The following is a 72089-nucleotide window of genomic DNA, read 5'->3' as shown; positions in this document are numbered from 1 at the left end:
TTTGTCAATATATATATGCGTTGAACTCAAGGTTTGAAGCGTTATATAATTTTGTAGTTGATTATAGATTTTGATAATAACAAAAAAGTATAAGTATAAATGAGTTTAGTGTTTTTCATATAATAGGGTCCTGAAGGTCGAGGACACTAGTAAATCTGACGTGGTAAAAGAAGGAAACAAGTTTATAAACGTAGCTATAATTGTATTTATTTTTGTATATCTCTCTCAAATTAGAAAAACTTAAAAGACTAAAAAGAAATATATTTTTTAAAGTAGCTACTTATGAAGTTTTTTTTTTGGATTTTTCCTATGTGAATAATATGATTGAAAGTTTGAAAATTTGTTGATTGTCTTTTTCAACATGCACATGATATGTTTGTTGAAAGATGATTGATTATTTTTTTCAGTATGTACATATTATACTTTAAAATCTAGAATTTCAAAAATGGAAAGGTGAATGATTGTCCTTTTCGAATGTAAATGATATGTTGGAAAAGTAGATATCATATTTGAGTTCCTTTTCAAATAAAGTATAATATTTGAGACATGGTTGTAACAAAGGTTGTATATTGAGCATTGAGTTACTTGATTTTACAATGATATTAAAATTAGTCATGCAATTCAAATGTATTTCTATTCCTAACATAATCTTAATAGCCTTGGTGGAGAGAAGAAGTAAAGGAAGAGAAATATTCAAGAGTAATAATAAGGAACTCCGCGCTTATCACAAAACTTGGCCCAGAAACTAAAAATTTTAGGGATATCAAGTAAAAAAAATATGGAAGATTTACTATTTTTTGCAATTTTCTTTATCAATATATATATGCGTTGAACCCAATGTTCGAAGTGTTATACAATTTTATAGTTGATTATAGATTTTGATGAAAACCAAAAAGTATGAGTATAAACGAGTTTAGTGTTTTTCATATAATAGAGTCCTGAAGGTCGAGGACTCCAGTAAATCCAACATGGTAAAAGAAGGAAACAAGTTTACAATTGAAGTTATAATTGCTTTTATTTTTGTACCTCTCTCAAATTAGAAAAATTTAAAAGGCTCAAAATTATATTTTTTAGAGTAGTTACTTACGAAATTTTTTTTGGATTTTTCACATGTGAATAATATGATTGAAAGTTTGAAGATTTGTTGATTGTCTTTTTCAACATGCACATGATATGTTTGTTGAAAGATGATTGATTGTCCTTTTCAGTATGTACATATTATACTTTAAAATCTAAAATTTCAAAAATGGAAAGGTGAATAATTGTCCTTTTCAAATGTAAATGATATGTTGGAAAACTAGAAAATTAAATTATTAATTGTCTTTCCTCTGAAGACAACTCAGTTATGCATATTGTACAATTAAAGTTGATTTCTTCATATTGTTAGTTTGTTAACTGATTGTGATATATACAGTTGTCGGGTGCATTCTTTATACAAGGGTCTCTAGGTGTGCATCTTAATATATGTTGGATAGGAAGTTTGAGTTTAATGAATCTAGGATCAAGAAACATGATAATTTCTTCAAAATTCAGAAAAAATAATAAAACAAATGTCAACACAATTGACAACTCATGAGGAACATGTTCCAACTCTTTCTTTCTAGTCATGGAAAAATAATCACATGATGATCAGGTGAGAAAAAACACATAAAAAACAATAGGTTTACATAAGGTTGAATACATATATATAAAAACTCTTTTCATTTAGTAAATATAGGAAAGAAAATAAAGAAAATTAATAGAAGATAGAGAAGAAGAGGGCTGCATATTAAGCATTGAGTTCCTTGATTATACAATGACGTCAAAATTAGTTATGCAATTCAAATGTCTTTCTATTCTTAATATAATCTTAATAGCCATGTTGGAGTGAAGAAAAGGAAAAAGAGAAAGATTCAAAAGTAATAATCAGGAACTCTGCGCTTATCAGAAAACCCAACTTTAAACTTAAAAATCTTGGGGATAGCAAGTGAAGAGAATATTGAAGATTTATTGTTTTCTACTATTTTGTTTATCAATATGTATGTGTGTTGAACCCAATGTTTGAAGCATAATACAATTTTATAGTTGATTACAGATTTTGATGATAACAAAAAAGTATGAGTATAAACGAGTTTAGTGTTTTTTACTTAATAGAGTCTTGAAGGTCGAGGACTCTAGTAAATCCAACATGGTAAAAGAAGAAAACAAGTTTACAAATGAAGTTATAATTGCTTTTATTTTTATACCTCTCTCAAATTAGAAAAATTTAAAAGACTCAAAATATATATTTTTCAAAGTAATTACTTATGAAAAATCAATTTGGATTTTTCACATGTGCATGATATAATTGACAGTTTAAAAATTTGTTGATTGTCTTTTTCAATGTGTACATGATATGTTTGTTGAAAAATGATTGATTGTCTTTTTCAGTATGTACAGATTATACTTGAAAATCTAAAATTTCAAAAATGAAAAGGCAAATGATTGACCTTCTCGAATATAAATAGTATGTTGGAAAATTAGAAAATTGAATTATTAATTGTCCTTCCTCCGAAGACAATTTAATTCTGCATATTGTACCATTGAAGTTGATTTCTTCATATTGTTAGTTTGTTAAATAATCATGATATATAAAGTTGTCGAGTGCATTTTTTATACAAGTGTCTCTAGGCGTGCATCTTAATGAATGTTGGATAGGGAGTTTGAGTCTAACAAATCCAGGATAAAGAAACATGGTAATTTCTTCAAAATTCAGAAAAAAGAATAAAACAAATGTCAACTCAATTGACAGCTCATGAGGATCATGTTCCAACTCTTTCTTACTAGTCATGGAAGAATAATCACACAATGATCAGGTGAGAAAAAACACATAGAACCCAATAGGTTTACATAAGTTTGAATGCATATATATATATATATAAACACTCTTTTTCGTCTTGTAAATATAGGAAAGAAAACAAAGAAAATTGGTAAAAGACAAAGGGAAGGAAGAGAACGTCCAAAGAGTAATAACTAAGAACTTTGAGCTTATTGCAAAATCCAGCTTAGAATTGAAAAATCTGGGGACTAGTAAGTGAAGAGAATATGAAAGATTTACAAATTCTCAATATTTGTTTTGTCAATATATAAATAGTGAATAATGAATCTCTTGGCCTAAAAAATTGTCACCTTCCCAATTAGACCAACGTTGATGAAACTTATCTATATTAAATAACACCCACCACGAATCCTAGTAAGACAATAGAGTTATACAATAGAGAAATTCCTATAATTCAAACTTGTAAAATTATCCAATATTAGTTTTGAAATCCTATCCACACTTTTCCCTAAACTTCAAAACAAATGTATTGGTTTTCATCTATTTGGATATGGTTGAAAGTTATTTGATTTGGGAGTCATTAGATCTCAAAATTCTCAGGTTTTTATGGAAAGACAAGAGTTCCACTAAATCCTTGAGATGACTAGTCAACCAAAAAACAGCCAACACAAACGACCCTTCAAGGACACTACCTTATGCGGTCTACACATCTTTTACTGTATTGGCTATTGCTTTTCTGTATTTTTCCAACATTCGGCTTTTAGATTGTATGAAATTTTAAAGACCGCATACCCCTTTCAAAACCAAGATCACATAATCGGTGTTAAATGGTTCATAACTGAGAGCAAATATGGTCACCCATCCTTTTAGAGGGTTTGGGCTTAATAATTTATTGTACTTTTGGAGTAGTGAATTCCAAAGTACAATTGACTCCTAATTCTCGACCAAAAGGAGTTCATTACTATAATCACTGATTTGAGTAGCACACTAACAATTAATTGGGATAGTACAGCTTGGATAGCCCATGGGTAAAGACAATTCTATTCTAAAACCATTACCAAATATATAATTAAACTTAAGATGGAAATGAATAGTAGTTTGTTGGCAGAGCATCATCGTGCAGATGGAGATGAATATTGTGGTCTTTGTAAACGACATTGCATTCTCTATCCTCGGCTCTTTGGGCATGTATCTTAATGAATACAGAATGTTCTATGAATTGCTTCTAAAAGTGAGAAGCTATAAGAAACTGGACCAAATCTTTATACAAAATCAAGAAAGGATGTTGCATAGTATTTCTTGCAGCAGTTCCCACATTCTCGTTCGACAACCTTTGCTTGACGAATTGCAGCCAATTTTTTTAAAACTCATCTCTTTAATGAAATTTTTAAAAATGAAAATGACGTCACACATTAGGTAGATGAATAAATTAGTGATACATCGAGAGAAAAAATGTCATTATTAGAAAGAAAGAAATAAGAAAATGATTCGTTTGAAATCTACATTTGAACTTCTATCAATACCATGTCATCAAAGTAGTGGAATACATATATAGGTGTAGAAAGGTAACCCAAACACAAAAATATCCATTGAAAGAGAGAAGAGTAACTCAAGATGAAAGAAAATCCAAAATAAAAAGGACAAATTCAAATAATCTATATTCTCTAAATTTGAATCCTAGTTCAGGCCCAAACAACTGGGTCAAATAGGGAAATAGGCCAACATGACTAAATCTTGCTAGTTTGCCATTTTTTATCTTCTACAAAAATAATTTTTCTTCTAAACTTTGAGCTTCTGCCATTATCTGCTCATGTTGGCTTTTCAGTTGAGCTCTCTCTTTCCAATTCCTCTACTCGTGGTTGAAGGTTGTGGACATACTAGTTTGTTAACTTTTGTAATTGCTTGTTTTTAAGTTCTAATTTCTATTATTTCCATCTTTATCGGTAACAATTCGATGCAATAAAGAAATTTGAATGTTAAGTTGACTAACCTCAGCTACTCTTTAGCGTAATCTTTGAGATATGTTTGTAATAGAGGCTGAATATTGGGCATTGAGTTTCTTGATTCTACAATGATATCAAAATTAGTATTACAATTTAAATGCCTCTCTATTACTAACATAATCTTAATAGCCTTGGTGGAGAGAAGAAAAGAAGGAAGTGAAAGTTTCAAGATTAATAATCAGAAACTCCGTGCTTATCACATAATCCGGCTCTGAATCTAAGAACCTTTGGGATAGTAAGTGAAAAGAATATGGAAGATTTACTGTTTTCTGATATTTTGTTTGCCAATATATGTATGCGTTGAACTCAAGGTTTAAATCATCATACAATTTTTTAACTGATTATAGACTTTGATGCTAACAAAAATGTGTGAGCATAAATGAACTTAAAGTTGTCCACATAATAGAATCTTGAACATCCAGGACTCCAGTAAATAAAACACGATAAAAGAAGGAAACAAGTTTACATACGAAACTATTAGAATATTTATTTTTATACATTTCTATCAAATTAGAAAAAGTTAAAAAAATCAAAAAATATATTTTTTTAAGAAATTACTTATGAAAAATCAATTTGGATTTTTCACAGGTGCATGATTTGATTGAAAATTTAAAAATTTGTCGATTGTCTTTTTCAACATGCACACAATATGTTTGTTAAATAATGATTGATTGTCTTTTCCAACATGTACATATAATACTTGAAAATTTAAAATTTCAAAAACAAAAAGATGAGTGAATGTCCTTCTTGAATGTAAATGATATTTTTGAAAACTTGAAAAGTGAATTATTAATTGTTCTTAATTCCTCAGAAGACAATTCAGTTATGCAAATATAGCCCAATCTACCATTAAAGTTGATTTCTTCATATTGTTAGTTTGTTAGCCAATCATGATATATAAAGTCGTTGAGTGCATTCTTTATACAGAGTCTATGGGCGTGCATCTTAATGAATGTTAGGTCTTCTATCAACTGCTTTCCAAAGTGAAAAACTCCTAAAAGCCTAACCAAATCCTTTACACGAAGCCTAGAAAGAATGTCACAAGTATTAATTATTGTGGAAGTTCCCCCCATCTTTTCATTTGTCAAGCAACACATCTATGCCTTGGGCCGAGAAAAATCAAAATCCAAAACCAACATAGAACAAATGTTGTTTCAATACAAGTTTCGGAGTCTTCCGTCTTCTATTCCAACCTTTGCTCAATGGACCACCACCAGCCGCTTTAGGAGTCATCTCTTTAATAAAAGGTCTAAAAATGAAAATGAAGTCAGTCATATTGAAGGTATATGAAAATAGTCATGCTTCAAGAGAAATGAGTGGCATTGCTAGGAAAAAGAATGAAAAAATGATTCAGAAAACCTACATTTAGGATTGATATCCTTAATATGGTCAGTGCCAGATCGTAGAGGTTATGGATTTCACATATAGGAATAATAAACAAATCCAAATACAGGAAAAGATCCGTTGAAGGATAGAAGAGTAACTCAGGGGGGAAAGGAAACATAAAAAGAAATAGACAAGTTCAAATAATTTGTATGTTCAATTATGTTCTTATAAAATCGATGTTACCTTAGAAAAAAGAGACAACCATACAAATTAATGATGAATAAAGAAAATGCATAATAAGATTGGATAGGAAGTTTGAATCTAATGATTCTAGGATCCTGAAATATGGTAATTTCTTCAAAATTCAAAAAAAGGGATAAAACAAAAGTCAATACAATTGACAATTCATGAGGATTGTGTCCACTCTTTCTTTCTAGTCATGGAAGAATATTCACACGATGATTAGGTGAGAAATAACACATAGAACCCAATGGCTTTACATAAGGTTGAATCCATATATATATAAACACCATTTTCATCTAGTAAATATAGGAAAAGAAATAAGAAAGTTGGTAGAAGAAGAAACGAAAGAAGAGAAAGATTTAAGAGTGTAACAAAGAACTCCCAGCTTATCGTAAAACCCGGCTCAAAACCAAAAAGTCTTGGAGCTAGCTATTGAAGAGAATATGCAAGATTTACTGATTCTCAAAATTTGCTTTGTCAATATGCGTTGAACCTAAGGTTTGAAGTATCATACAATTTTATAACTGATTATGGGAAATCCTTTTGTGAGCAGAAAATTGCAGAAGAAAGAGTTCGCTCGACTGACGCTTAATAATGGGCTTGAGCGAAGCTAAAACCTAGAGTTCGCTCGAAGCATGCTTGATAGTGGGCTCGAGAGAAGACACAAACCCTAGTATTCGCTCTAGTTGCGCTCAACACACCACTTGAGCCAATGTTGATTGGTTATTCACTCAAGGTGCGCTCGACACGCTACTCAAGCGAATGACCTAGTTTTTGCTAGATTAGGGTTTTCAGCACCATTTATATATATATATATATATGTCATATTTTGGCCTTATTGTACGTGAAATTTAGCAATTTTAATGAGAACAAAGAGATGCAAAGTGTAATTGCATATTGTGTGAGAGAAAAAAAGCCTTTGAGAGTTTGAGTTGAGATTGTGTGATTCATGTAATCTCCTCTGAATTAATGAAGTTTATGCAGCTCTGTAGATGTAAGCAAGTTGCCGAAGTAAGAAAATTGTGTGTCGTGTGATTTTGATTGTTGCTTTTATTTATTTGCCATAGTTGGTGCGCGTTTTCACTACAGTCATGAGATTTTCTTAACTTTGTCAAGGAATATTGGTTCTAATCATATTTTTTTTTTTATTTCATCCCACGTTTTCTTATTATATTGCATTCGAATAGATTAATTATCTGTTCGAATTAAATTTTATTAGTTCGAATGGTTTAGACTTTTGGAGACGATCTAATTCGTCCCAGAATCTCCAGTTCGAACTAATATATATTAGTTCGAATGGATTTATAAGGTTTTCCATGTTTTGAGATGAAATTTAAATTTCATCTCTAAAAAGTATATTTCATCCCTAAAAATCAAATTTCTTGTAGTGTTTTATTATATTTATATACACTAAATTTATTGTAATAGAGTATTGTATTTGAGTTTAAAGTGTAATGAAATTTTGCTTACTGAAAAAATAAACGATTAAAGAACAAAGGTTCTTCGCACCTTCTATGGGAGTGACAAAGTGAGCGCGCGCATGGCATCATGGGACTTATTATATATTATTATTGTTCTTAACAATGTGACAATTAAAAAAGAATTTAACCGATATAACGAAAGTAAATGTAAATTTTGTGGAAGGGGCATTAATGAGTCACATTGCTCATGACATTTTCTTTTTGCTGATCATCATTAGCTTCTCCGTATGATCTTAAGTCTCATTTTGTTAACATGATAACCAAAATGCAATTCTAAACTGGTATAGATTGTTCCTTGAAAGTTTGGATGCAATTTGATTGCAATGATTTGATCATTTTTGTCAAGAAACTTCATAGATGTTGTATCATGAAGACTTTGGTGGTTTGGTTTGATCTTAACTATTTAATTAATCTCTAATAATTGATATCTCTAATAATTGATAATTGTTGTTCAACATGATTCAGTCGATGTAACTAGTGCTATTAATTTTCTGATCTGGGCTATGATATATACTAGCTAGCTAGCAGCTTTGACATATAAGTTTTGCAGGTCCCATGCATGCATTACAATATTAAACAAAGCAACAGAAGAAAAATTTAATAGAAAAGCCAAGATTCTTTAAAGCTTTTAATTTCTTGTATTAGCCAAGTTCATTTTACAAGCTAATTAATGGCTGAAAAAAATTATAAAGATGATTGAAGAAGCAAGACTTGTAAAATTATTTGTAGGAAGTTTCCCATGCGCGCAATGCCTTGTATCGTTTTTGAGAGTTAAAAGAAAATAAGAAAAAATGGTGGAAAATGACGCAAATTAACCATGTTCCAATAGGAGACACGCACGTACATGCAATATCATCAAAAATTTAATTTGTTAATAGCCAATTATATATGTACGTGATGGTACTACGACGTACGAGGTTTCAGACATCAAATGCTTGCATGGGCATATTATATTATATATATATATATATGACCATATATGTACTTAGGAATATGAACTATTTACGTTCTATCGGAACCAAATATATATGAACCATGCGGCAATTAATTATGTGAATCGTCGAGTACCTTTCACTTGAGGGTTCTCACGCTGAGGGGATCCCATATGTCAATTAATATTTTATATACAGAGCTAGCTAGCTAGGATGTGCATGTACTAGATTTTTAGCTAATTACAAATATATATAACTTGAAAATATTTATTCATTATCATTTTTCTCATCATCTGATCATGATATAGAATTAAATAATAAATTTATAAATAAAATATAATAAATAGTCTCCAATAATTTAATGTCACATTATAGCTAGGATGACAAGAAAATGATAAAAAAATGATGATAAATAGCATTACTCGTACTAGTTTATTATTATACTACTGCCTTTATTATTATGAGAAACCATTCCTTTGGAAATATATATAAAAACATTAAGTAAGCAAGAGTATCAAATAAATATTAGTGAACGAAATAATAATAGTTATAATAATAAAATGTAATGTGATCGAATCAAAGTTTTGAATACCGTTTTAATTAAGGCATTGCAATGAAATATTTACATATTGATACTATTTTGGGATAGTTTATATATAATAAATTAATTATATACGTATAAATTATATTTCAAAATAATATCAATGCAAGTCTTAAAAAGTTAAAACACATTTATAAAACTCAATAATACTTCTAATTAAGCTCTTAATCCAACTATTTTAAAAAATAATCACTTATTTTCATCATAAAAATAAGATTAGGGATTTGATTTTTAATTCTCGATAAAATGAAATTAAAAAAAGTTAAGAAAATAGTTTTCAGATGTGAGAACTAGAATGAAAATTATGAAAAAATCTAAATTTTTTACATTAATTACAAAATTTACCTATTTCGGCCAGTATATTGAAACTAGCCGGTATTGACCAAAATGCACTGATACGAGACAAATACGTTTTTAGTACTAGTCACTATTCTAATATAAAAAATACTAGTCCTACCGGCTGATACAACACGAAATTTAAAACTTTGGATCGAATTCAAAGATCGTACAGAGCACTCGTAATGCTGGTGGAGGCTGAGGCCGCCCATTTTGCTAGATGCTTTGTTTTTTTTTCCGAACCTTCTAAAACTAATTAAATACTTTCTTTCTATACAAACACAATAAACCAAAATCCTAACCATTAACATTCGCAACACAAAAATATGTGAAATAATTATTTATATTAAATTTATATTTAAATTGATAAAAATATATAGATTTAATTATTTATATTATATTTTTAACACTTATATATATATATATTTAATGAGTAGGCTCAACATGTGAAGTTTTAATTAAATAAGATATAATGTAGAGTTAGAATTCCAAATCAATATATCTACTTTGACCCCATGTAAAATCACTAAAAATACCAAATCGATCTCTAATATTCTTTTTCTCTCTTTTTGTAAGTATGATAATCAAGGTTACCATGGTGGACCCGAAACCGTGCTTACCAAGAGAATTTCGCATTGAGAGACCATTTCATTTTGACCACAATTTTAAAGGTTAAACAGTCTACACCTGTCCTGCCTCTCCCTTCGGCCGAACATGGGACATGACTGCCCACCGCCAGAAGCAAGTGATTTCCTAAGGGCATCCACAAAACTTAATTTTGTGCAGCAGACCTACCATGATGCGTACCAAAGTACGTACGTACGTGGCTAAGGCTGCAATAATATATTGAATTATGTCATATTTAAGATATCCTTGATTGAATTATGGCTGATCAAGAGTCCCCGCCCCTTTTCTGGGTTTATTCAGAAACTTTTCAGCTAAATCTTCGTTGAAAATCTAAAGGGTTAACTATAGGTTGGACTAAAATATTGGAACTGTGAGACTGTGACGTGACATGCTTTTGGGTGAAAGCTTGATTTCTGTACATGAGAAGAAGTTTAAGATCATGTGAGAAAGATTCTTAATTAAAGGCCGTTTTCTCGATATTTCTCTTTCAGGGAAAGCCAATATATTAGCTGTTTATTCTTAAATTCTTAATGCTGCATGCCATCAATATCATTGAAACCGTGACGTGAAATGAGTTTGAGTGAAAGATGGAACTTTATAAAAAAAAAAAAAAATGAATCAGATGCTCCAAAAAAGGTCGAATAATATATGAGTAATTAGCAATTAACAAACATGCTAACTAACTAGTACCCAAGCATGAAGAGATTTTTTGTTCTTGGTCGGAGTTAGGGGAAGTACTTCAATTCTTATATATATATATATATATATACACACACTTGGAAAATGCTAGATGTACTTAAGAAAAATTTATAAAAAAAACTTACTTTTCCATATGTCAGTTATTGATATGTTGAAAATCATGAAATTTAAAATTTAAAATTTGAATTTAAAAAAAAATAATAAAATAAGTATTGTAAGTAAAAGTGTAAGTAAAACTGTAAGTACATGTAATACTACCATATATATATATATATATATATTTGTTGATTAATGCCATAAATTAGGTACAGCAGATAACACAACCTATGGACTTTGACAGCTAATTGGTTCTGCAAAAATAAAAAAGTCGCCTTCGCGATCAAGTGGCCGAATAGATTGCAGAATATGTGGGACTAGTACTGGGGCATATCTCGATCCAATATCTAGAAGCAATTACGAAGAAATTGAAAGGCTCGTGGAATTTCAACAAACAAATTAAGAACATGTGCGCAATAGTGACATATGCAAGCTAAATTCAAGAACTTTAGGATTATATCATGAGTACGTACGTCGTAGGGCTGATTTATGAATTCTGACTTTATGGCCGACAAGAAATCAATACATTCATCATCCATCATCCCATCTTAATTTATAATTGGACGTTGGAGTTTTGCGAACTTCCTTGTCAAGCTGCGAATGATGTCCTTATTCATCATGTGATCACGACCACCTTGATCGATCCTCACTATCAATAATTGTGTTATATATATATATATATATATACATATATTATAATACTTGAAATGTCATTCTCAAAGTGCATATAGTTTTAGAATATTCACCACGTTGAGTGCAAGCCAAGCTGCATGGTGCAGAAACAGCCACCATATATGCTCGATCGAGGAAACGGGCAGCTGTAGACGTTCTCTCTTTCCCTCTCCTCCCTAATCCGATAGATAGATATGAATTCAGATTGTACAAGTATTATACGAGATGCACTTTTATAATTAGAGATTTTATTATTTTTAACACTGTTATAATAACGATGATATTTAAGATCTTGCTGATCTATTTAAGATTTTTGGTACACAAATCTTGAATAAATCAGGGATGAAGGTATGTATTATCTTTTTATATATTCATCCTCCGCGTAATCATGTTTCGGTTTATTTTAATGTATTCTTTAGGCCCTCTCAAATCCTTATTAGCAAGTAGTACTGTCCCCGAACTCGCTGGCACAGTTTCATGTGTTCAAACTAGTTCATGACCCGCCCGCTTGAGAAGATCATATAGTCAAACATACTTGTTTTGAATTTTGTTTCTGTATTTAATTTTTCCAATGATCATGTTTTGAAAAATAAACAAACATGAAAAAGGGTCCCTAGCTAAAACGTATGAAAGCGTGAAGAATTTACTAAACGACAGGCCAGATACAGATACCAAACCAAACATGTTTATATACAAATTGTTGATTCCAAGATATAATAAACAACTCATTAGCTTTCACTTTTATCTGTAGTCTATACATACAGACACAAAAGATTCTCACCTTAAAGCCAAAGGCCATTAATGCAAACCTCTAATTTCACACCAATTTTTTCCCTATACCCCACACATGTACTTTTCCCTTAAAGTTCTTTGCTTTTTTCCAAGCCAGAAACAATTAATTAAATATACTGCGATCCCAGAACTTTATATTTTTGTACAAATTGCTAATTAATCGCATCAACCTCTTCCTTCCCTTTTATCTTCTCATCTTCTACCTTTCCATATCACCAAGTGAAAAGGCTTTTCCCATTTGGATAAAGCTATTTGAATTGTCAAATTTGCTCTTCTTTTGGGACTCAACATCATCAGCGACTTCTTCTTCATCTTCTTCCTTTGTCAATGAAACATACTCTGGCTTTTCGCCATAAGCTTTAACCATAATCAAGTACAAGCAGGCTGCAAAAATTGTGATTAAAATCAAGAACCAGCTAAATTGAATGTTGACCAATGAATTAGCTCGATGAAGTGTTTCGTTTCCGGAGCACCTGACCACTTTGTGACCCTCTTCAAGGTGCATAAAACAGCCTTTAGTAATCAATTCTGGGGTCCAAAGCATGAAGCCCATAACCACAAGCCAAATACCTTGAAATAATATGCTGGTTGACCTTACAAAGCTGACCAAGAAACTCTTAGGCAGGCCAATTCCGATGAGAGTGGTGGCTAAAGAAACAAAAATAACAATTTGTAGAAGCATGTGGTATTGGCCTTCCGGGCCCACGTGGTCAGCTGAGTGAAGGTGAAAAAGAAGAAGCTGCTGTGCAAAGGCTATGGCTCCAAGCAATTGGGTTAGCCCAAGTTGAGCTTTGGTGCCAATTCGATCAAGAACTATAGCAAAGGCGGCGTACACGAAGAAAGTCATTGAGATAGAAGAGTGCTCGAAGTTATGGAGATGGTTGGAGGGGATGGTTCCATCAGGATCAAAAGGCTGGTGTCTCTCCGGGCCGATGAAGAGCTCCATGGCTATGGAGGCAGAGCAACCTCCCATGATCAGGAAGAGCTCCAAGTACTTGACTTTCGTGGTGGGAAACCATGGGGGAGAGGTGTAAGAATTTGGGTGCTGCGCGTGGAGCTTGATGTGGTTAAAGAGATGCCACAAGCCAATGATGAAGAAGCCAAAGCCTGGTGCAACATGTCCCACCAAAGTACCCATGTTTCTGAGACAAAATCTCTTTCTAGCTTGGTTTTCTTGTCCTTGGAGGGAAAAGGAAAGTGGTTTCTGTTATTGTTGTTGAGGCAGGAAAAAGAAAGTGGTTTCTGTTATTGTTGTTGAGGAGGAAAATAGAGTCTCTGTGTGTGTTTAGGTGGGTGTGTGCTTGTGGTGAAGAGGGATTGGCTGAGAAACAGGGGGGTTTTAAAGGGGGGAGTTGGGTTGAAATTCTAAAAGGGGAGAGACTCCAGAGGCTTCTAAGGTGGGTTTATAAATTTGAATATGCTGTCTGAATTGCGGCAGAAGATTAATTGCAATTGACCAATGACTCCTGATGAATGAGATGAGCTTAGCAGCCTGCTTTCTAGAACAGAAAAAGGGACAAGTACTGCAATATATTATTCATGTTTCCAAAATTATCCCTTTTTTGGTTGATTAAACATAGGTTAAAGCTCGTTCTGGGTCTTTCTACATCTAATTTTGTTGTCAATTTGACCCTGCAGTTCTAAGTCAATATTTTCAAATCAGAGAGATTTCAGATTGTTGTGGTTGCAACGTTCCAAAGCCGACCCACCCCATTAACTAAATATGGATGAGATGCATAATTATAATTATCACCAGATACCAGTAGGGAGCTAGTAAAGAGCCAGGGTTCTACTTCAACACAGCAGAATCTGAAGAAGCTTTCAACTGTTTTTTATGTTCTTTTCAACAAACTGGTTTCTATGTTCTTACTTAAGGAGCAGTATTGATGGCCAGAGAGCACATGAGCTACACATTTCGTCGAACAGGTGTTTCATGCACAGTTGAATGGTCGATACTTCAATTTTGTTTTAGGCATGGCCCATGGGCATTTTGGTTCTTTTCATACGAGAATCATGAGTAGTAACTCTAAATTCTTATGCAGAGAAAAGATTCTAATTAATGTTCTCCAGTTGTGACGGCATTAGGGCCCACGTGGGTTGTTCAGAACTAGTAATCAGTGGAGGCCGGGTGGAGACACCAAAGATGAACTCTCCTTTTTTTTTTTTTTTTTTTTTTTTTTTTTTTTTTTCTTTTAAGGATGCCATTCACGTGTTTTTCTTGTTGCATATATTGATGCTTGCTTGCACGACATTTCCTCCAAAATTAAATGTGGTCAACGTACAAGACATTAATCTTTTTCATCAAACTTTTCTAAAACCTCCCACGTGTAAATATTAATGGATCTGCACACAGATTTCTTTTAAATGAGATAAATATAATAAGAAATAAAAATATATCGCAATTGAAAATTGAAGAAATGTGTACGGCTAAAATCAATTAGGATATAGTGAGAGTAGCTCATTGATCATTATCAGCTTAAAAGACAAGAGCAAGGGACAATTATTGGGCTGTTTTGGATTTATAATTTAATTTTTATATATATAGATAAGGAAAATTCTATATATCATACTACCATTCTATTTACATCCCATTAAATAAGACATGACATATTTATTATTATTGAATGGTTATTTATTGTATATTTTTTTATCATTAAATGGTAATAAATGCACCACATTATATATAGTTGGTGCAAATAAGATGGTGATGTTATGTATAGCATTACTCGATAGACAATATTTTATTTTGTAAAAAGATTAAGTATTTCTAGTGAACGTAGGAATGTCCTATTCTTCACTTTGTTTTTAATATGAGAAATTCTATTTGCAGTCCCCAAGTATGGCTCTTTATTAAAAGAAAAAAAAATTATTTTAGGAGAGATATTTTAATGATTTTAAAAAATTTAAAAAATAAAATTAACTATGCCTGGATTGCAGTCCCCAAATGAGACTGTACGTAGCATTGTTCTTTTAATATTGTAACCTCAAGGGATGGTTAGGATGATGCATGGCATGACCATATAAAAGAAGTGAGTCGAAATTGCAAGTTGATTAGGAGGTAATCAATTGTAGCAAATTAATTACAAATTAATTTGAAAGAGGAAGCACAATCCCATATTGGTGAATTTATTATAAGCTAAGCGCGCATTTGAGTCAGCGGTGACGTCTGCAAAGTGCATCTAAATTTCCCTTAGATATGATACGATACGATTCTAAATTTCTAAGCGTCATTCTGTGTGCAGAAACGACATTTATAAGTTGGTTTGGCATACAGATTAATGTCTGTATGTCTCCATAGTTGCAAATAAAAAATAAAAACAACAATTAAAAAAATAAAAACAATAAATGTAAATAGAGAATAAGACATACAGATTTACGTGATTTGACATAAAATTTACATTAATAAGTCGTTTGAGGTGCATATTTACTATAATAAAAATATTTTACAGTCCTTTGTATCTTTCGTACCTCACTATACAAATAGAGTTGGAATCCCTTTCACCCAAAGAAGCTAAAGTGGAGTTGTCTTGAAGTTGAAGAAACTCTCATGTGAAATTTTTCTAAAAATTCCTTTATGTATGATCTCGGATCTCTTTTATAAAGCCATGAGAAATTTAGTTTTGTCCCCTTCACTCTCTTTTTTCTGTCACTTCATTTCTTTTCTTTTGACATCTTTTTATTTCCTCAGCTTCTCTTCCCTCATTTCCTTCCCTCTCTTCCTCTAGCATCCTGATGAACTTTGCGGTGGACTGGTGCGTTTGTGTCCGAGATATTTTAACCCTTAGAGAAAGGATCAAAATTAATATTACAAATAAATTTGAAAAATACTTTAATTCATTAAATTAAAAACGGTGAACCATTTGGTCACATTTCTACAACCGTCGTCATATGTTAATTGTCTCCCTCGGGCCTCCACGCGGATTAATCAGAGCATTTTAGAAAGTCAAACCCACCTACTTTTTTCTGCTTTTGAAAAGTCATATTTCGTCTGCTTTTTTGTTTTTTGTTTTTAATTTTAATTCTTTTAATTTTTAACATATTTTAAAATTTTTATTAAAAATATTTCATTTAAAAAATATTTTAATTGTTTTAATTTCTCATCAGATTATTTACCTAGATTTTAATGGAAAAAAAAACACATGACATGGCAAAATACATTTTATAAAAATTAAAACAAAAACTACCCTACTAATTAATATATTCAAACAACTCTTGAACTCTATTTATTTACTTTCATAAGCTCTAATTATATAAAACATATTTAAAAAATTTATTCAAGACTTTAGAAATCCAATGAATTAACGGAATACCTTAAATATATATATATATATATATATATATATATATATATATATGTATGTATGTAAAAAGGCTTTCAAATCTTATCGTAATTTTTTTGTTAAGAAAACCTCCAGCTATGTATACTCTACATCGTCAGCCTCCGTTTTTGCCAATTATTGTTGATTTGAAAATAAGAATATTATTATATCATGTGCGTTAATGTATCCTTAATTCTCTTCATATATAGTAGAAATAACTTGTTTATATGAATATTCTTATTTTTATGGCCTTATACGATCGAGGTGAAAGTTCACAAAGTTTGAAGCTTAGCTGCATGCTGGTGCCTTTTGACTCTAAACAACTTGATTTCTAAAGGTAGTTTATTAGAAGAATGGAGATCGGGACATATAAAATTAACATGCATATGTTAACTTGTATATGTCTTTGATGATGGTCTTATCGTATTTTTTGGAAAAATATGTTTTGGACATGATCTATATATTAAAACTAGATCCGTGATGCTTGTAATGTTTCTTACATGATATTTAGGTTCAAAAGCTGTTCGCTATTGATGAATAATTCTGCATGTTTCTTATTTTACAATAAAAATGACTTTTTGCATTACCTAAACTGGATGCGAAAAATACAAAATGGTTGTAAAAAAAAAATTATTGCAACCATTTTGTATTTTTCGCATTCAATTTAAGTGACGTAAAAAGTCATTTTTCTTGTAGATGCCACTCGTGTTATTGTGACTCGATCTATATAATGATGATGACTCTAATGGTTTTTCGGCTTCCAAGATGGCATTGTTTTGCATTGGGGCTTATAACATGCACAACAAAACAACCCATGCACTTTATAACAAGAAGCTTCCAAATCAAAACTGAAAAGTTATGGTATAGAGCTAATTTCAGTACAATACCAAGGATATCACTTGATCCTAGTGTTGTACAACAACAAAATCACCCAAATTGTCATTGCATTTGCTCTTTTTCTTCTCTTTCTTCTTGCTCGCATTTGTCACAGTTGAACGGTAGAATATATACCTAATTTTCATATAATTCTCATTTTTTAAAATCAAAATATATGACAGATGTATTGTTTATCTGGTTAAGAATTGAGCCACTGTTCTTACAAGATATCAGAGGTCTCTAATGGTCATAGACTTATATGCCTATTTCTCAAACAGCAAGAAAATTGGCACATTGGAGTTTAATAATTGGGCTCATTCATGATCCGAGATTGGTTTCAAATGCCGATATAGAGTTGATACTTCTGCGAATTGGAAGTCCATGCCTTGTTAGTTTCTCTAATTTGGGCTTCAAATTCCTATATGTTTATATGCGGATTCTAGGCATTTTAAACCAATATTGTATCATGCATGGATGAGCCCAATTCATGGACTTCTGTGTCAGTTTGATGAACAGACATATCATCACTACAAACTTCTAATTATAAGGAATAACATCAAATCAGCAAATGGCAATGGCTTTGTGATAAAGGACAGGATGACACAGAGGACAGTGGCCACAGGGAGGCACTAGAAGGGCCTATATGCTTTTAATGCTGCAGCATAGCCCTCTCCAGAAAAACAAAACTAGTACTTTTCCTCTAGATTTTGAACAACAAATAAAGAGAGTTGGCACTTGAGGCTCGGACATCCAAACTCCACAATTCTTGATTATCTTTGTAATAATAAGCTTATTTCATTTGATTCTAAACAAAATTCCATTGGAGGTAGCAGAAGTTGTCAAATGGGAAAAACTACAAAATTGCCATTGTTTCTTATAGCACAATCTGTCAATACTCCTTTCTCAAAAATACACTGTGACCAGCTTCTACTCCTTCAAGAGAGAAATTCAGATTTTATGCTATTTTCATTGATGAGGCTACCAACTTTTCTTGGTTAATTCCCTTAAAACATAAATCTGAACTGTGTCAAGCTTTTATTTAGTTTCACAAATTGGTTACTTGTCAGTTTGATGCCAAAATACAAGTTTTCAAAGTGATGAAGGTGGTGAGTTTAATGACAAAAACCTTATAACTTATTTTCAAAATCATGGCATCATCCACCAATCTGCCTGTTCAAAAACAACGGAGCAAAATGGAAAAATTGAGAGGAAACATTGAAGTATCACAAATCTGGGCCTAACTTTGATGTTTCATGCTAAACCCTCAAACAGATTTTGGTTGGATTGTTTCTCAATTGATGTAGTTCTTCTAAACAGGCTACCCTCTTCTATGCTTAACATGGATTCTCCTTTCTTTAGACTCCATAAAAGCATCCAGATTATACAGCTGTAAGGGTATTTGGTTCTAGATGTTTTCTCTATCTTGGAGACTATAGATCCAATAAATTGGAACCTAAGTCAGTGCAATGTGTTTTTATTGGATACAGCAGCAAGCACAAGGGCTACAAACGCTTCTATCCACCCATTGGTAGGATCTATATTTCAAGACATGTAGTCTTTGATGAGTCTGTCCTGCCATACTCACAACCTACTCGGTTATATGCCTCTTCTCCTGTTGAAGGAGAATTTTCAAGTTTTGAAGAATGTCACAATAACAGTCAATCACCACCTTATGCATTTGCACCACCTACTGCAAGTTACTCTCAAACTGATGTTGAACATCCTTCCTAAGAGGAACGGACCAGCTGGGCATGGACTAGATTTGGCATCACCTTCTTCTGAACAAAATTTATGTGTGCATGTGGAAAGCCTAATTAAATGGGCTAGCGTTGGACTCTCGGGTGCAATCTCTTGAAATACCGTTGGCCTCTCGATGTAATTGCTACACTCAAGGCCACTCAGAAGATTTAAATCATGTGCTTTGCACTGGGAGTATTGTTGCAGATGTATGGAAGACAGCAGCCATTGCGCTGGGCATTAACCATGTTCCTGGTATGTCATGGTGGGCGACGGTGATGCAGTGGTTCAATGTGTCAAAGAAGTTGAATCACAGGGGGATTCTTCTCGGCATTATCTCGTCTATTATTACTTGGTGTCTATGGATGCGTAGATGCAAGGCTCAAATGGAAAACTCCTTTGAATCAACGTTGGGTGTTTGGTTGGCAGTTAAAGTTTGGATACAGAAGATTTCATTTATTATGGTGAAACAAGGGCCTATTTCTGCTAGAGATGAGGCTATCCTTCAAGCTCTTGAAGTTCCATATATTGATCGTGCAAGGCCTGTTTTGAAACTGGTCTATTGGTGGAAACTGGTTGAAGGGTTGATTAAATTGAAAGTAGATGGGTGTTGCCGGGGCAACTCGGGTACTTGTGGTGGATAAGGGTTCATTCGCAATGACAGAGGTAATTTCAAAGGTGTCTTCTCTTCTTGTTTTGGTCATGGTACAAATAATGAGGCTAAATTAAGGGCGTTAATAGCTGGTATAAATTTGTGTAAAGAGTTGGATTTTAATTAGATAATTATTGAGAGTGACTCCAAGTTGATTGTTACTTGGTTGAGTAGTCGAAAGTGCACGGCATGGTATTTATGGAATTATTGGGATCAACGGTTGATTTTGTTAAGAGACGTGCATTTCAACATTAATCATCAATTTCGCAAAGGGAATAATGCGGTGGATTTCCTCGCTTGAAGGGGCGAGGAAGGTTATAATAGCACTTTTTTTTTTTTTTTAATTTCTTAGCCATGTAAGTTGAAAGGAATGCTCAGGTTGGATAAGGCGAGATTGCCGTATGTTAGATTGTAATGTTTGTTTGTTTGGTTTTTTTGGGTTTTCTGTTTGATTGTGTTGTTGCTTTGATTTTCAAGTGTAAAAGGTATTCCTCCGCCATAAGTGAGACCCTTTTTTAATAAAGTGCCGGAAGTGCCACCCTCATTTTGCTTAAAAATAAAAAATAAAAATCCTTCCTCAGATCAACAAGTCTCAAATAATTCAGCAACTTCATCTCACAATGCTTCTCAAGCAGTCTCTTTGATAGATTGATTCCCTATTACAGATTGTTGCTACTGAACCCGGGTTACGGGTTCCACCATTACAACATCAGATGCAAACTAGGGCTAGAAGTGGTATTCATAAGCCTAATCCAAGATATGCAAACTTGCGTAATCTAGTGAAAATACCTGCTGAGCCAAAAAGCATCAAATCAATAATGAATCATCCTGGATGGTCTGCTACAGTGGAAGAAGAATTGAGAGCCCTTATTGAAAACAAAACTTGGGAATTAGTTCCAAGAACACTTGGGATGAATGTCATTGGATGCAAGTGGGTGTACAAGACTAAACTCAAAGCAGATGATACACTTGAAAGACTCTAAGCTCCGTTGGTTGCAAAAGGGTTTAGTCAAGTGGATGGTGTGGATTTTTCAGAGACCTTCTCTCCTGTTGTAAGGCCAACTAGCATTAGAGTTGTTCTTACTTTTGCTACTGTTAAAAATTGACCACTTTATTAACTCGATGTTAAGAATGCTTTCCTACATGGCTATCTTAACAAACCTGTTTTTATGCACCAGCCTCCTGGATATATCAATAAGAATAATCCAATGCATGTATGCAAATTACAAAGAGCCTTGTATGGGCTTAAACAAGCCCCTAGAGCATGGTTTGATAAGCTAAGTAATTACCTCCTTCAACTTGGTTTTTACTCGAGTGTAGCAAATCCTAGTTTATTTGTTTCACACTTAGAAAATGGGGTGCTAATCCTACTACTTATGTAGATTATATGGTGGTGATAGGTGATAACATAAAGAATTCAGTGGTTAATCACACAGCTCAATAATCAATTCTCGATTAAAGACCTTGGTTACCTTCATCATTTTTTGGGTATTGAGGTTCGAAAATGTTGTTATAATCTGTTTCTATCATAGCACAGGTACATTGTGGACCTCTTCACTCGAGCTAGTATGCAAGAGAACAAGCCATTGTCAACTCCAATGCCCACAAAAGCACAATAGAAATTTGGTTCACGGGAGTTATTTACTGATGTCAAAACCTACAAAAGTCTTGTGGGAGATATGCAGTACCTCACTTTTACAAGACCTGATATTTCCTACAGTGTGAAGTATGTTTGCCAGTTTATGCAAACTCCAACAATGGCCCATTTTAAGCTTGTAAAGAGAATCTTAAGATATCTACAAGGGACTGCAACTCTTGGTATCAGAATTCTGTCCAACAGCTCTCTTGATTTATATAGTTTTTCAAATGTAGATTGGGCTAGCTGCTTAACTAAACGAAGATCTACAACAGGTTTGTGTACCTTTCTTAGAGGTAACTGTATATCTTGGAGTGCAAAGAAACATCCTACAATGTCAAGATCAAGTGCAGAAGCTGAGTACAAGGCTATAGCTTCTACTACAGCAGAATTAACATAGTTGTCCCTACTTCTCAAAGAACTTGATGTTTCTTTAAACAAAGTTCTATCATTGCATTGTGACAATTTAAGTGCACTGTACATGACAATTAATCCTGTTCTTCATGCTCAAACCAAGCATATAGAGCTTGATTATCATTATGTCAGAGAAAGAGTAGCTCTCAGGTCACTTGAAACAAAGTTTGTTTTCTCCACTAATCAGTTTGCTGACATCTTCATCAAGCCTCTTCTTAAGCCACAATTTAAGTAGTTGAGACACAAACTTGGACTATGCTCTCTACCATAGCCAAGTTTGAGGGGGACTATAAGGAATAACATCAAATCAACAAGAGGCACTAGCACGAGATGTCTCCAAGTATCAAGCCTAGAATCAAGCATATTGTATATAGTCAACTGTCAAGCATATTTTTCTCCTTTATTGTGGCATTTTTGTTAATTGCTTTATTTGTGTATAGTTTTCTTATATAGCAAATTGTAATCAATTAGATGCCAGCTTGTAAAGTATCTATATATGTGAATAATATACATCCCCTCTATCTCAACACGTGAGATAGTTTCATCTCAATATTTCTTTACTAATATCTATTAATCAGATCGGTTGTTGGATTGATGATCTAATGTGAATTTCTAGAACAATTATGTTTACAACCTACTCATTCCCTATCATTATCAGATATGTTACGAACTCTTGCTTTGTTGAACGGTATCAAATGTGAGAACAAATGGAATTTAATGTCAATTTGGACGGCTTTGTTGTTGTATTGAACTGCATCATGTTTTCGTTTGGTGTCATATTGAAAGATAGCTATATACAATGTGATTTTCAGTTTTAATTTACAAGCTATTTGCTATGCAGTGCATGGGGTGTTTGGTTGTAGCTTGTGATTAGTTCAGATAATAAATAAAAATTGACCGTTGCAAAGTTAAATCTATTCCCTATTTTGGCAGGCCGGATATGGGCAATTGAACTTTTTAGGGCCCGGATCATGTGGATACTGTTAGAGGTCCATTAGAAATCGATGGTAGTTTGTGAACTTTTTTCTCCTATTTATTATAAATAAGATTTTTCAAGCAAAGTGTAAAAGCGTACAATTGTGGAGTGCATGATCTCCTACTGATCCTAGTTAGGTTGAAAACTTTACTAGATGCAGTCGCAAGATCATTACATATGTAGCCAATTAAGGTGGCTCAGACTGATAAAAAAGAGTAACTCTATGTTTCTTTCATTAACACTTGGCCTTTCACGTACGGTTGGTAACTTCAACGACAGTTCAAAAAGCCTAGTTGTACAAGATGAGCTCTATTCAACCTTGTAAGTATATATGGAGCTACTACATATATATAGAATCCATTGTGACCTACGTACCATGGCTAGAATCCTTCCCATCTTGGCTTCCCATCTTATCATTTTCTTCGAGATCCTCTCTTCATTTTCAACAATTTTCCCCGCCGGAGAAGATCAAGGCTTATATTGATACCTAAACTATTTCCAGAGGATATATCAACACAAATATAGTAAGAAACGGTAAAAATCTCTTGGATTGGGACAATATTACGCATGCGTCAATGTTTTGACCATAATTTTGCCTACAGGTGCATAATAGTGGATAAAATCTTGAATTTGGCACATACGTCATGATCACCATGCTATGCTTGGTGGTCCATATTTCAACCCTGAAATCAGTCATTTTCCTCTTCAAATTGTCAATTTACATTATTTTTTGTGTTTTAAATATTTTAGTTTCACTTCTAGGGATGATTTTTATTCCGATTTGGGCCATATTTTTAGCAAGGTTCTTATCTTATTACTTTATTTTTATACAATAATAAGAACTTCGGATTTTTGGGCAAAATTTTAATAATTTCGGGTTTCCGTAGCTATTTGAGCTTGACTTCTAGGCTTCAGGACTTGATTTCGTATTTCATCAACAAATTTGAATTTCAGTCTATTTTGCATCTTTTTTCAATCTTAATTTTTAGATTTTGTTGATTAACCAGCCAATAATCTTATAAATTCTGCCCGGCCTAAAAGATTAAGCCATTTTCATTTTTATTGGCATGACGTTATTAGTGATCGTAATCCTACTTAATTCTATTCAGATCGTACCACCAGTGTCCAAGACATCCGGAACATCCTTGGGTCAAATATGGATTATTGACGACCCATTGACCTTAGAGCCAAAAATGAGCTCTAAGTTGATTGGCTTGGCATAGGGTTTATATAATTTTGCATCGCAAGAAGTTGTCCTTTCAATGGTTATGAAGTATTGAACTTGGCATTCATTGGAGAAGGCAAGTATAAGCCTAAGGGCGCACGATTACTGTGCTAGGAAGTAACTTTGTGTTTACAAAGGTGATCAGAGAGATGCCGGATCAGTGATCGGAGGTAGCTAGCCGAATAAGTAATTTTATGAAGTATGTAAACGTTGTGTAATTATTTTGAAAAAATGTGTAGTTCATTATTAAGAAATTATTTTATTTTTATGTGGATCTCATATTTTATTCATTTTTTTAAAGCGATTACACGATAGTTGTACAATTTACGATTACAAATATCTTTTATCTTATACATAACGTGTATGGGTTGCATTATTGATTCCTGTTTCCACTTTGCTTACTCTTGTGAAATGAGAGAATAGTTTCCAATAATATTGGTACCCACTATATATTTTAAGCTAAAGTCCCGTCGTTTTATCTATCCAACATAAAAATATAAAAGTACATGCAGCTGCATGTGCAGGATGCAGAGGGTGGGGAAAGCTAGCTTTTTATATATAATGTTAAACTACTATATACTATTCAAGTCATATTAGGTTGTTTTACCAATTTATACTCAAATCATCTAATGATCATCTCTTAGAGGTATGGTCCCTTCCTTGACAAGCCAGCCACCCTTCCCCCAATCTCAAGCTACCTAGCTATCAGCACTCAGATTTCATGAACACACCAATTCATGAGCTCTACCTGCGCCTGCACAATTATTCATGATTAGAAAACATATATAGAAGAACAGAAGCTTTTAATCCATCTTACAAATTGGATTAGCAAAACCAAGAACTGCTTGCCTGGTAATAATTATTTTTAAGTCTATCCCCACAAAATACAAAATTAAAAAATAGATCATGAAAAAGCTCAGGAAAAAAAAAAAGAAAAAAGAGGAAGAAATGGGTAAAATACAAAATTGTAGAGAAGTTATTGTATTCTAAAAATACTAAACTTCTTGTCTTTTTACGTACCAACTTTTCGAAATTGCCAAGCACCAACTCCACGAGTTAATCTTAATTGAGATGTTTATTTTTCTTGTGCGTTTCCCGAAATTATGTACCAAAGTTTCCCAACGTACTGTTCAAAAGAAGTCCTTGAAAAATAAAGGCTTGGTATAGTGGGGTTGCTGGTAGGTGCACTACTGCACCGACACTTGGGAAAGCGTATGCACTAATTATAAAGACGGATACCCAGTGCTCCCACTAGTGAGCCACCAGTGATCTGGGCAGTACTGACAAATCATTCCAATGGCTAGAGTCCTTCCCATCTTGGCTTCCCAAATCATCATTTTCTTCCTGATATCGCCGTCCATAACTTTAGTCGCCGGAGGAGATCAGGGCTTTGCAAGAACCCTAGACCGAAAGCTACTTGGGCTGAAGAAAGAAAAGCTTAGCCACTTCCGCTTCTATTGGCATGACATTTACAGTGGCCGTAATCCCACTACTGTTCCAATCGTGCGACAGCCCTCCAACTCGTCAACAGGATTTGGCTTTGTAAGTATGATTGATGACCCTCTAACCATGGGACCAAAACTGAGCTCAAAATTGGCTGGTAGGGCGCAAGGATTCTATGCCTCTGCTTCACAAGAAGATGTTGGTCTATTAATGGTTATGAACTTTGCATTCATTGAGGGCAAGTATAATGGAAGCACCATCACCGTGCTAGGGAGGAATGCAGTGTTCAGCACCGTGAGGGAGATGCCGGTGGTCGGAGGTAGCGGCCTTTTCCGGTTTGCTAGGGGCTATGTCCAGGCCAGGACTCATACCTTTGATATGAAGACAGGCGATGCGACAGTTGAATACAACGTCTATGTGTTGCATTATTGATGCTCTCTTGACTTTTGTGGTTAGCTTTATTAAAGTGTACTCGTTCTTCTAGGTGATAAATTTTGAATTATGTTGCCTTTTTTTTTTTTTATTATTATTATTATTATTTTTTATGTAGGGTTGATTTGAATTTTTTTCTTCCGCCGATGCAAAAATCTTTCATTAAAATGATATTAACATTACAATTGTCTCTCCACCCATACGAGAGCAATTACATCAGGAAACGAATTTCACCAAAAGCTAATATCACTAACATACTATGCATGCCTTGCAAGTTTATATGCTACTTCATTATAACTTCTCGTTGCAAATCTAATTTCACAAACTTGGAAACACCTTATAAGCTCCTTACCATCTTTAATCACATTTTCAACCAAAGTCATCGATGGTTCTAGCTTTTACAATTCCTGTACTAAAGTTAAAGACATCATTTTCGATTATAAGATGTTGAACACCCAAGTAGACAATCAACTATAGTCTCCTGAATATTGCAAGCATTTCAATACTTGTTCCATCCCTTACTTCTGGTTCCTTTTTGTTGGTTGCCATAAGAACATCTCCTTTACAGTCTCTCAAAATGGCCCCAATATCTGCACTATGTTGGTTTAGAAAAATGGTCTCGTCCACATTTAATTTGAAGACTCCTGGAGGGGGAAACTCCCATCGGCAGTGGTGTCTCACCACCTTCAGAGGTTGGCCATGGGTTGTCTTATAGACATGCTAGATTGCCAGGGCATGAGCTATAGCTTGCTCAATGTGGATGCACTTGTCTTCAAAGGTTAATAAATTATGCCTATACCAACAACTCCATGAGACCAAGAAGAATAAACTCAGTTGCTCTTTCTACTGTAGACCATTTATAAAACTAGCAAGATTCCCATACAATTTTGGTAGGCTTGATGAGAGGACAATAGGCAAGTGTTTTTATCCAAACCTCTAGTACTGAAAGGCGGAAACATAGTGCATGAGCCACATCTTCAGCTTCAGTGTTACAGAATTTACATATTTCTTCATTGAGAACCTTTCTTTGCATCAGATTGTGCTTAGTTGGCAAGCTTTTTTTACAAACTTTCTATGCAAGGAAAAATCTAGTTGCAAACACAATTACGTACTAATATGTACACTAATATATTGTGATTGGTCAAAAAATAGATTTTATTGAAAACATTGTTAATTTAAATTTTAAATATGAAGGAATCAGTATTGGTACGCAGATTAGTACATGACTTTGCTTGTACGTAGCAAAACTATCTTGATCTTTGCTGGTAGCTTCAGGTTCCATAGGTCCTTTCATAAATTTTGCAATCCCATATTTCTCGAGCTCTCACATTCTACCTTATGCTGTTTAGCCTCTTTGAATACCATATAAGCACTTTTTATAGTGAAATTGCCATGTGGTTTAGGGTCCCAAATAATCTTATCTTCAGTTGTGTTGTTGCTAAGAACAATTTTTAGTACTTTATTTGCCACTGGTGCAGGTAGTAAGGTCCATATCTTGTCCACATCCCCCCATTTGGACTAAGAGTTAATTAAACAGTCAAATGTTGCTTCCTGGTCATATGCTGCAGTTGTCTTCATTTTTGCCTAGGGGTGGAAAGCCAGGTATCCAATTGTCCTCCCATACTTTGATTGTCTATCCTGATCCCACTCTCCACTTGCATCCCAATGCCAAATATTTCTTGGCCTCCCAAATCCCCTTCCATGCAAAACTAGGATTAAAGCCTAACTTAGAGTTCAGAAATGACTCTTTTGGGAAGTACCTTGCTTTAAATACCTGGTGAATCAAAGTAGCTTATTCTTCCATGATTCTCCAGCCTTGCTTTACTAAGAGAGCATCATTAAAAGTTATGAGATCCTTGAACCCCAATCCTCCAACCTGTTTATGAGCACAAAGGTTTGTCCAACTAACCCAATGAATTTTGTGTTCATCCTGTTTTTTATCCTAGCAAAACCGTGTCATCATTTGCTCTAACTCATGACAAAGACTTCTTGGAAGTTTAAAACAAGTCATGGTATAAGTTGAGATTGAGAGAGCCACAGCTTTTATAAGTATTTCCTTGCCCCATTGAGATAACATTTTTCTTTCCAATTTTGTAGCTTGGTCCATACTTTATGCTTGATATCCGAGAATGCTCCTGTTTTAGATCTACTCACTAGTGGAGGTAGTCCCAGGTAATTATCATATTGCTAATTTCCCAGGAGTACTGTAAGAGATACAAGGATCATTGTGTACAACCTTGACCAGAAAGAACAAAATTGTAGAAAGGACAGAAGTAATATTGTACTACTTAGGCTGGGTGGGTAGTAATTGATTGAGAGGTACCAATGCTCACAGCTCACCCTCTTAGGTCTTGAAGGGCATGCAAGATTGATTCTTGTTAATAATATTTGTTTTTCAACTTAAGTAGATGATTATTGTTAAGGAATAAATCTCACATTGCTTGTAGACAAGGTATTGAGCATATTCAGTCTAATCACTTGAAGTTCCTATTTGGTGTGAGATTAAATCATTGATGGACATGTTACTGATTTTATAATTCATATATTGTAATTTTACATTTTGTAATGTAATGTATAAATAAAAAATAATGTCATATGTAGTGAATGGCATTATATGTTGCATGCATTTTATATGATAAATATTGATTTTTTTTTTTAGATGCATTTAGTTAACAAGGTAATTAATTCTATTATATATAAAAAAAATATATATGTTTTTCAAAATTTTTTCTAGAAAAAATTGTAATAGAATATAGGCTTGAGATAAAAATAAAAAAAGCTTTTCACCATTATGTTTTTCTTGAAAACATTTAATAATATAGACTTCAGTTAAAAAAAGGGGGGGGGGGGTTGGTTGTACTTGGACCCCGAATTTTCGAGTTGTAAAAATCCGGATTAATCTAAGTTTCGGACCAGGTCATAACCCGGGTTCCAGTCCAGGTATACCTGGATACCTGGTCGAAAACCTGGTTGAACACCTCTACTATGGAGCATGGATGTTCGTGTTAGATTGCAAGAGTACTTACCCATTCTTCAATGATCAATTTGGTTAATAGTGTTGTGACCATATATAACAAGAGAGGAAGTGCTGATGATCTTGAAGATTTGTCTTTTAGCAGAAGACCAGGCCACTTAAGTGCAATTCACCCATTTTTAAATTGAGTTGACAACAAATAAATGTCTAAAGGCAATGGAGGTACTCTCAGCCAATGACGAGAGAAATGAAGCTTCGCGAATATGTGTTCAAATGGTTAGTGTATATATTGTCATTGTATATGTAGAGTTAAGTAAAGAATCCCACATTGCTTAAGAACCATCTTTCATAGCCTTTGACTTCTTATATATAGACCACATTATATAGTCTAAGCATAGAATTGAGCAATACAAAGAATTGCATAACAATTCTAACATGCTATCAGAGCATTGTCTTTGATCCTTTAAGTATTAGTAGTTTTCATATTTCTCGGCATTCCTCCATTGCTTTTGTCTCCTCTGGTTGAGCCTTGCCAAGGTTCAAGTCCATCCAGGTGCTGCTCATTATCGTTAGACATTTACAATCGCTACAAGGACTACTACAAAATTTTGAAATCATTGTGTTTGAAGCTCTGTTCTGATCACATAGCATACCAATGGAAAGATCTTATTGAGACGGACTCAACGCCATCAAAATCAGCCAGATCGGAGCTCCCACTCATCGTTCGAAGTTTCTATCCTGCCATCCATGTGCCTTAGTGTCGCACAGCTACACAGCCACATGCGCAACACTGCCTCCTTATTGCCACGTCAGCCCGAGTCTCACATTAGTAGCTAGGTCATCCTATCATGTCAGCAGACTGCCACATCAGCACTATTCATCATTGACTATTAACTTCGACCACAACTTTGACTTTTTCAATCTAGGGATTTTATACATATTTTCGAGTGCTGATTTCATTTTTACAATCTATTTTTACATGCTTTGTCTCTTAATGGCTCAAAACAGTGAGATTCTTCATCCTATTCACGTTGTATTATTTGATAGAAACTATTTGGGGTGGTCTCAGTTCTTTCACAGCTTTTGTAAAGATCGTGAACTTTGGTGCAAGGGTGATTGGACAAACCTAGTGCAAAAAGGAGATGAACAAGTAGAACAATTTCAATGGTGCCTTCTCAAATGGGATAGGCATAATCACCAGATCATTACTTAGATGCGCAACACCTATATTCCGACTATCTCTAACCTACTTGGTAGCTTTGATGATGCTCTATCTATTTCAACCATGTTAGCTAGGCATTATGCTACCCCTTATTGGACCATGTTAACTAGGCGTAATGTTACCCCTCATGGGTTCAGAGAATACCAACTTATGGTCGAGTTATATCAGCTCAGACAGGAGTTGTGCCAATCCATCAATGACTTATTTGATCGCATACATCACATTTGGAACCATATTGATCTCTCTAACCCACTCTAGAAGGATCCCACTGATGCTGACATGTATGTCATCCACCGTACCCAGAATCGTCTCTATCAGTTTCTCATGGCTCTAAAGGATGACTTTGAGCAGATCTGTGGTCAACTGCTTAATTGCACTCTGACCCATTCCCTTGATACTGCTATCAATGAGTTGATCGGTGAGGAAACTCGTATGTAGATATTATAGACTCAGAACATGTTTAGTGTCTTGGCTACCGCTCCATTAGTTTCCTCTGACCAACCTCAGCAGGCTGGTTTTGGAAAGCATGGTCTTAACAATTGCTGCTCTAATAAGCTGTTTTGTCATTATTGAAAACGTTCTGGCCATGTCATCAAGTTCTGTTACCGTCGCAACAAGAAAGGACTTACTACTTTTGTTGCTAGTTCAAACACTCCTCAGGTCTCTAAAACCATTAGACATGCATCTCAGTCTTCTGGAACCATTGTCACTCTCTATAGTTGACTTGGAGAACCTTCTCAATCAAGTCTTGATCCGGTATGGTAATGCTCATCCCCGTCTCTTTTTGTTTTGCCTGGTAAGTCTCCTGTCACAATCATATGACATCCTCATCCTTGACTAAATGCATTCTGCACATCCATCACTTACTATACATATTGCCAATGGATCCACTATGCTTGCTCCTAGTGTAGGATCTATCTTTACATCCATCATGTCAATATTTTAGGTGTTTCATGATCCTAAACTCTCTTATAACTTGGTATCTATGGTGGCAATTGGCTCAACTTAATACCGTGTTAGTTTTTACTACTCTAGTTGTACTGTGTAGGATCCACGGACAGGACATGCACTTGGGATAGGCACTAGAATGGAGTGTATGTTTCCAATGATCACTACTATTTCTGCTCTCACATCTACTTCTCCTTCCTTTGTCCACTGGCACTCTCAACTATATCATGCATCCTCTTCCCAGATACAACAGTTAGTTTGTCGAGGTCTTTTATGTTCTGTGTCCCAAGATACCTTACATTGTATTTCTTGTCAGATGTGAAAACATTACATAATCATTAACTTTTTTCATATAATCATTATCTAATTATTATAATTTTTATAAATTTAAAATACAAAAATCATTACAAATTTATTCAAACTTCAAACTAAAAATAATAGAAAAAAATCATATTCAGACAATTTTTTTAACTTTATAATATTTTTGTTTAACTATTTTTTCTCATTTATTTTTTAAAACTGAATAAAATATTTTAACTAAAATTATTTCACTATTGTTTACAAACTATTAACTATTATTCCCAGAATTCTAAAATACTCCAATTTTTCAAACAAGTCCCTTGGGATATGTTTGAGTAGTGATGTGATTTCAGATAATCTGTGAATAATAGTGAAAAGTGGTGAAAATTAAGTAATGATAAAATATTGAATATTAGTAAATAGTAGTAAAAGTAAGTGAAAAGTAAATGAAAAATAATGATAAAATGTTGAATAGTAGTATAGTGATCTCACTACTCAAACACACTTATTTGTTTTCACAATTTTTCACAACTCATCTTATCTAATCATTATAATTTTTATAAATTCTTACACAAAATAAAATAAATAATTTAACTTTTTTAAATCTTAAAATAAAAATACTTTTTAAAAATAAATTTTAATAATAATTTATTCAATTTTTATTTCAATTTATATCATATCATTTATTTTGCTAAAACAATCAAAGACTAGTCACCGGATCAGAAGATCAGGCTTTGCAATAATTCTAGACCGAAAGCGACTTGGGCTTAAGAAAAGAAAAAAAGCTTAGCCACTTCCGCTTCTATATGCACGAAGTCGTCACTGGCCCTACTCCCACTGTTCCAATAGTGATACCACCTGGCCTCCAACGCATCCATCCATAGCCTTTGGTTTTGTCTTTATCATTGACCTCGCGGTCAAAATTGATCAGCTCAAAATTGGTAGGGCCCGGGGATGGGGATCGTATGCCTCTGCGTCACCACAAGCAGCTGGCCTAATATTGATGCTTAGCAACTTTGCATCCAGGGAAGTACAAGTACGGTAGCACTAGTCTCAGCGTGCTAGGGAGGGATGCGGTGCTCAGCACCGTGAGGGAGATGCCGGTGATAGGAGGCAACAGGCTTTTCCGGTTTGCTAGGCCAGGTAAATGTTTAGGCCACTACAGCTCCATCATATATACGTACCATTGACGTCAAGACTTCATGCATGCGCAGTACGGTACGTTGGAAATTTACAACCAAAAATAAAAAAGTGTGCGCCCGTTTCTCCCGATGCCGGCCACCTACCAATCCATCAAGGTAAATTATTTATGTTATTGAAATGATATTTATAATTCTGATTACGTAACTATCGCATAATTTTTTTAAAAAAATTAATTAATATGATTTATATAAAAAAATTAATCATAAATTTCACTATTTTTTAAAATGATTGTACGACGTTTACATACTCTACGATTATATGTAACATTATTCTTTATATTTATAGAGATGCAAAATTCATATTTTTCTTTTAAAATAATAATAAAATCTGAAATTTATATATAAAAAAAAGAACTTTTTTTAATAGTAAATTTTCTTTTTTTAATACGCAAAACTTACACAGATAATAAAAAATATTAGTCCGGCAAAAATATATTAGTCGTCTACTTTTTTGTTTTTCCAGTTTTTTGTCCATCTCTCTGGTGTAGTTTTCTACGTACATTAGTTAATGCAAGAAGTTTCTTTCAAGTCCAAGACAACAATATTAGTTAAAAGAGAAAAAGAAAGAAGATGACGTACAATTAACAGGAGAAAAAAAGACGTCATGTACATCTCAACATGACGAGCATCGTTTCAATTCTAAACGAGTCTTTTAACTCATGGATTTTTCAGCTTGACATGTGGAATATGATGATAATGTAATAATTAATTTGATAAATACGTAAATCTTATGGTTAAGACTTTAAGAGTAATGTAATTATTAACTCTAAGCTAGCAAATTAAACAAGATCTATTGCAGCCCAACCAAACCTATCTATGTACTTGCAAGCCTAGCTAATAAATGCTAACAGCTGTAAACTAGAGGAATTGAAGACCATTTTTTAACTAATACATCACTATGTAAAAAGAAAAAGAAATGGATCATGAAAATAAATAAATGTCTCCCGCACTTTCCTGCTAGGAGGAAGACGTACAAAGGGACGGTTCTTTTACAATTTGAGCGCGGGATTGTAATTCCAAAGACCGCACGCCAGGGTGATTGTATAGACTACATTTTGTTTTGAAGTAGCTGTTGCGAAAGTTTAATGCCCCATCTCTACGATCTTGTAGTCAAATAGGACGACTCTTATAATACAAAATCAGTTAAAAATTTCAAACTCTACCATGTTATAAGTCGTTGCAAAACTCCATAATTTTCCACAACAATACATGTGATTCTCACACCGAGAGCAAAAGTAAAAAAAGTGGGGTTCAAGGGTTGTGGTGGAGAGAGACCGCCAAAGGACCAAAGAGGAGGTGATGATCGTCGGGTACTAATAGTTCGAATATTTTACTAAACTCTTTATATATAAAAGTATCCTAGCAAAATTTGAGAAAAACAATAAGATAGATGCGAAAAAAGATGAATGATAGTTTAGACCAATTTTGATAGATTTCAGATTCTATGATGGCGCATGGGGTCCATGTGCCAGTCTCTTTGCAGCCACAACAGTCAGATCTAAAGGATCTAATGGTAGTGCGTCCGTTGGTCCAACGCGTGTGGTGAGAAAAGCTCCTGAAAGTGGTGGCACATGAAGATCACCATGCGCGATTGTTGGTGGGGCGTGAGGCTTATGCGCAGCGATTTTCACGGAACCGCCACTTCTCTCCGAACGATTTGCACCTTGGGAGTCTTCTCTTGCCATGCGTGTCTCTCGGATGTTATCAAAAAATTGCTAATCTGTCTTTTTCGGCTTAGGAGGAAACAAAACAACTAGGAAAAGAGAACTAATTTTATAAACAAAGTGAGTAGATGGAGAAGGAAGAGAAGGAGTGTGAGAACGAGGGGGATGCCCCTCCTCTTCGGCGAAAATACCAGATCTAGGTTTTGGATGCTTTTTTAAGAGAGAGATTTAGGGAGGGAGAGAGATTTAGCTAAGAAATACGTGACCATGTACGTACACCGAGTTAATTAGTGCAATTCAACCCCCTCATTTTTAAAATTGAGTTTGCCGCAAATAAATGGGGGAATCTTAGCTCGCTAGGGATGAGAAATATGTGTTCAAACGATTCATTTTCAATTAATCAGCATGTAAAGGACAAATCAAACCCTTCTTAGGCCTAGTTCCAATAGTAAAGTCATCTAACTTATTTCATCGCAATATCCAAACATTATAAATATAAACACTTTTTAATTTCAAAAGTTTCAATTTTTTTATCTAATTATTATTTAATCATTACCACTTTTCAAACTTTCAAACAAAATACAAAAAACAATTCAAAATTTTCAAATTCCACAACAAAAATAATATTTTAACTTTATGATATTTTTATTCAACTTTTTCACTCTCATTTCTCAAAACTCCATAAAACATATTAATTCAAACTATTTCACTACTATTCACATATCACCTCATCTAATCTCATTATTCGAACGAGGCCTTAATCTAAAGAGTGTAAAAGGCTGACCTTAATTCATAGCCTATTGGATTTTGACCTTAATTCATAACCTATTAATTGGACCTTCCAGTGGTAGATTAAACCAAATTTGATTCAATAATCTTCTCCATTTTTTTAACAACTTGAACATAAATGTGCCCAAAATCATGAGTTGCCATGCATATTTTGGGTTGGGTTGCTATGTACAGGGCTAGCTAGTTGTATGTAACATTTAGAACTCACTTTATTATATACAAATACATACAACCTATTCCAATTTCTTTGTCATAACTTACTACCCAGATAGCATAGAGAGCTTCCCATGGCTAGACTTCTTCCCATCTTGGTTTCCCCTTTCATCATTTTCTGCCTCCTCTCTAATTCCTTCACAATTTTAGCCACTGCATAGCAGCATGAGTATGTAAGAAGCCTAGACCTGAAGTTGCTTGGGCTCAAGAAACAAAAGCTTAGCCATTTCCACTTCTACTGGCATGACATCGTGAGTGGTCCTAATCCCACTGTTGTCACTATCCTGACTGCATCCAAAATATCATCCACAGGCTTTGGTACAGTAAGTATGATTGACGACCCTTTAAGATTGGGAGCCAACATAAGCTTCAAATTGATTGAAAGAGTCAAATAACAATGGTACAACTGAGAACAAGAGGTTTTAGGAGAAAAAACTTCAATAATGTTTCTTCTTTCAATCGGTCGTCATAAATAGCCAATGTATAGAACTAGAAACGAAATAACTAATTTAGGAAAGAAATATTTACAGACAAATCTAGGAAAGAAATATTTGCAGGAATCCTAGTTTATTTTGTTTAGCTAATAATAGATACAACTTGGAGATATTACGCCAATCGTTAACACTCCCCCTCAAGTTGGTGCATAGATGTAGCTCATGCCCAACTTGTTGAGATAACTATTAAACAATTGTCTTGACACTGCCTTGGTGAGCATATTAGCAAGCTAGTCTTGAGATCGAACATGAGACACTTCAATGAGCCTTGCTTCCAGTTTCTCCTTGATAAAGTGTCTATCAATCTCAACATGTTTAGTTTGATTATGTTCAACTGGATTATGGGCAATATCACATGCTACCTTGTTATCACAGTACAACCTCATAGAGTGGTATGCTCGATATGTAAATCTTGCATTAGATTTTTGATCCACAGTAACTCGTATACTCCTTTAGCCATTCCTTTGTATTTGGCCTCAACACTGGATCTAGTTACTACCTCCAGTTTTTTACTTTGCCAAGTAACTAGATTCCCACCTACAAATGTGAAATATCCGAATGTCTAACATCTATCATCAATTGACCCAACCCAATCTACATCGGTATAACCTTCAATATCCAAAATTTCTCCTTTTGTAAACATAATTCCCTTTTTAGGGATGACTTCAAGTAGCGCAAGATACTGATGACAGAATTCATATGTTCTTCGCTAGGAGAGTGCATGAATTGACTTACAATACTTAGTGCATAAGCCAAATTTGGCCTAATATGTGCAAGATACATTAATCTCCCCACTAGTCTCTGGTAGCATTTCTTATTAACAAGAACCTGACTTGGATCCATAGTTTCAAATTCTCTTCCATAGGAGTGCTAATTAGACTACAAGTTGACATACCAATTTCATTCAGTAGATCTAAGGCATATTTCCATTGAAACAAGAAAATACCTTTCTTTGATCTTGACACTTCAATTCCTAGGAAATACTTCGACGAACTAAGATCTTTCATTTCAAACTTATGGGCAAGATGATTTTGTAATGCCTTCTTTTCATCTGGGTCATTTCCAGTCATTATCATATCATCAATGTATACAATAAGAGCAATGACCTTTTCTTTATTATGTTTCAAGAAGAGAGTATGATCTGAATTACTTTGAATGTATCCAAATGTTTTCATAGACCTCGATAACCTTCCAAACCAAGTTCCAGGTGATTAAACCATATAGGGACTTCTTCAATCTACAAACTTATTTGCTTTCTTCAATCTGCATATTACACCCAAAAGGTAACTCCATATATACTTTTTTTGGAGATCTCCATGCAGAAATGCATTCTTTACATCAAACTGGTGCAATGATCAGTCAAAGTTCATAGCTAGAGATAGCAGAATATGAACAGTATTAATTTTGGCCACTAGTGTGATGTGTGAATGTCTCCAGATAATCAATTCTATAAGTTTGAGTATACTCTTTGGCAACAAGTTTGGCTTTGAATCGTTCAATGGTTCTGTTAGCTTTGTATTTAATGGTGAAGATCCACCTACATCCAATGGGTTTCTTCCCTTCAGGTAAATCAACAACTTCCCATGTTGAGTTCTTTTGGAGGGACTTTATTTCTTCGTTCATTGCTTCCTTCCACCTGAGATCTCTCGAGGCCTCCTACACACTATTAGGATTAGATACAATAGATAATTGATTCACAAATGATCTACTCTCCTTTAACAGATTATGGTAAAACACAAAGTTACTCATGGGATACCAAGGTTTGGAGTTAAGAGCAGGTTCATAATTTACTTTAGGTATTCCTCTAGTGACTCGATCGGGTAGCACTTTTAGGTGGTGTTCAGAATTTACCTGAGACTTAGAAATGGACTCGGCTTGAGAAAGCAATTGGTTAAACGGTATATATTGAGGTGGGGAAACTTGTACTTGTGGCGACTGAGATACTGGTGACATTGGCAGTACTAATGACGGAGATGCTAGCGGTACCACTCCATATGATTCTGTCTATTCTCATCCTAGAAAATGCACCCATTCGACTCATCTGGGCATTCTCCATTATTATCCAAGTTATCATCACCACTTATAGAATCCATGTTGTCCAGAGAGTTCTGCAATTCATTCCTACTCTCCCCCTGAAGTAAAGACTCAGGGATAGAGTAATACATGTCATTCTCGTGCAAAATAATGTCAATAGTAACATATATCTTTCGAGAAGAGGGGTGATAACACTGATAGCCTTTCTGATGTGAGGCATAGCCAACAAGTACGCACCGGAGAGCTCGAGATTCTAACTTATTTCTCAAGGGTTTGTGAAGATGTACAAAGGCAACACATCCAAATACCTTAGGTGACAAATTTGGCACAGTAGGAGCATTTATAGTCTCATGAAGAACATTAAAATGGGTCTAGAACTGCAATGAAATAAAAGGTACATGATTGATGAGGTAGGCTGCTACGGTGATGGCTTTGCCCTAGTATCTGGTGGGCATGTGAGCCCCAAACAAAGAAGCACGTACAACTTCAAGGAGATGACGGTTCTTGTGCTTTGCAACCACATTTTTTTTAGGGGAGTATGAGCAAGTCATCTGATGAGTAATGCCATGTAAATTCAAATACTGTTTTAAGTCCTGATTAACAAATTCTCCACCATTATCAGTGCGAAAAACTTGTACATGACATTGATACTGAGTAGCTATCATCCTGTGAAATTTCTGAAACAGAGAACTAACTTCATTTTTTGATTTCATTAAACAAACCCAAGTCATACGAGTATGATCATCAATAAATGAAACAAACCAACGTGCGTCTTTGATGGACCCCATACATCATAGTAAACAACCATAAAAGGTACTAGACTTTTATTCATACTTGTTGGAAATGAAATGCGATAGCTTTTAGCCAATTCACAAAGGTCACACTTGAAATATGTACCAGTCAACTGAGAAAACAATTTTGGAAACAACTTTTTAAATATCCAAAAGAAGCATGTCCTAAGCGCCTGTGCCACAACCAAATTTTTGCATTCTGATATTTGTCAGACCTATCAACCATGAAAGCTTGAGCTAACTTATTTGAACTTGTCGATGTAAGATCAAGATAATAGAGCTTCCCCCTTCTAGTGCCATAACCAATTGTCTTCCGAGTCTGGATGTCCTTAAAAACACAAAGGTTAGGCCAAAAAATCACAATACAATGCAAAGCGCAAATAATTTGAGCAACATACAACATGTTATAGTTGAGGGAAGGGACGACCATAATAGAATTCAAATTTAAATCTTTTGTGAGAGTAATTGAACTTTCTCCAATCACAGGAGAGGAAATACCATTAGCTGTGGACACTATAGGTTGTTCGGATGGTTTCATAGACTGAATATGGTGAATGTCGAAGGTCATGTCATCTGTAGCACATGAATCAATTATCCATGTGCTACAACTATTAGGTGCAGTGACATTAAAAGCCTTACCTAGGTTACCTGAAGTAGCAATCAAAGATGAGGCTTCCCCAGGAGTGTTGTTGGAAGGTTCGACCACAACAATAGAGGCATGGTGATTTGTTGTTTAAATTTTGTTTGTTAGGTACCTCGGTAGGGTCCCACCACTCTGGATACCCAATTAGCTCATAGCACCTTGACTTAGTACGTCCTTTTGCACCATAATGCATACACAAGCATTCTGGTCGTTCAAGTACTACTTCATAGCTACGATTCTGTGATTCAGATGATCGATTTTGGTCAAGAGAATGATTTGGTAGGCCAGATGTTCACTCACGTTTCGGATTAGTTCGCCATTCTTAGGGCTTGGACCCGGTGAGCCACCATGGCAGCTGATTCTGGGTGATCGGGTTCTCTATTCAGCATTGTTCTGCGAATAGCATCACGACGTACATAGTATGCATAGGTTTCTTCAAAATCCCGTAATGGGTCCTTCTTGAGAATCTTACCTCGGATTTGTTCAGACTCTGCATCTAGTCCATTCAAGAAGATGTGCACACGCAATCGTTCAACTGATTTTTGATATGCGAGAACATCATTGGGATCTTTCATTACATGTAATGAAAGATGGTCCAGTTCTTGGAAAATTTCAACGAGATCACCATAATAGGTTGAGAGAGGGTGACCATTCTGCTTGGTAGAAAATGCTCACTGATTCAATGCAAAAATTTGTGATTCATCCGACCCATCGTAGAAAGTTTTAGCAAGAGCATTCCAGATTTCATGTGCGGTGCGCATTCGGAGATTGCACTTCATAATTCTTGGTGACATAGACGTTAGTAACCATCCCTTGAGCTTTTGATTTTCTTCATACCGTTTTGTATATGAAGCATCAGTAACTTTCAGTTGAGATGTTTCACCCATAATATACTCAAGCCTCTCACATCCTGCAATATGCATCTCCCAGATTTGGGACCATACATCATAGTTGGTTTTGGTAAGAATGATGACAGCTTTGAAGCCAGAGTTTTTTGATTGAACATGTATAATAGATGTAGATGATTCGAGTGAGGATTCAGGTTTGTCGTGGGCCCTAGTGCAAAAACATATGAAGATTTGGGTGATAATATGGTACGGGTGTTGCTCTGATACCAAGTCAAATAACAATGATACAGTATAGAACAAGTGGTTTTAGGAGAAAAACTTCAATATCAAGTCAAATAACAATGGTAGGGCATAAGTAGCCAATGTATGTAACTAGAAAATAAATAACTAATCTAAGAAAGAAATATTTACAAACTAATCTAGAAAGAAATATTTGTAAGAATCCTAGTTTATTTTGTACAGCTAATAATAAATACAGTTTGGAGATAATTATGCCAATCGTTACCGGGAAGGGCCCAAGGGTTCTATGCCTCCGCCTCACAACTAGACGTTGAGCTATTAATGGTTATGAACTTTGTATTCACCGAAGGAAAGTACAATGGTGCTACCATCACCATCCTAGGGAGGAACCCGGTCTTCCACCACGTGAGGGAGCTGTCGGTGATTGGCGGCACCAGCCTTTTCCGATTTGCAAGAGGTTATGCCGAGATTAGGACTCACGTATTTGATCTCAAGACATTGGATGCCGTAGTTGAGTAAAAAGTCATGTGTTGCATTATTGATGCTCTTTAGTCTCATCACCTTTTGGGGTCGGGTATATATATTCGATGATGCTCTGGCTTTAAACATCTGCAGAAATTGTTTAGCTTTAAACCTTCAATTTTAAATATTGTCATATTAATAAAGAAACTGTTACTCTGAACAGCCAGCCACCTACCGACTCATACCATGTCAGAAGAGGTCAAGAACGTGTTTTTGGCTAATATCAGCCAGTCATCCACTTGATTTATTTATTTTAAAGCTAATCAAGATATTGGATATCAATTAAGATAACATTAAAAAAAAGGGTTAGGGTACGAACAATCATAAAGAGAGAAAAAGAAAGAAGATATATAAGCAGACAAAAAACAGAGAAGGCATTACTTCAACATGTGCATGGTTTCAATCCTAGCTAATAAATCATTTTAGCTATATTTTTCATCTTGAATTGTAGAATAGCCTAACTAGCATCTGCAATCACAGAGGAATGCTATCTAACAGCAAAAAAATGAAATTAATTTCCCAAGCATCTGCTGGCGGAGGGGGTTCGTCCGGTACTGTTGTGGCTATGTAAGTCGGATATATGCTGCAAACGAGAGAAAGCAATCATGCATGAAGATTCTCAAGATTTGACTTTTAGCGCAACGTCGGTTTAAGTGCAATTCACCCATTGTTAAAATTGAGTCGGCAGCAAATAGATGTATGTAAATTAAGCCACGGAAACTCGAATCCGGTGATGAGAGATAAGTGACGTTTAAATAGATGTATGTAAATTAAGCCACGGAAACTAGAATCCGGTGATGAGACATAAGTGACGTTTGTGCAACATCATGTTTTCAGACGACTCATTTTCAATTCAACGTAAAGGACAAGCCAAACCATCTTAATCTTGAACGCGGAGAAGGATGACCTTTATCAAATACTGGCTTTTGAGTTATCGAATCTTCTTTTTATAACGGGATAGGAGAAGGAACATGCAAGGTCGGTTCGCGGAGGTTGTATTTGTCTCACAGATGACATTTTAATCAGCAATAAATTAGAGACATTATTAATAGGACCTTCCAGAAGTAGGTTAACCAAATTTGATTGAATTGTCTACTTTTTTTCTTTTTCTTTTTTTTCCCATCAAATTGACCATAAACGTGCCCAAAATCATGAGGTGGCAATTTGTGGGTTGGTAAATACCCAGTCAAGATTTGCCGCCTGGATGTACAAGTCCCTCAATATATATATACATATATATATATGTACATACCACCCAAGTCCAATTCATTTGCCATTACTTACTATACCTGCAAGATAGCTTTCCATGGCTAGACTTCTTCCCATCTTGGTTTGTCCTCTCATCATTTTCTATCTCCTCTCTTCCTTCTCTACAATTTCTGCCACCGCAGAAGACCAGAGCTATGCAAGAAGCCTAGACCCTAAGCTGCTTGGGCTAAAGAAACAAAAGCTCAGCCACTTCCAATTCTACTGGCATGACATCGTGAGTGGCTCTAATCCCACTGCTGTCCTGGTCGTGCCTCCGCCCAAAAACTCATCCACAGCCTTTGGTACAGTAAGGATGATTGATGACCCTTTAACCTTGGGAACCAACATTACCTCCAAAATGATTGGAAGGGCACAAGGGTTTTATGCCTCAGCCTCACAAAAAGACCTTGACTTATTAATGGTCATGAACTTCGTATTCACTGAAGGAAAGTACAATGGCAGCACCATCACCATCCTAGGGAGGAACCCGGTCTTCAACCCAGTGAGGGAGTTGCCGGTGATCAGTGGCACCGGCCTTTTCCGGTTTGCAAGAGGTTATGCCGAGATCAAGACCCACATGTTTGATCTCAACACGTTGGATGCCGTAGTTGAGTACAATGTCTATGTGTTGCATTATTGATGCTCTTTAGTTTCTTGGCATTTTGGGGTCGGCCTGCGGGTATATTCGATGATGCTGTGTTGTTTAGAGTGATATCTTTTTCCTGTATGTTGGTCAGTTTTGGCTGCTTTTAAGCCGTGTGGGGGCTGGTTTGATTTTTCCTTTTTCAATACTGTTTAAAATAAATTAATGTGTTACGAAGACTTTTCATGATATGTATTTAAACATCTTCTGAAATTGATTGATTTCTATTTTTTTTTTTTGGTTTCCACTGTGCTTCCATTTTAAATCATGTCATATTAATAAACACATCAATATTAGAAGAGGTAAATTAGAATGTGTTTTTGGCCAATATCAGCCAGTCGTCCACAGCTTTAAGATAACTAAAAAGAAAGGGACAGGGTACCAACAATAGACAAGAGGAGGATAATGCTGGTTCCACATATAAAAGCCACCATACAGGTGGCCACTCATTTTTTTTTTTTTAGTGATTATAGAAGTGTTTTTAAATTATATTGTAAATTTTAAAAAAATATATATTTAAAGATATATATATATATATTAAAAGAGAGAGAGAGAGAGAATAGTTGGCCACCCTTTGTGACTTTTCTACGTGGCTATAACATGCACCGAAAAGAAAGTAAAAGGCAGAGGATAAGGCTGCTTTTGCAGAGAATGCATGTCATCTTTACCGTTTATAAAGGTATATATAATCCACAAAATTCACGGTGGAGTTTGTTGACAAGTGGCCGAAAGAGTAGACCGTAAGAGCTGAAAATGATGATCTCCACTTCATCCTTATAAGTAAAATCAGATTAAAAACTCCCTTTTATTTATTAAGCACTAGTAAGAGCCATTTTATAGTTTGCCAAAGTTACTCCATCAATAAGAACTATAAATATAATCCTCTTTATGAATATTTTGTAAACAATAAAAAAGGCGTCAGTTAGAAATTAAAACCTAAAGACATCATGTATTAGACACGATGGTAATACGTTGTAAGAAAAGTTCAAGTAGATTTTAGAAGTTAATTAATTCAAAATGAAGATGATGTTGAGGATATTCATGGCCTAACTTATCTCATCAAACCGGTTCAAATAGAAATGTTAGCTCAAATCTTATAAACATGTTCAAGACCTTGTTCACAAGTAATGTAAGATTTATTTCTCAACACCCTCCCTCGTGTGCAAGCCAGTATTTTTTCTGATTCTTGTCACGGGGTAAGTAGTGCGGGCCACCATTCATTTTGTGGCAGACTCTGATACCATGAAGAAATTCATGTGTCAAACTCATTTTATCAAACTGGTTCAAAGAGAGATATTTGTTCCAACTTTATAAACTTGCCGAAGACCTTGTCCATAGGCAATATGTGATTTATTCCTCAACAATATTGACATGGATTGATAGGACTCGAAATTATATATAGTACTTATAATAATGTGACTTCCAAACTACCAATTAGTTTGACACTTAAGTACATCTTAATTTAAAATTTTAACTATAATTTACATATTTATTTAGATATTCAATGTATTAAGGTGGACAATAAAATATATAAGAAACGAAATACATGCAATCTTAACTGTTAAATGTCAATAAACGGGTCGGGTCACAATCAAATCTCAAAATAAGGTATTAGTTGCCAAAATTGAAGTTTGGGTGTCAAGTTATCTATCTAATGTATGATAATTCGATAATTATATGTAGTTTTCTAAGAAGATATACAATAAAAATACATAAAAAATAATTGTATATAGCACAAATATTGAGTATAACAAAGTTAGAATACAGGAAAACTCGTTTCATAACGACGCGGCATATATATATTAGTCAACAGCATATTACCTTTCAGAACTTCCAATCTTGGGATAGTCAAGCATCCGTGGGCTTCTTCCAGTAATTACTGCATGCGCGACCCATGCATTCCCATCTCTTTTCCTCTCTGTTTTATGCGCGAAGGAACATGCATGATGGCTTCCTTACTTTGAACGCGACTCACCAACAAAGATTTTGTTTAGATTATAAAGAAGAAAAGTAGAGAGATTTTGGAATTTTCAAGTACCAGTTGGATGACATGATCAATAAGATCTGGCCCAGCTTCCAGAAGATGAGAAGGAGGTTGCCCAAATTGACCGACTAACCTGGCTCCCTTTTTCAACATGTGACCATAGAGACATCATGAGGTGGCTGCTTGTGTTGGGTGAAGTACACGACAATTCACTTTATAAATACTAGCATGATCCTAGTACCATTTACTACCATTAAGAATTAGTAATTACATATAAAGTTCCCATTGCTAGCTAGAATTCTTCCTGCAGCTAGCCATGGCTTCCAAATTGATCATTTTCTTCCTTATAATCGTTTCCTTCACCACAATTTCGGTTTTAGGAGAAGAACAAGGCTTTGGAAGACCCCTAGACAGGAAGCTACTCGGGCTGAAGAAAGAAAAGCTCAGCCACTTCCGGTTCTATTTTCATGACATCGTTGGTGGCCATAATGCTACTGCTGTTCAAGTAGTGCCTGCACCCTCCAATAAATCAGCAACACTATTTGGTCAAATAATGATGATCGATAACCCATTAACCTTAGGGCCCAAATCAAGCTCCAAAACAGTGGGAAAGGCACAAGGATTTTATGCATCTGCTGCACAACAAGAGGTTGCTTTCTTAATGGTTATGAACTTTGCATTCATTGAAGGAAAATATAATGGCAGCACACTCAGCATACTAGGGAGGAACAACGGTGGCAGCAGCAGGGTGAGGGAGATGCCGGTGATCGGAGGCAGCAGGCTGTTCAGGTTTGCTAGGGGCTATGCTGAGGCCACCACGCATTCGTACGATCCCAAGACCGGTGACGCTGTAATTGAGTACAATGTCTATGTCTTCCATTATTGATGTTCTTGACCCCATCGCCCCCTCCTTTTTTTCCCAATTTTGCTATCGTGTGATGGTTGTGTTCCCACTTTTGATAGCCTTTAAGATGAGTGGAGCTCGTTTTGTGGTATTTTGTATTATGAAATTTAAACGTGGACCATATATACTTTCATAAATATTATATATGCAAGTTGACATTGCGGAATTTCAGTCTAAAAATCTCAAGTCTCTGCACAATTCCATGAAATTCGACATAATTAAGATTAGAAGGTGGTGATTGTCTTGAAATGCATATGCTGACTGCCCTTGAATTGGGAAAGAAAAAGTTTTTTCCCTAAAATAATCCTAATTAATATAGAAATTTCAATTGATAGGTTGCTTTTCCACAAAATAATAACTCTTATAATATATTGCTGCCCCATCTGTACTGATAAATGGAATTACATTTTTTTTCTTTTAAATATTTTTAAATATTTAAAAATAATAATAATAATAATAAATCATTAATAGTCACATTTTTAATCATTAAGAAAAAGACAAAACCTATGGATTCGGGCTTTATGGATTTTTATTTTATATCCCATGGAGGAATTGGGGGAGGTTGAGCCGATCCCTTCTTTTGGGCTTGGGCTTTCCTGGTCGGGCGTAATGTGTGAAAAGCCAACCAGTGGCAGTCGGTGGATGGTCAACTCATCTTGTTTAAGGTGTCCATGTGAAAATAAGGTCATCATGTTAATTTCATGTTCTGAAGCCAAGAGTTTCTTCAAAGTCTTTATATAAACACAATTTCAATTATCAAGACATAAGTAGATATCCGTCCCATAAAAATATTCTTCCTAAAACTAATTTCTAATAAGTCCCCCAACTTTTTCAAATTTTAATAAAAACAAGTCTGAAAGCTTTCTCAATCATATCATTTTTAATAAATAAATAGTTTAAAGGACCGAATTCTCAAAGTTGCAAGTACTCATGTTTCAGAAGTAGTGTCATATGGCAGGGAAGTTTTATCTCCCTCGCGACAATATAGGCAGGGCCACAAGGTTAGTACGGAAAGTTTCAATATGAGTAAGTAGAAATAGACAACCCACAACCTTTGGATGAATCCATGGTACCCACAATGGATACTCCTATATATAACATAAGTCATGATGCATTGAGCATACATCATATATATATATATAGTCGATTGTATGCTGTATAAGATGATTTTATATATATAGTGTAACAAATGATCAATAGATATTAATACTGGTGAGCTCATCGGTAGTACGTACGGGAGATTTAAGAGAAGGGGAGAAATATGTTGGTAGGTGAAACTAGACTTCTCAAAATGTACTGTGTGCTGGAGAGATCGACTTGCACGTAATAGTTTTATATATAATTATGACGTGCGTAAACACAACGTAATTATTTAAAAAAAAATATGTTTATTATTAAAAAATTAAATTTTATTTTTATATCAGTCTCGTATTTTATTTTATTTTATTTTTTCAAATCAATTACGCTGCTATTGCATAATTCGCCGTTGGAAATATATTTTCTTATATATGCACCATTACCCATCCCACTCAACTTTTGACTGCTCCTAATAATAATATCAATTAATTAATAAATCCCCTTTTCAAGTTGAAAGTCAAGTTTGGCCAAGCTGGCTAGGTGAGCAAGGAGCGTAGGGAGTGGACGGGGTAGGTATCCTTCTTTTTCGTTACAAATCATTTTTAGCTCACTGAGTTTTGTTTAGAGAGCCCAGATTCATCACTTAATGGTGGAATATGACTCCATAGCTCTTCAAACTCAATCCACGTGGAAGAAAATATTTAGAGTCGGTTTCTTCTTCTTCTTCAAATATATATTTGATGACCACAATTTAAAAGCTATAAAATTTATGCATATTAAGAGTATGCAGAGATCGTTTGCTTTATTTAGCTCCATAACTTATTGATTATGTTTTTTTCGATTCCAAATATGCAATAAAAAGGACTTTAGGGATAACAAAAACAAAAAAAAGGAGCAGCCTAGCTAGCTTAGATTTAACACATTCAATTGGAATCATGTGATCGCGAAATTTAGTATTCTTACATAATAATTCTCGTAAGAAAAGGACACCCATAGTGAGTATTCATTCACCTTCTCTTAGGAGTTATAAGCCACTTCATGAACCTTGATGATTGGCCCTTAATGACCAACCGAGAGTTGCGTTTAGAGAGACTATTTATATAACCCCTTCTCCATTTGGATACGGATGTGTGTGTAGAAATCACAAAATGTGGAATTCGTGAATGTTGTTCTGGTATATTACCACGTAGTACATTCAACCATCAAAATGTAAGGATATTGGATGATCGACAACACTAAAGAATCCGTGAAACAACCACACTAGTTTCAAAATATTTCCGACTAGGTAGTATTGTTTCTGTTGCATGCTTTAATCTAATATTTCTAACGTTGATATGAGAAACAGGTCGTTCTTGATTTATTTTTTGTAGTGCTTGTAGTGATTTCTTTTACAGAATAATTCTTTTTTTCTGCGATGAGAATTTTTTTTTCCTGTCGATAACCATGCTTGAGAGGTGGTTGACGAAAAGTTTACCACTTGATCGATGCTGAACATTGTAAATGCAACCAAAGGAACACTGCCTGTACAACGGCTGTGGCCACAACCGAGCGGGGCAGGGACCCATACACTTGGAGGTGTGGCACACATCGGCTCCGTAAGCACCATCCGACTGTGACAATGCTGCGTTACTCATCATATAGAATCGGGCAACACCGCAACTCTGACCTCGGCGAAGCCCTCTGCATTTTCTTTTTTCTTTTTTTTTTTTTTCTTTTTTTCTTTTTTGGTGTTGTGGCAATTGGGGATGTTGCCCGACGTAGCCGCGTCTCTCAAACTAGGGTGGTGGTACAGCGCGAGGAGAGTCTCACGCATTGCGGCCTCCGCGTACAATGCATCTCGTACCCATGAGTGTCCAGTGAGCACTGCAGCTTGAGCACACCAGCTGGGTGTTGTGCTGCCCATGGAGTTTCGTGCAGGGCGCAACCTGCACGGCACATGAAGGTGCGGCCACTGTTGCACGCAGCTGCACGATGCAGCGAGCACCAGCAGTGCCACGCGCACCACCTGCGTAGCCCACAAAGGTTCCCAAGCTTGTCTTCCATGGTGGCGGCGGCAGCTGCAAGACAAAAAAAAAAAAAGTGCACAATTAGGTTCAAGCTGTTCCGAGTGAGTTAGCGCTACTGTAATCTTCCGTTGCCGCTAGGAGCTGCGTTGGTGGTGCTTGAAGGGTGGTGGGCAGTGGCGTTGAAAGGGTGGCGTTAATTATGTTGGGAATTTGGACCTCCCAAATTCATCCCCTAGGATCTACCATTTGCAGAAATAACAAGAAAAATAGAGAAATAATAACAACACAAGAAATTTACGTAGAAACTCTAAAACAAGAGAAAAAAACCATCAGACCTAGAGAAAAAAATTCATTATATGAAAAATTATTACAATCATATAATTTTTCTCTTCACCCCAAACAAACCCACAAAACTACCCCACTAGTAAAACTTTAACTTTACACCTCTTTCTTTTTTACAAAAAGGCTAACAGAGAAATTTAACTAAAGTCAAAAGTTTCTAGATAAATTTTCAACTAGTGTGCTTAAACTAAGAGGTTAAGTCTCTTATTTATAATTTGGCATAATACCTCTTTGTTTACATTGCACCGACGTGTGACTAAAAATGAACAATTAGTCAACAAATTACAAATTTTCTTTGTTACAAGAACTGTAACGTGTTCGAGGAAGAAGATGAACAGTGTAACTTTGTGTTTCAAGAATGTGGGCTTGGGTTAATTTTTAAAATCGTGTTATGGGCTGCGAAATTGAGATGGGCTATTTTTATTGTGGCCTAATATGAATTCTTGTTTGAATTTTAAAAAGAAAAGACCTGGACTTGATTTAAATCACCTGGGCTAAGAATTTGTTTTGGGCTCCTACTGATTTAAGTCTTCCTTCTTTGAAAAAATCCTAGACTCGCACATATATTTTTTAATGAAAAATTATTTTAAAAAAGAGACCCCTGGGAGATCCAGTAGGCTATTAGAGCCCAACAGGCTTAGGCCTGCTCTGCAATGGGCGCCTAAGAGAGTGCGGCCCACTGGCTGTTGTTTTAAAAAATTGCGTGCGTGGTGATTTGAACCCAAGAAGACCACACGCAAAGAAATGGACTCAACTATTGGATTAGAGTTTGTTGTTGATAAGCTTGCTACTTTATTTATTTATTCAGCATGTTATCGTGGCATAGGATTTTTTTTTTGAAATATTTTTGCATGTGATTATGGTTATCAAATACATGCTTGCTAAGATATTATTTTTGTCACATTTGTTAGGTATTTTATTTTATGTTATGAATTGTCTAGATTATTATTTTTTGTGAATAATAATTATTTGAATTAAATGTGATGAATTTCTTGTACATGTATTGTGTTTACATGTAATTGTATGAGCTTATTTTATCACTAGTATTTGCTAGGCTAATTTTATCCCAGGCCAATACCGATCAAGTGTATTGCTCAGGAAGAAAATTTTATTTTTTATTTTATTTTTATTTAGTGATTAACAAAGTGATTTTAACTATATTTGTGTATTTTTTTTTAAAATATTTAAATATATTAAAATATATAAAAATAAAAAAGAACAAAAATAAAACAGTTTAATGACTAGACAGCACGCCAAGCGGTAAACTATGGGTGACATAATAGCCCTGCCCTTTATGTATATATTATCGCTCTTTTCAGCATGACATTATCTTGGATATGGAAGTCAATTAGGCAAGCATGCCTACGTTTTCCATTGCTTGTTAACTACAAATATCTTTTTCCAGCTCGCATCCTTGGCGTATGCTTCAAAAAAATATAATTCTGCCAATTGTTTGTTGCAATTATATAATTAAGAAAAAAATATACTCATTATCTCTATATTACACATTAATATACATGATTTTTTTTTAATTTTTATTTTTATTTTTTCTTGTGGTGTATGGATGCTGCTTAATAAAAAAAGTTATTTTAATTTAGAAAGACTCCATAATTAATCTACCAAAACCGTGTACGTATGTAATTACCAGGTGGCTTCCAAGTCAGTCAATAATTTTATCAAATTAATTTATATATATATTTGCTATCACTCTTAAAGTATAAAATGAGAGAAGTTGTCCGGAACCTTCGTATGCCTTCATAGGCCTGCTATGTACATACGCATTTTAATTAATGAATTGTAAGGACGGCTAAGGAAAGTTGACAAAGTCTTCTGACTGTGTCATTCAAAGGAATTAATTCGTTTTTATTTTGAACTTCCTCTAGATCATGACTAAGAAATTACCTGGAAATTACGACATGCGCGCTTGTAATCAATAATGCATTTCATAACCAAAAGTTGATGCTGCATCTTCCTGGAACTTTCCTGCTCAGGTCGACCTAGCTTCTATATATACAATATGATACAGATCACCTCAGGATATCTTCATTGTTCTTCTTATTGTCTAAGCCCGCAAATTACCAATATTCCCACCTTCCACAATTAAGCTTCTAAATCTCTCGCACTGCAATATTCATGGCCACTCAAAGACCCTCTTCATCCACAAATTCCGAAGATACTAGGAAAAGAAAAAGAGACAATTCATCTTGTTCGGAAGAAGATGAAAAAATCATATCCTCTTCCTCCCCTTCTTCCTCGACACCTCGATCAAAATATGATGTTTTCCTTAATTTCTATGGTGAAGACACTCGCAGGAGTTTCACGGATCATCTCTATTTTGATTTAAAACGGAAAGGTATTCTCGTTTTTAGAGATGACGAATCACTGGAGCGAGGAAAATCCATTTCTCCCGAGCTTATGCAAGCAATTCAAGAATCCCAATATGCCATCGTCATTTTTTCAGCAAATTATGCTTCTTCCAAATGGTGCCTCCAGGAACTTGCCGAGATCGTTGAATGGGAGGAAAAGAAGAATCTCAGAATTATTCCTATTTTCTATCGTGTGAATCCTTCAGATGTAAGAAATCAAACAGGGAATTTTGCAGAAGCTTTCGCTGCACATGAAGAAGATCTCAAGTTAGACATCAAAGAGATTGATACGTGGAGAAATGCCTGCAGAAAAGTCGGTAATATTTCCGGAGAGCACATAAATGGGGACAGGTAACATTTAGTCCTCTTTTCTACTTCTAAGCAATTAAGATAACTTGGAAACTTTGAGAAATGATAGTACTGTTGCGGTTATTGCTATTGTTAGTGTTGCTATTAACAACTATCTATCTATCTATTTAGCTACTCATGACACTTATAATTTTTCTACAAAACAATGCTAAATATTCTAATTATAAGTTAAAAGAGGTTTTTTTTTTTTTGTTCGTGCCTATTTAGCTTTCGTCTATATTAATTGTTCTATCAAATTACAGGTACGAGTCAACAATTATACAACAAATCAGTGGAATTATATTCTACAATTATACAATGCTAAATATTCTAATTCATGATAACCAGAAAATTGTTGGAATAAACTCCCATGTAGAGGAAATGACGAACTTATTGCATATGGAATCGAATGACGTTCGCTTCTTAGGAATTCATGGGATGGGTGGCGTTGGTAAAACAACATTGGCCGAAATAATTTATTATAGATTTTCTTGTCGATTCGAAGGAAGCAGCTTTATTTCTTGTACTGGAGAAAAATCTACTGCTGCTCCTAATCTAGCTTCTTTACAAAAACAACTTCTTTCTATGATCATGCAACAAGAAATACATATATGGGATCATCGCGACGGAATCATGTTGATGAGAAACAGGTTGCGGAATAAAAAGGTTCTTATCATCCTTGATGATGTGAATTGTGAAAAGCTACTGCCGGCATTAGCAGGGGATCCGAAATGGTTTGGTCTAGGGAGTAGGGTGATTATAACATGCAGAGATAGTCACCTGTTGAAAAGAAATAAAGTGAATGGTATGTGTGAGGTTCAGCTGCTTCAAACCGCCGATGCTTTGCAACTCTTTAGTTTGTCAGCCTTCGACAAAACCAATCCTCCAGAGAATTACAAGGATCTATCTATGGATTTTGTGAGTTATGCTGGAGGCCTTCCTTTAGCTCTTAAAGTTTTGGGTCGCTTCTTATTTGGGAGAACAATAGATTTATGGAAAAGTGCTAGGGATAACTTGGAAGCGATTCCTAAAACTGAAATTTTTGATATTCTTAAATTAAGTTTTGATGGGCTGGAGGAATCGCAGAAAAAATTGTTTTTGGATCTGGCGTGTTTTTTTGACACAGTAATGTCGCTGGCAGGCATCCATACTGCAGGTTATTCCGTATCGTCGCTGCTAAGCATCAACTTTAAATATTTTATGGAAATATATCTAGCCATCGACTTTGAGGTTCTCGTCGACAAGTCCCTCCTAAGCAAACAAGAATATTCTGGTGTTAGGTACTTCATGCATGATTTGCTAGAAAAAATGGGTCAGGAAATAGTTAGCCTCGAATGTCCTAAAGAAGCTGGTCGACGTAGTAGACTGTTTCGTGAAGAGGATGTCTTGGACGTGCTGAAGAATGATACTGTAAGTTGATTAATGTAGAGATTAATATAAAAAGGTATATTTTCAGCCTAATTCTTGCTAATCCGTTCTTCTTGGTTACTAGGGAACTAATGCAATTGAAAGCATATTCCTCGATTCTTGTTGGTCAACAAAAGAGAGACTCAATGCCAAAGCATTCTCAAAGATGAGAAATTTGAGATTACTTCATTTCGGGTGTTTTGAATCTATAACATGGGATGGAAATCCTTTAAAATACATACCAAGCGATAAGTTGCGATTCCTAAGCTGGTTTCAATGTCCTTCGAAATCCTGGCCGAGCAGTTTCCAACCAAAAAATCTTAATGTACTAAGCATGCGTGCCAGCGGGTTCAAACAACTTTGGAAGGGATTGATGGTAAGTTTTTTCACTCTTATAATAATCCCTCTTCATATATTTTCCAAATAAGTTAATATATTCATATTTTGATCTAATTTATAACTACTTGTTTGTTTATAACAGGTTTTAGACAATTTGAAGTACTTAAATCTAAGTGGTTCTCAGGAATTAATTGAAACACCAGATTTGAGTGGAGCTCTAAATCTTGAGGAAATAGATTTTTCAGATTGTGAAAGCTTGTGTAAGGTCCACCCATCTATCGGATTTCTCAAACGACTAAAAGATTTGAGTTTAAACGGATGTTCAAGACTTGGGAATTTCCCGAATATTCAGGGAGATATGATATCTCTAAAGAGCTTGAGATTACCATCATCGGAAGTCTCAATTTTTCCGAGTGTTATTTGTAGTTTGTCATCTCTTGAATGTCTCTGCTTGGATGATCGGCCAAGCCTTGAGAAATTTCCAGACCTGAGTAGGTTGAAAAGCTTGAAGGAATTTCGGGCATACGGAACTGCTATAACACAAATACCATCTACCAATCTACTCCCCAAGAGCATCCGTTGCTTTGAACTCGTAGGAGAAAAGAGGATGCCACGTGAATCAAGAGATTCGGATATGTTCATTAATGACTGCTCTTTGCCGAAACAAAGCTCATATCCCACCAATCGTGATATCGGATCACCTGTAGAATATGAGACGGAATGGATGCATATTCGATGTGACGATGATGTGAGTCTCTCTATCTCTCTCTCTTCTTCAATTTAGAAAAGAACACACGTAAATATACGTAGGGTGCTGTTGACATAAACAAAACATGAAGTCGACATCCACCAAAACAAAAATAGCTTAATTTGTGCAGCAATTAACATCTCTTTTTGTGCAGGGCTTTGAGGTGTCGATAAAACGGTGTTCATTGGGATCTAGAATCCCGGAGTGGGTCCACAATAAAAGTAATGGCTCCTCTCTTTTTTTTGACGTGTGTAATGGCTCCTCTCCAAAGATAGAGTCGGATGGTGATACAGAGTCGGATGGTGATACAGAGTCAGATGGTGGTACGCTGTCGGTGCGGGGGATTGCTATCTTTATTGTTTGTCAATTCCATTCAATTCGTCCGGTTAATTTCTCCGGATATGAAATGGTGACGTTTCCAATTTCGTTGGATGACGGTACTCCAGAAAATCCTTTTCCCGAATTTGAGTTTGGACTTTCCACGGACGTCATTTTGGATAAGCCAATTGTATTATGTCAGTATTTATGGGATCCGACAGATTGGGAAATCTGGAAATTGAAGAGTCTGGATAAACGAAAGATTTCCATTGTAGAAAAATTTGAGCAGTTTGACGATCATACTTCATTTATGAAAGTAGAAGTGAAAGAATGGGGATTGCATTTCGTATGTCCGGATGATCATGGTGCTCTTGGTTTGGGATCAGATTTAGAATCCTTCTTCAGTTTTATTTATTCTACTCCTGATGAACTTGATGAAGATTAGATTCATCAAGAGTACCTCTTTAAAGCTTAGTCCTTTGAGTAATGGCTTGGCATTGTTTATTTTGGGAATAAAAGATGATCACCATTTTGTACCTGAAATATCTCAATTCCATTGACGATGTCGAAGTGAGATTTTATGCAGACAATCACCCAACCAGCTTTTCTTCTGTCATGTTTCTGGTACGTTATGCTACCTCTTTGCTTCATCTCAAACTTGGATCTCTATAAAACATGCAGTATTTAGTCGTTTCTGCTTTTGTCTGTTTTTAATATGAAAAATATGGTTAAATGTTATGTGCATGGAAGTGATCATCAGGGAAACTTCAACTGCCAAAACGTGGGACAATACTTGACATGGAATTGCTGCATGATGCGAAATGAAGATTCGGTTCAACAGGAGTCCTTTATAAAAGTTACCTTTTTGAGTTTTGAGTATTGGCTTTGGTATTGCTTCTTGGGAATAGAAGATGTTAACCATTTTGTTTACAAGTTAGAGTCAAATTTCCAATTGGTTTGTTTTAACTTGCCTCATTTAAGCACTAGGAGTAATAAGTTAATTAGGGGAGCCAAAATATATTATTATATAAGAGATTGTTTTCTTTTGAGAGATTCAGAATTTCTCATGTATATGAATTGTTTAATTTTCCTATTAATCAATTCCAATTCTGCATATAGTTCTAAAAAATCTTATATCTGAATAAGTTTCAGACATATTTCCTCATTTGGATTGAGAGATGATCTCACCTCATCTCAACTCATCTTATCTCATCATTACAATTTTCTTAAATTTTCACACAAAATATAATAAACAATTCAACTTTTTCAAATCCCAATTTAACTTCTTCAAATTTAAAAAACAATGATAATAATATTTTATTTAACTTTTATCTTTGCTCTAAAACCATCTCATTTCATCTCTAAATCCAAACGATGCCGATTTAAGGAAGTCCTTGATATCAAATTGTCAAGAGGTTTGAACCAGAATTATAATTAAAAATTGTCGAACTTAACATACACAATCATCGATCATCAAGAGAACAATAGATACTTGAAATCACTCCCACTCGACTATAAGATGTATTTAAAACACTAAACTTCCCTTTTGCCACTCACTCAAGCTTCACAGTTGGACTTACTTGACTCACATGCACTTGCACCCTAGTAAATGCATGCATGCATGCCAAACTTTGAATTGATTTGGGCTTAGCATTATTATCTCCTTACTTCAAATTGAGCCTTTACTACTACCGATCCAAGTAACAATCAAAAGAAGGTTCTTGACTGCTAACCTTGTCAATTAATTTAATATGCAATCTATGACATGTAAAATGGAGAAAATCGTCACCTTCGTGTGTAATAGGGGAAGAAAGGTTATAACTACTACCATCCCTAGAGAACATCATTAGTAGTACCGTAGGTATCTACACGAATAGACATATATACCTTTAATATGAGCATTTTGTCAAGATAGAATTGTGTTAGCATAACCATAGTTTCTTTATTTGATTAAGGACATAAATGATATTATGTCAACACTACGAGTAACTTGACACTGCTCTAAGGTCAATAGTCTTCCTACTTTCTAAAAGAAACAAGAAAAGAAAAAATGGTGCGCCACTATATATTTTTTTCTTACAAACTCGTACAAGGAGGTAAAATGAAAGGCAAACGTACAACTTTAATACCGATTTATCATACATACGAGCACGTCTCGACTGCCGCCACAGCTAAGCTCCTCAATCGTTTTTTACAATTGACATGAAATCCTACATAAATGATGGGAAAAGAGGAACACCAAAATCCCACTTTCTTTTGACCTAGAAATTCCTTGCAATTACAAAGGATCAAGATACCGTCCACCCATAACACAAACAAGCAAGATACAGATTCTTCTGCCACTTTTCCTGCACATAAACCAGAAGCACAAACGAAAAGTTTAGCGTATCAAGTCTAAGAAAAGGTACAATGAACCTATATCTGCACCTCATAGAAATAATCTCATCCCAGAAGAATATACTCCCCAACACATTTACCTTAACATGGGTGCTCCGAAATTGGGATGTACGTAAGAATATTTTTGTAGCACCATTAATCGCCACAAATAACCACTAAAATTGCCGCAATTTCTCTTTCTCAGCGATTTCTACTGCACTGGATGTTAGTCGCATTTGTTTATTCACTTATAAACAAAAGCAGCTGGAAATAACACCTTATTTGCAGCGATTTACATTGCTGCAAATACCGGACAAAATTGTCACAACTGCACATCACAATTATTTGCAACGATTTATAACTGTCGCAAATAGCTAGAATATCGCTGCAAAAAGATGTTCTCATTTGCCACGTTTGAAAAAATCACTGCAAATAATATTTCTCACAACGACGTAGAAACGCTGCAAATGTGCATTTGCAACAGCAATATGCTTATTTCCAGCAGCTAAAAATTGCTGGAAATACTCAATTACAAATTTTAAAAAAATAAATTACTATCGAAGCTGGAAAGCTGTTATAGCCTAAAACACACAATTGTAGTGAAAGATAACAATCAGTTAATGCGTAAAAATCAAATAGATAAACACCTGAATCTCAAGGAGACCCAGTAAGACCATATTATTCTTAATTGATAATATTATTTTTGGGCAAGTTAAATTCATTAAGGAAATCCAACGATAGAAACATGCAATTTATTAATATATATTGCAATAGAACTTGTAGGCTAGCTTATCAATAGCTCCAAAACCAAAAATAAGGCAAACCATATCTCTAATATCAAATCCAAATCTATGCAAGTATGTAAATTTACAGTTTAATATACAGTTCAATATAACTACACAGAACAGCAAGGTAGTGCCATATACATAGACATACATAGTCTGCTCTTTTGTAAAACCCAGTTTTATATATATATATATATATATATATATATAAATACACACACACACACACTTTTTGATCAGTTGGATTCTTGCAACTGAACAAGGATTAATTATGAAAATAAATTAACAAACATAGATGATAAGGCTTTTGTCTCAAAGCTAGCTCCAGCTAGAGTACATAACTGGAAGCAAGTAATGAGCTGGGAACTAATTAAGCTATCGGGATTAATACAGGAAGAAATAGAGTTGAAACTATAGCATAATGTTTTGTAGAAAGTGTACAAATTGTAACAAAACAGAACAGAAAATCATCTCACCTCTTCAGGCTGTAGGTTGCACGATTTATGCTTGTTTCTAACTTCCCTCCACTAGGTTATACACCCAACTAAACAAGTATTAGAGGGAAAAAATGTCAGAACAGATGAGGTTGGAAGATACGATGACAGAATTTATGGTACTAAAATTTCAGAACTTGGGAATGTCTTGCTGGTATCTTTGAGCTAATTTCTCTAACAATTATCTCCTAAAGTAATTATAGATTGTGGCAACCAAAGACACGGTCACCATTCCAATTCAAATTGTACACAGCTAGTTTGCTATCAACATTTCTTCCTATTTAATCACCACCAAGTTGTTCCATAAAAGTGATAGATGAAGGGAAATGAGTAAAAACAATTCCTCTAAAAAGAAAGTTCCTCCAGGTGCATGTTTTATAAAGAAAAACACATACATTGACTAGTAAGAAATTTGTAGGCTCAATGAAAAAACCCTTCTCACCATTGCGTCATTGAAGAAGCCATGTACATGGGCTATGCCTATTTCATTCATATCAATATAATTTACTTCTTATGTATATAAAAAATAAAAAAATAAATAAATAAAGGTATATACATTGGCACTGCATAGAAAAGATTATCATTTTCAGGCATATGAATCAGGACATGAACATCCAATCAGTAACCCCAATATTTCATCTCATGAACATTTTGTCAGATGTTTTTTTCTTGGTCTTCAGAGAGGGCATTTTGTACTTAAAGGTGCCAGAGATGAGTTTAAAGAGATGGAACAGACATTTTAGTTAGGGCTGTTAATTCAGTAGCTTCGTATGAATATAATACAGTTCTTGTCAAGCCTGCTGAATGTTCCAGGGAATAAAAGAAAGAGGTTCATCTCAGAAGTTTTTTCCCTTAGAACATCTTCAATATCACTACCTCAAGTACCTTCTTTTCTCCCAAAAATAGCAGCAACAAATAGAGGCCAAATAGCAGAAACAACAAATAGCATACCAAGAAGATATGCAAAACCAAAGCGAACACCACAACCAAGAAATAGCAGCAGTAAAAATAGAGGAAAATATGCAAACGATGCACTTCACAGTAAAAATGTAAAGCATACCAGGAAGAAAATCAGAGGCCAAAAACATGGGAGACCCAATCCAAGCAACCGGCAAGACCAACCCACCTGAGGAAAAAAATTAAAACTTAATAGCCAGGAAAAACAGAAATGTTTGACACAGACTCAGCGATCCTAGAAATGATTTACCGAAAGATTTAAATCCAAAAATTCCTTCCCAGTCATAACATGAAAAGCTATTAGGAGTTATGTTTACTGAAACATTCTCACAACCACAGCTTAAAAAAAAAAGTTTGTTCTGGACTCTGTCCTAGAGTTCCTTGGTCGACAGAGATTTTCTAAAGTAATCCAGAAATTTTCAAAAAATATTTCTTCTAGTCTTTCATCCCCAGAATTCCCTAAAGGCTAGAGACTTTGAAAAACCATCCAAAAAACCCCATCTGACATCATTATAAAGAAGTACATGAACATATTTGAGCAAATATATTATAGAAGTTGGTTTAGTCTTATTTATACTCCACTTGCCAACACAGTGACCCCACTTAAACTAAACATGCTAACCCAACACAAGCATCTCCAAAATACCTTGCTCTCCATCTCAAACTTTTGAAATTCATTCACATTTTACCTCAGGACATGAAAATAAAGTCACCCACCATCACTTACACAGCAGCTGAAATAGATGTAATTAATTACTTTAATCTTTGAAAAAGTGGCATGTATAAAGCGGAAACAAGAAAACCCCATTTACTAACAGATATTTCTGTGATTTCAACACTGCAATCCTGAAAGAAATGTTTGCATCATCTGGTTAAGCATTTCAATTGGCACGAATAAACAAATAAGCATTTCAATGGGCATGAATAAACAAATTCCTGGCGATCCTGAAGTCATTAAAGGTACTTTGTATATATATAACTTGTAAGGCATCAATATTTTGTTTTAAAAAGATACTATAATGGCTCCTTCCTCCCTGCTCCCCCCTTTATTTTCTTTTGTCTGATATTTACTGAAGATCCTACCTTATTATTATAAAAGGGGGGCAGGGGCAAACAATATAGGGGATATTTGTTTATTTCAATTTTTTATCTGATTCTTTATTTCACTTTAATTTGGTTATTTTAATGATCTGGTGGAGCAGGGGGTGGGTCTGCTTGGAGGACTGATGAAGAATTTGCAAGGGAATTGCTGGCCGGAGTAAGTCTCCAAGTAAACATAAGCTTTCATTAATCTATGTCTAAGATACTCTTTGAACAAGAAACATACAAAAAAATGAACGAACTTGGAAGAAGTTTTGAAATCTATATATCATATATATGTTTAAGTTCAGTTTCTTTTCCCGGCTTCTCAACTGCTAAACCAAGTAGGTCATGTTTCATATGCCAAAACATACCCATTCTAATTTATCTGCAAGAATTCCCTTCATCAAGCAAGTTGGATGGTAAAATATATGGTGATCAAACTAGTACAATAACCAAGGAGCACATAGAAAAGTACTTAAATGGGCTCACCATAGATGAGGTAATTGTACTGATTCTTACCTCACAAAAGTCTTATAGTTATTCCATAGCCAATAAATATGCTAAAGAATGTCTATCACAACATCTTATCCAAAAATTTCCCGAATGTTACTATGTTTCATATACTTATAATCTACAGCTAAACCATGCAAAAATTAATGCCCTATGTCTGGAGGCTTATGCTAACAAACCAGTGCAGTGTTATAACCTTTGTAGATACAGCTTAGCATAATTTTATCAAATAAAAGATCTGAAATTGGGTTTTTGTAATGCCCCCTAGGTAGCACGATCCTTATAACTCAACCCAATTCCAAAGCAACTAGGATTAATACAAGAGCATGATCCTTATTACTTGCAAGCATGCTCAAGAATTTCTTGGCCTAAAAAGTTTTAGATGTTCTATTCTTGTCTGATCATGATGATCTATGTGCAAGGTAAAAAAGCAGGATGAGTTCTTTATTTAAACATTTGTTTTATTTTTCCAACCCGGCAAAGATCATTTGAAAGTAAGATATGTTCTTCATCAATGACAGCATGACCATCAATTTTCAACATCAATTTTGCAGCACAGCAACATAAGGGGTAGAGCTAGACAAATGAAATGCAGAGATACTTTCTATATCATTTTGATCTATATTCTATGTGGACCAATCTCTTTCAGCTAACCAAAAAATGGAGTCAGAGCAAATGCTTTCACTAAAATAGAGGGCTATCTTCAAATGATGCCCAGCATCTCAAAACAGAACCAAAACACTTTTCAGTTCTTCTTCAGAAATCTAATAGTCAGATGTTTACATAAATAATTATTTGTTTATGTAATGATATACACAAGACAAAAATTATAAATATGAATTGATTAGGAAAACACAAGCAGTAACAATAACTCCATGTACGCAAAGAGCTAGGGCAACATAGGAAAAAAGAGAAGAAGAAAATACGTAGTATTGGGGAAGAAACTTACTTTAAAGAAGAAAACAAGAATGAAACAAACAAAGAGCTCCTTGCTTTCATGGTAATTTCCCTTACTGCTAAATTTTGTCACTGTATTGTTAATGTCAGTCGCTGTGAATGATAGGAGTGAAGAGTATCCATTCTGCAAGACATGGTCACTGGGAAAATGGATTAGCAACTGAAATGTTCAACATCATTTATATTGGTTTTTGGATTGAGCTATGGCTATATATGAATGAATATAAATGAATATAAATTGAGAAGCTAAATAACTCAACATAATATTTAAACAAATGATTAAGCTAAATGAATACAACGGGTGTGAACTATTTCTCTGGCATAACCCATAACCAGTCTGGTCATTGGGTTTTGAGGCACTATATGAAAATTATATAGGATAATGATTGTGTTCTGGTCCTACATTTGCCTACATATATCTAGTATTATATGCCCACAAGCTCGTGCTTGCTTAAGATCAGCCAACAACTTTCCTTTTTTCGAAGGTAATACAGAGCTTGAATAATTGATATCCTGCAATTATTTTGCAGACTTTACTTATGTAGCAAGTTCTTCTGTCAACTATAATTGATAGTTGTTATTGTATTTCTACTGGGCTATGCCTATTCTTTGATCAATAAAACTTGTTTACTTATAAAGAAAACAAAAAAAAAAAAAGTTATTTTCCTTGGAAGAAGATATAGAGCAACTTGCCATTTTTATGCTCAAACTATATCAAGCAGATTTGAAGAAATGCAACATCCAACACAATTTATACATAAAAACATAACTTCAAGAACACCATATAATTTTCACAGGTAGGTGATGGACAAGGGCTATGTCTTAAACTTACATAGCCATCCAAAAATCAAGGTATTGTAAAATACAGCTCCTACGAACTAGATACATATCACAAAATACACAAATTCAAGCAAACAAGAATTCAGGCAAACTGAAAAAAGAAACAGCTTAAGGATTTGGGTTTCCTAATCATCGAGAAGATAAGAACTTTTGGCACCCAAAAAAAAAATGCAAAAATGCAAGCAAGAAAATAAACAACTATACACCGATTAAATAAACACCCAGAGTCATGGTTGATGAAGCTTAATATGATGGGGCTTCAATGGATTTTGAGGGATGGGGATAGGGATCGGGCTAAGGCTTCGAAGACTCTGATGAGGGGGAGGAAAGAAATGCTTCGAAGGGAGGGGGAGGGTGGAAGCGAGTCTGCGACGGCGATTTCAAAGACTCTCAAGTGCTGGACGACGAAAGGGACGGCGATTTCAAAGACTCGGTGCTGGGCGACGAAAGACTAGAGAGGGCAACGCGGGCGGGATTTCTCAAATGTGAAATGGTGTTCTGGGGGGAAAGGGCATTTTGGTACGTTTTGGTGCCCGAGTGACTTGCTCTTAAAAAAACACCAATTCCATTGGGTCACTTATCACCGAAACCAGTTTTTTCACATTATGCAGCAAATTTTACATCGCAAAAAAAAAATAAAAAAAACAAAAAAAAATTGCTACAAATGTCCATTTCAAAACTTTATGCTGTGTTTTTATATTACGGCGAAATTTTTCATCGCAAAAAGTCAAAACAGCACTGCAAAAGTTCAGTTCTAAAACTTGATATTAAAAGTCCACAGTGACATCAAAATTGCTGGAATTAATAATTTATTGCAGCGATTTTATTCCCAACAATACTTAAATCACTGCAAAAGACCATTTTTCTTGTAGTGCCCCCACAAATTAAAAAAAAAAAAAAAAACCAAAGAAACACTATGAAAACAAAAGGGCAGCTGGTCTTAGGTCTTGTTTGTTTTCGTGACTAAAAACCAAAACTTTGAAAGCTTCTCAAAGTTTTTGTACTGTCAGAAGTTTTATAAAAACAAACACACATTTTGATCTACTAGTTTTCATCTCAAAAGATCTCAAGTTTCTTCTCAGGTTTTCATCTCAAAAGATCTCAAGTTTCTTCTCAGGTTTTCTTATCAGGTTTTCATCTCAAAATATCTCAAGTTTCTTTTCAGGTTTTCATCTCAAAAAAAAGATCTCAAGTTTTCATCTAAAAAAATTACACCATTGGTAAATAAATAAATAAAGGAAGTAGCCAAAAAAAAAAAAGACAAAATGGTTAAAACAAATTCACCATTGGTAAATAAATAAACAAAATAAGCAGAAAAAAAATGACCAAATGGTTAATAAAAAAGGAAGCAGCAAAAAAAAAATCATCATTGGTAAATAAATAAATAAAGAAAGCAGTAAAAAAAAAAGAAGTAGAAAAATAAAAATAAAAATTGCAGCATTGGTAAATAAATAAAATATTATAAGAAGTACTACAAGTACTTGTGGGTCCCATCATATTACTAACTATAACAAAGTCAAACTAATCTCATCTCATCTCTAAAAACAAACACATATTTCATCTTATCTCATCTCATCTCAACATATCTCAAAATTTTTTATCTCATCTCATCTCTAAAAACAAACACATATTTCATCTAATCTCATCTTATCTTATCTCATCTCAACATATCTTAAAAGATTTTATCTTATCTTATCTCATCTACACTTTCACCACATTTTTGTAGGAAAATAGAAAAATTGAAGTGAGAACAAAATATGTTGTACATAGAACAAGCAAAATTCAACTTGATCACTGAAGCCAGCATTACGAGACATGACAACACCCCAGTGGCTCCTGGCAGTTGCCATTGAGGTCACATGGAACCCTTCCCTCCACTTGTTTATTCACTTGAAGGGGAAAGAGTCACTCACTTTGTAAGACTGCTGAGTGTATTGGGTGCCTACAAAAATTTAGGTCATAACTTCAAAACTTAGTCAGCTGAGGATGAATACCATCAAGTAAAACCAACATAATACCGCAGATGTCCCAAAACTTTTTAACACACAAGAAAAGAATCTTTTGACCAAAACAAGCCACCAAGCAGTATGCCTCTCACAAAGTTCTCATTAGAAATGACATAAGATGTGCCACGTTTTCCAAGACAATGTGAATTATAGTCTTGGATTGGTGTTGTTTGGGTTAAAAGAAAAGAGAATCCGTCGATCATCTACTAATACATTATGAGATTGCCATGACTTTGTGGAATGACTTTTTTGCTAGGGTGGGTAGCTTGGATGATGCCAAGAAGGGTGATCAACCTCTTAGCTTCATGGAGAGGCCTCCAAGGCACTTCTCAGATTGCCGTAATTTGGAAGATGGTACTGATATGCCCATGGTGGGGTCTTTGGAGAGAGGAACAAGTGTAGCTTCGAAGATGGATGAACTTAGAAACTTGTTTTTAACACTTGGTTCCAATGGTCGATTGTAATAAATTTTAATGGTATGACCATTCATGAATTTCTTGTATCACCAAAAAATCACTCCTTTTTTTTTGTTAAGTAAAAATATTTTATATATCAAAAAGAGGAATCAAGTACACTGAACGTATACAAGAAAACAACTAACCCATAATAAAGAGCCCCTAATGACCCAAAAAAGACCCGTGAAAAACACCCCAAAATACCCAAAAAGTTACACTGAACCTCAACCCTTGTTTCCCGTAGAACTAATACCCAAGCCAAACCCCAACCCCACCCCCTTGTGTTTCCCGTATTCACATTGCCCTCCCTTTAGACTTCCCTCTACTTGAGCTACCTCCCTTAGTGTCGTAGTTAATTGCCCAAGAAGGATGCTATAACTCCCTACTTTTCTAGAAAGTTTTGGTTTCAAGTGCGTGGCTTGCCTTGATCGCGATGATTAGTTCATTGAACTGGTCTTCGCATCCTCCATGTGAAATCCCCACGAAAGGCAGGATCTCGTTAACTTTAGGCAAAATCCAATTCGCTATCGGAGGAAAAGAGACCAGGGGAGCAACATTATCCTCAGACACATTTACCAACTGCATTCCCATTCTGAACTTTCTTCTACGCAAGGCACCAACGACAAGTCTCATACCTCCTCATCAACTCCATTGTTTCTTTCCATCCCCATTGGAGCTTCTGGAGTGACAGTAAGTCCCTTCACCTCAGGCGACCCCATACGTGCAACTTCAGCAGATCCTATGTCAATGGCTGTCCATTAATTATCCTTCTTTCCTTATTTTCATCTTCCTTAATTTACTTAGGCTTGTACAATTAGCATATTTGATAGAGTATAGTTTCCATATAGGGCTAGAATCATTCATGGAATTACATTCTTTCCATGTATAGAACTCTTGTAAAGCTTATATATAATCTACAGATTACTCAATGCCAATTAATTTGGCCATTCACACAATACTTTGACATGGTATCAAGAGCCTCTCAGAACAGTGCTCTATACCTTTCGAAACAGTAGTCTCAGAATAGTATTTTCAAACAGAATTTTTGGAACAGTAGTCTACAGGTCTTGGCTTTCGTCTATTTTTTTTTCTTCCTAGGTTTCGGTTTTGTGGGTATTTTCTGGTGCTGTTTACTTCTCGGTAGTTTCTTTTTTGGTTATTTCTTGTCTCGATTTTTCATTTATTTACGATGGACTCTACACATGTGTTTGCCAAGTTTACAGGAAAAAATTACTCTACGTGGGCTTTTCAATTTGAACTTTTCCTCAAGGGAAAAGATTTTTGGGGTCATATTGATGGCACAGATTGTGCACCCAATTCTGATAAATTCAAGGATTCAACGTCTTCTCTTTCATGGGTTGTGCTTGATGCTTGGATTATGCCTTGGCTTCTTGGCTCAGTTGAGCCACATATTGTCTCCAATTTGCGGCCCCATTGCACTACTCGATCCATGTGGACTTATTTAAAGAAAGTATATCATCAAGATAATGGTGCCCATCGTTTCAGTTAGAGCATGCGATTCCCATGTTTCAACATAACAATCGTTCCATCCAAGACTATTATTCGGCGTTTCTAACTCTTTGGAATGAATATTCTGATTTGGTTACCGCAGATGTTCCTGCTTCCTCTCTTTCCATTATTAAATATCTTCACGAGACTAGTCGTTGTGATCAATTTCTTATGAAACTCCACCCTAAGTATGAATTCGTTCGCTCTTCTCTGCCAAATCGCTCTCATGTTCCTTCTCTTAAATGTTTGTTTTGGTGAGTTACTTCGTGAAGAACAACGGCTTAGTACTCAAGTTATTCTGGAGCAATCTCATGGTAGTTCAGGGTCCATCCCTATGGATTATGCTACTCAACGATGAGAATCGCATGCGCATTCTAGCACCTTGCAGTGTTTTTGCTGCAAAGAATTTGGGCATATCGTTGCTAATTGTTACAAGAAATATTGCTCTTATTTCAAGAAGAAGGGTCACATTATCAAAGACTGTCGTATCCACCCCCAGAATCGTCAAGCCCAGGCATTTCAGACTTCTATTATTGTATGCAGTGACTTTTGCGGCACCTGGCTATTCTTCAAGTGACTCCTCTATTCCTGCACACCTGAAATGGTGCAACAAATGCTAATTTCGGCATTATCAACAATGGGGTTCCAAGGTAACAATTCTACTAAAATCTAGTACATGGACTTGGGTGCCTCTAATCACATGAAAAATAACCCCAATGCTCTATGTCATGTTCGGCCCTACGCTGGTCAATCTGCTATTCAAACTGCCAATGGCAGTTCTATGCCAATAGCTATTGTCGAAGATGCCACTATTAAGTTCACTGATGTGTTTCTTGCTCCTCAGCTTTCCACGAATCTTATTTCTATTGGTCAATTAGTTGATAACAATTGTGCTATTAATTTTTTTGGTGATGGTTGTGTTGTGCAGGACCAGGCAACGGGGGAGCCAATAGCGAAGGGACCTAAAGTGGGGTGCTTGTTACCACTACTTTTGCCTGTTCCAGTACTTTCTTCAATTTCTTCTACTAAGTCTTTTGCTTGTAATAATGTTTCAGATCTTAGTATGGTGTGGCATTGTCGTTTAGGCCATCCCAATACTCAGATCTTATCTCGTGTATTGAACTATAGTTTACTTGGTAATAAAGAACGTTCTTCTTTATCTCTTGAGTCTGCTTCTTGCAAACTTGGTAAAAACAAAACTCTTCCCTTCCCTTTGCATGCTATTAGAGCCTTTCATTGCTTTGATCTTATTCATAGGGATGTTTGGAGACCTTCCCCAATTAGTTCACATGAAAAATTTAAATACTATGTGACTTTCATTGATGATCATAGCAGATTTACCTGAATCTACTTTCTTTGCTCTAAATATGAGGTTTTTTGTACTTTCACCAAGTTTTTAGCGTATGTTGACAATCAATTTTATGCTTCTATTAAGACATTATGCACAGATTTAGGTGGTGAATATTTGTCTACTGAGTTTCAGGCATTCTTGGCTTCTAAAGGTATTATTCATCAACGTTCATGTCCCACTACTCCCCAACAGAATGGAGTAGCCGAACGCAAAAATCGTCATCTTCGAGATGTGGTACATACTCTCTTGTTAGAATCTTCTATTCCATCCATGTTCTAGGTTGATGCTCTAAAAATTGCTACTCACTTGATTATTCGTTTACATTCTCAAGTCCTACTCATGGAGTCTCCCTATTTCCGTTTATTTGCTAAGCAACCTAGTTACAATAACCTCCATACCTTTGGTTGTGTATATTTTGTTCATTTACCTCCTCATGAGCGACATAAATTATCTGCTCAATTTGTTCGATGTGCATTCTTCGAATATAATGTGTGTCAAAAGGGATTTGTTTGCTAGGGATTTGTCGACTCATCCGATATCTTATCCTACCATGCTCCAGATTCAGTCCGTTGCAAGACCTCCAGAGCCTTTGGTATGATGCTCTCCTCTAGTGTCTGTATCCCCAGATAGGTATGGCTTTCCCTCTTCCAGTTTTGGCAATTCTATTTCAGCTCTTACTGCTACATTGTCCAATTTTGATATTCCCACATCCTACTCACATGTTGCCAAGCACGATTGTTGGCGACAAGTTATGCAAGAAGAAATTGCCGCTCTAGAGGCCAATCACACCTGGGACATTGACCCTTGTCCTCCCACCATTGTTCATTTGGGTTGCAAATGGATTTACTTAGTCAAGGTCAGATCTGATGGAAGTTGGCTCGTTTCAAAGCTCGCCTTGTTACACTTGGGAATAACTAGGAATACAGTGTCAATTACGAAGAGACCCTTGCTCCTATGGCGAAGATGACTATTGTTCGTACGATTCTAGCTCTTGCTGCTTCCAATGATTGGCCACTACATCAGATGAATGTCAAGAATGCTTTTCTTCATGGGGATCGTAAAGAGTGTATTTATATGAAGCCACCCCCGGGATTGTTTCCTTCTCCGACTTCACGTGTGTAAGTTTTGACGCGCTCTTTATGATCTCAAACAAGCTCTGAGGGCCTGGTTTGATAAATTCTACACTACGTTATTACAATTTTCATTCAAGTAGAGCAAGTATGACACTTCATTGTTTCTTTGGAAATCAGACATGGATATTGTTGTTCTTTTGGTTTATGTTGATGATATTATGATCACTGGTTCCGATTATGCTTTATTTGGTATGCTCAAGACTCATCTCTCAGAGTCATTTCATAGGAAAGATCTTGGGTCTCTCACATATTTTCTTGGTCTTAAGGTATATCGTAGCCCCTTTGGTATTTCACTTAATCAACATAAGTATGCTAGTGACTTGGTGGCTACAACTAGCCAACAAGAGGCTACTTCTGTTGATACTCCCATGGAATTAAATGTTCAGCTTTGTAAAGAGGAGGGTGACTTACTTGCTGATCCCAGTTTATACCGGAAGTTAGGGGTGCTACCCGCCCCCCCCCCCCCCGGGGCGGGGCCACCCCCATCCCGCCCCCAGCCCATGCGGGGGGCTTTTTTTTCCCCGGCCCCCGCATGGACGGGGCGGGGTACCTCGTCCGGTAGCGGGGGTGCTGGGGAGCCCCTCCCCCCGTCCGGCCCTCGACTTTGGTGATGGGCCCTTGGCCCATTGAAACCATTTTGAGCCCAAATAAGTTTTTTGGGCTCAAAATAACCCAGAAACACAATCCAAATTTGTTTATAGACGAAAAATTTAACTACAACTATATTTCTATATTAAAAAAAACTTAAAAAAAATAAGAATACAAATACAAATATTAATTACTAAATTCCAAGTTCAAAACCTTCAACGATCAACCTTATAGTCATATACTATTAGCCTATTAATTATTAAGTAACTAAGGCATGCACTAAGCTATTACAAAATTACAATGATAGAAATTACAAAATCATGTCAACTAATAAACAATTACAAAATTATAAAGACATAAAAATAATAAATACTACAAATTGTACCATTAATAATTAACATTACAACTAATTATAAATTAACATAATCATAACATTCGGAAATTTGATCAATTTTTGGTGGCGGTGAATTTACTGAGACATTCCATTGTGTTGAGATATGGGCAGACAAATTGAAGATCATAAATCCTGCAATAATAATAAATTAAAAATAAAACGAATTAAAATTATCAATATAAAGTTTTAACTTATAAAGTAAGGGATCAATTCTGCAAACCATGAGCAATGGTGGGTGTAGAGTCTAATATAAAAGAATTCATACTGCAGCAGAGGATGTAGCTGTAGACGCCATCCCAGCACCAGGTAATGCAAGCATCACTACAACAATTAAAAGCAGAAATTAACATAAATTAATTTTAAATAAATAAATAAAAATAATATAATTGAATTCATAGGCAATTACCAGATCCAAGTGCATCATCACCCTCATCGTCGGCGTTGACATGATCATAATCAATAACATCCGGAACATGAATTGAACTCCCTGTGATCCAATTTGAGGTGCAAATCAAAGACTCAACAGTGTCAGGATCTAATGAGCTTCGGAATGGATCCAATACGCGCCCTCCAGTGCTAAAGGCCGACTCCGATGCTACGGTACTAATAGGGATGACCAAAATACTGCGGGCTATTTGTGCAAGGACGGGATACTTGGGGGCATGTATCTTCCACCAAGTCAGGATATCAAAGTCTCGTACATATGGTTCAAGATCTAGACCAAAGTATCTGTCTATCTCTGACTTAGCCTCTGTAGTACTCCTCGTGAATGGGTTCCCTTCCATCCTATCACCCCAGTCCATTCTACGTTTTTTCTCACCCCTAGCATCTGGAACTGGTGGGGGGATAGCAGTAGGTGCCGTAATATTACCACCCCGCAAGATGGTAAACTCATCAAATAATCTATCAAGGGTTTCCCTAACCCTTGATGCAATATGCTCTGCCCATACTTGCCCATAGGCAATACCCAATCCATATACCATGCCATCCATCTTAAACCGGGGGTCAATGGCAATAGCTACATATAACAACATATTAGCCCTATCGAAATTTCCTCCCCAATATTTGTCGTACTTCGCCCTCATCAATAATGCCATCTCCCGCAACCTAGTGTGACCGCTTGCAATAATCTCATCTAATTCTTCTTTTACCTTACATATTTGTTGACAGAAATGATGGGATGTAGGATACAAAGAACCAGATAAAATCGTCATAACCTCGTAGAAAAGCCTTAAAAAATCTACGAAAGTAAATACAACATCCCAGTCCTCAGTCATCGGCTTCCCCAATCCTGGTTGATCTTCAAAATATTTTACATATTGGATGTCTTTCTCACCCAATAAGGCAAATGACAACTTATACTCCTGGGCTGCCTCCAACATAAAAAATGTTGAGTTCTATCACGTAGCCAAATCAGTACAAAACCCCTTCTTTGATGTTATTCCCGCAGACCGCACAACAACCTTGAATTTCTCCAATCTAGCAGGAGAAGATCTCACCCATCTCACAGCAGTCCTGACCCGAGCAATAGAGTCATCAAGATTTTTCATACCGTCACCGACAATAAGATTAAGAATATGTGCCGCACACCTCATATGCAAATACTGATCACCCAAGATTGTATTATTTGCCTATCTAAGAAAGGTCTTAAGATATCCCAATGCGGTATCATTGGACGATGCATTATCAACTGTGCATGTCACAACGCGTGTCAACCCCCAC

The 72089-nt window shown here is 35.3% G+C and overlaps 5 protein-coding genes, 1 long non-coding RNA gene and 1 pseudogene across 10 annotated transcripts; 5 read left to right on the top strand and 2 right to left on the bottom strand.

Moving 5' to 3' along the window:
- Positions 1–12480: 12480 nt before the first annotated feature.
- LOC122293906 (transmembrane protein 45B-like) lies at positions 12481–13991 on the bottom strand. Its single transcript, XM_043102361.1, has one exon. The coding sequence runs from the start codon at positions 13741–13743 to the stop codon at positions 12805–12807; it is 939 nt and encodes a 312-aa protein (XP_042958295.1). The 5' UTR covers positions 13744–13991; the 3' UTR covers positions 12481–12804.
- An 11656-nt stretch (positions 13992–25647) lies between these two features.
- Positions 25648–26403, top strand: LOC122293372 (dirigent protein 22-like). Its single transcript, XM_043101927.1, has one exon. The coding sequence runs from the start codon at positions 25737–25739 to the stop codon at positions 26313–26315; it is 579 nt and encodes a 192-aa protein (XP_042957861.1). The 5' UTR covers positions 25648–25736; the 3' UTR covers positions 26316–26403.
- Positions 26404–35701: 9298 nt separating this feature from the next.
- Positions 35702–42101, top strand: LOC122293264 (annotated as a pseudogene).
- A 341-nt stretch (positions 42102–42442) lies between these two features.
- Positions 42443–43303, top strand: LOC122293263 (dirigent protein 22-like). Its single transcript, XM_043101783.1, has one exon. The coding sequence runs from the start codon at positions 42506–42508 to the stop codon at positions 43085–43087; it is 582 nt and encodes a 193-aa protein (XP_042957717.1). The 5' UTR covers positions 42443–42505; the 3' UTR covers positions 43088–43303.
- Positions 43304–45307: 2004 nt separating this feature from the next.
- Positions 45308–46144, top strand: LOC122293384 (dirigent protein 22-like). Its single transcript, XM_043101938.1, has one exon. It carries the CDS (start codon positions 45391–45393, stop codon positions 45958–45960), a length of 570 nt encoding a protein of 189 aa, XP_042957872.1. The 5' UTR covers positions 45308–45390; the 3' UTR covers positions 45961–46144.
- A 5275-nt stretch (positions 46145–51419) lies between these two features.
- LOC122294166 (disease resistance protein RPV1-like) lies at positions 51420–56043 on the top strand. 3 transcript variants are annotated; one of them, XR_006237541.1, is made up of 6 exons: positions 51420–52120; positions 52381–53527; positions 53610–53900; positions 54006–54611; positions 54766–55553; positions 55690–56043. XR_006237541.1 is itself a non-coding variant. In XM_043102669.1 (5 exons), the coding sequence occupies exons 1-5, from the start codon at positions 51537–51539 to the stop codon at positions 55372–55374; spliced, it is 3237 nt and encodes a 1078-aa protein (XP_042958603.1). In that variant the 5' UTR covers positions 51420–51536; the 3' UTR covers positions 55375–56043. The 3 variants fall into 3 exon arrangements, 1 of the variants encoding a protein (XP_042958603.1); XR_006237540.1 differs by having other exon boundaries at positions 55680–56043; XM_043102669.1 differs by having other exon boundaries at positions 54766–56043.
- Positions 56044–56973: 930 nt separating this feature from the next.
- On the bottom strand, positions 56974–63506 carry LOC122294167. 3 transcript variants are annotated; one of them, XR_006237545.1, is made up of 5 exons: positions 62084–63506; positions 59645–59710; positions 58567–58634; positions 57407–57690; positions 56974–57277 (listed from the first exon to the last, which is right to left on the bottom strand). It is a non-coding gene; the product is annotated as an uncharacterized LOC122294167 (long non-coding RNA). The 3 variants fall into 3 exon arrangements; XR_006237542.1 differs by having other exon boundaries at positions 57407–57633; positions 62084–63504; XR_006237544.1 differs by having other exon boundaries at positions 57407–57605; positions 62084–63504.
- Positions 63507–72089: the final 8583 nt, after the last annotated feature.

The sequence above is a fragment of the Carya illinoinensis genome, chromosome 14 (assembly GCF_018687715.1).
Source record: "Carya illinoinensis cultivar Pawnee chromosome 14, C.illinoinensisPawnee_v1, whole genome shotgun sequence".
Taxonomy (NCBI): domain Eukaryota; kingdom Viridiplantae; phylum Streptophyta; class Magnoliopsida; order Fagales; family Juglandaceae; genus Carya; species Carya illinoinensis.
This window is presented reverse-complemented; position numbering and strand designations above follow the sequence as displayed.

Bases quoted from the DNA above. Each gene is read 5' to 3' on its own strand.
- LOC122293372 (XM_043101927.1), top strand. From the start codon at position 25,737: ATGGCTAGAGTCCTTCCCATCTTGGCTTCCCAAATCATCATTTTCTTC.
- LOC122293263 (XM_043101783.1), top strand. From the start codon at position 42,506: ATGGCTAGACTTCTTCCCATCTTGGTTTGTCCTCTCATCATTTTCTAT.
- LOC122294166 (XM_043102669.1), top strand. From the start codon at position 51,537: ATGGCCACTCAAAGACCCTCTTCATCCACAAATTCCGAAGATACTAGG. The intron at 52,121-52,380 runs GTAACATTTAGT...ATCAAATTACAG, and splicing joins GAGCACATAAATGGGGACAG to GTACGAGTCAACAATTATAC. The intron at 53,528-53,609 runs GTAAGTTGATTA...CTTGGTTACTAG, and splicing joins ACGTGCTGAAGAATGATACT to GGAACTAATGCAATTGAAAG.
- LOC122293384 (XM_043101938.1), top strand. From the start codon at position 45,391: ATGGCTTCCAAATTGATCATTTTCTTCCTTATAATCGTTTCCTTCACC.
- LOC122293906 (XM_043102361.1), bottom strand. From the start codon at position 13,743: ATGGGTACTTTGGTGGGACATGTTGCACCAGGCTTTGGCTTCTTCATC.